The sequence below is a fragment of the Phyllostomus discolor genome, chromosome X, assembly GCF_004126475.2.
Source record: "Phyllostomus discolor isolate MPI-MPIP mPhyDis1 chromosome X, mPhyDis1.pri.v3, whole genome shotgun sequence".
Classification (NCBI taxonomy): Eukaryota; Metazoa; Chordata; class Mammalia; order Chiroptera; family Phyllostomidae; genus Phyllostomus; species Phyllostomus discolor.
The window spans coordinates 50,829,052-50,901,140 of NC_050198.1; the positions used below are offsets into that span (position 1 = coordinate 50,829,052).

General features: G+C 37.8%; 1 protein-coding gene across 5 annotated transcripts; it reads right to left on the minus strand.

Moving 5' to 3' along the window:
- Window positions 1-960: 960 nt before the first annotated feature.
- On the minus strand, window positions 961-37,091 carry SERTM2 (serine rich and transmembrane domain containing 2). Of its 5 annotated transcripts, none has more exons than XR_004900907.1 (2): window positions 36,871-37,091; window positions 961-1,562 (listed from the first exon to the last, which is right to left on the minus strand). XR_004900907.1 is itself a non-coding variant. In XM_036016452.1 (2 exons), the coding sequence occupies exon 2, from the start codon at window positions 29,783-29,785 to the stop codon at window positions 29,513-29,515; it is 273 nt and encodes a 90-aa protein (XP_035872345.1). In that variant the 5' UTR covers window positions 29,786-29,895; window positions 30,440-30,541; the 3' UTR covers window positions 26,761-29,512. The 5 variants fall into 5 exon arrangements, 1 of the variants encoding a protein (XP_035872345.1); XR_004900910.1 differs by lacking the exon at window positions 36,871-37,091 and adding an exon at window positions 30,440-30,541; XM_036016452.1 differs by lacking the exons at window positions 961-1,562; window positions 36,871-37,091 and adding exons at window positions 26,761-29,895; window positions 30,440-30,541.
- Window positions 37,092-72,089: the final 34,998 nt, after the last annotated feature.

Sequence of the window (72,089 nt, forward strand, 5' to 3'; positions counted from 1 at the left end):
GCTAACTGCCCAGAACAGGAATGCTGAAGTTTCCCTCATCTAATCCTACCTGAATTTCAAAGCCCTCACTGTTCCTTGTGTATCCACCTTATAAAAATTCTGGCCAGGAAAGAGAAGGGAATGTAACCTGAAAAGACACCAGCATTCAGGCTGCCTGTCACTACCAAATCCAATAAGCAATGACAGCAATTGAATCTTTTATAGGCACTTTATTCAGATGGCCAGCGATCCGAGAAGATGGTGGGTTCATACCCTAACAAACCATCTTCCCCTTTCTTTCCTGGCCAGATCTTTTATAAGGGGGTTGGGGAAGACAAAAAAGAAGTCAGTGAGAGTCCTTGAAGTTTGCAGCTGCAGCACCTCTATCCCGGGCAATTAGCTATCTCCAAGTGGGAGGGGTAGTCACCTGCTCTTCCCCATACAAAGGTCTCTAGGCGGTAATCTCTAGCCAGCACCTCAGGAGGTCAGCCACTTTTTCTCAGGTGCCAGATGGGCCTTATCTGTAGTTTCTGAAACAAAAAGCTTAACGTACACGTTACTTGCTAGATTTATGGCTATTTACCTTCAGCTAAAATTTTCCAAGTCTTGCACCCCTATCAGGAAGATGGTTTGTTAGGGTATGAGCCCACCATCTTCTCAGATCACCAGCCATCTGAATAAAGCACCCATAAAGATTCAATTGCTGTCATTGCTTATTGGGTTTGGTAGGGACAGGTAGCCTGAATGCCAGTGTCTTTTCCATTTACACTACTTCTCCTATGCTAAACTTCTACTATTTGAAAAACCTTAGTTATTGTACATTAATATGATAATGAAGGCACTAAAATTAGGAATGTTATCTTTGCTACCTTGATTATTTTTAACTGTAGTACTAAATAATACAAAAGAGGATCAGTCTTTCAAAGACTGATCAATTCAGTGCTTTCTCACTTATTTATAGATATATAAACACAGGCATACTTCATTTTATTGTGCCCTGCTTTATTGTATTTTACAGAGGTTGCATTTCTTTTTTTTTTTTTTTTTACAAATTGTGGGCAAGACCCACCACTAGCAAAAAGATTAGAACTCACTTTATTGAGATACTGAAATTGGGTAAGCCAGCATTCGTGATGCTTGTCGGCACCAGAATCAATAAATAGACACAGAGATTGAATCTTTGTGGGCACTTTATTCAGATGCCCAGTGATCTAAGAAGATGGTGGGTTATGTACCCTAAAAGATCATCTTACCTTTTATCCCAAGCCAGCCTTTTTTATAAGGAAGAAAAAGTGTAGGTGAGGTGTTTGGAACTCAGAAAAAAGGTTAATTTGGAACTCAGGGAAATGTTTAATCAGGTAAAAGCTGCAGTCCAGCAATTTTCCTAGCATCCTTTCATCCATTGACCTGGTGATTCTTCATGTGTGTCCTGTGCATTTGTGTTCTGGGTGATTCTTTGTCCTGGGCAGCAGGATGTCTCTCTGTGGAACACAATGGCTCAGATACCATCTTGATTGCTTGCAGTCCCCTTAGGGCACAAGGGTCGAATTGCTTGTGGTCTGGTGTCAGGGTGGGTTCAGTTCCTGAAACAATAACATTTTACATGCATTCATTACTAAGCTTATTAACTATTACCTAAAACTACTTTTTTTGCAACTCTTGACTTCCCCCATCAATACTTGCTTTATTGTGGTGATTGGAACTTGTCCCATGTATCTCCAAGATATACTTGTAATTAGGTTAACCTTAATTGTACACCTCCAGGAAACAGTATTTATATGGGCCAAAATTTGACAAACTTTTGTAAAGCCAACATTTTTTACTTTCTTGACTATATAGTCTCCACTGCAGCTAATCAGATCTGCCATTATAGCGGAGAATGCACTAATAGACAATCTGTAAATGAAGAAGTATGACAGTGTTTCGATAAAACTTCATTTACAAAAGTAGGTTGTAGTCCCTCAGGCTTGAATTTATGCAACGCCATCATAGAATACAAATGAATGATGCCTCCTGGATTATGAAATGTGGTGTTTGTGTATATAATTTATGTAGACTAAACTCAATTTTTTTTTATCTTTTTAGAAAATATTGTAGGGACTATCTACTTTCTACACATTTTACAGATGAGAAAACTTAGACTTTGACAGGTTAAGAGAGAAGTATTATAGCAGGGTGAGTCAGGTCAGATAGCTGGGGAGTGGGGGCTACCCCAATTTAGGAGGACCCTGATAAGGCACAGAGGCTGCATTTTCCCATAGAAGGGAAGAAGGGCAAAGGCAGGCAGAAATGCTAAGGCAGCAGACTGAAGCAGCAGCAGCAGCCAGCATGTGGAGGCTGCTTGAGGCAACTGTAAACAAACCAGCACATATTTCCCCAGTAACTGAACAGCACTGTGTCACCCAGCAGGGAAGGGGCTGCAAGGCAGAAGGCTATTGCCTGAGGCAACAGTAAACAGTCAGTGTGTGTGGCCTCAGCAGCCCTCCAGCAGGGAGTAGCTCCTGACCCAGTTGGAGGGAGCACATACTGAGGTTGTATGGGGCCAAAAATGTCAAAACACGTGTGTATGGTGGAGGTTAGCAAACTGCAGCAGGGGACTGATGTCCCACCCTGGGCCAAGATGCTGTGTGCCTATGCATAGCTGGAAAACTTCTGATATCTTCCACAGAATGGTAACTGGAAGAGGGGAAAACTGTGACAAAAATGGCTGGCATTGGCCTACATAGGTGGAAAAGCTTGTCACTAATTTGGGGAGAAGACTTTAAAACAAAGGTTGCAGAAGTCTTGCTCTGTTCCTTGTCCCACACCCCTGTTACAGAACACAACAAGGGGGGCCTGGGATGATATACTATTATTGAAAGAAGGCCCCGGGTCCATTATGTCTGCCGCCAGAGGAAAGACGTCTCTCAATACCAGAGATTCGTGAAAAGGAAAGGAAATGTTTATTTAATGCTATACTAACTTAAAGTAGTGACCTAATGTCTATCAAAAAATCCTAAAGTCCCTAAAAACACCCACAAACAGACACAGTCCTTCCTTCCTTCCCCCTTTGCCCAGTCCAGAGTACCGTATCTCGGGAAAGGAAATAGAAGTCCATGGCTCAGTCAGTCCTCTGGTTCTTCCCAGTTAGTACTCCATCTCGACTGGGAGGCCTCCCTGGGTTCCCGGCACCCTCAGCTGAGTCGCCGGGATCTCTGCTAAAACCAGGTGGTGGTTCCCCCTTCTAAAGCTGTGGGGGTCCCCAATCTGCCAGGCCGCGTGGTTCTCTTCTCCAGGGCTGCCGCGTGGTTCCCTCTCTCTGGGATGCGGGAGTCTCCACTCCATCAAGTCCGCGTGGTTCTTCCTCTCTCAGGGCTGCGCATGGTTCTCCTGCTAAAGCAGCATGGTTCTCCTCCTCAATGGCCGCCAAATCTGGGTTTTTAAATCCCCGCGGCCAATCTTCCTCTGCAGCCCCATTTCCGACTCCTCCCACACTCGGCTTCACATGCTAGAACTCGTATCCTCCCAGCTTTACTGGGCTGCCATCATGAGCCTGGGCAGGTGTGGCCCCATGTCCTGGAGCCAATCCTCTCTGAGCTCCCATGCAGGCGCTGTAACTCAGGGGACCCGCCCCCCCCCAGTTACATCTGGGTGGGGAAGTTACTTCCATTCCCCTGTCTTAGAGCTGATCACAGCTACTTAACATATCTATGCAACCAGTCAAAGGTTATAGATATGTTAAATGACCACGCCAGAGTTTAGCTGCAAGGCTGTTGCTATGCTAAACAGCTCTCAATGGCCCTGCTCCATTTGTCCCTTCCCCCAACCCACACCCTGTGTGGGGGGGATGGAGACATCCCAAAATCTCCTGGACACCTTAAGTTCTGGACCCCATTTCAAATGCCTATTTGGGGCCCCCCTCTTGGCTGCACCCTGTAATACCCCCAGTTGGGAAACACTTGTGGGGCCAGCATTTGCTGGGCCTGCTCAGGGCTTAGGTCAAAAACAGTCAGAAGCCAGCTTTCAGAGGCAGAGTTTGGTGCTAGGACATGTCTCACTGGGCACCAGCCCTTGGGGTACTGTGCAACACACTGCACAGTACCTGGATTGATTCCATTCTTTGGCCACAAGGGCAGGTTGGGAGCAGTACATGGAGGTATGAGCTGGGACCATTTTTCAGCCCCAGGCACTCAGGCAGCCTTGAGTGTCAGGGCCCCACAGATAAAGTTTCCCGTGCACGGCTACATCTGGACTGATCTGTCAGCATATCCCAGACCCAGGGGAAAGAGAGCTGCTATGAGGCAATGGTAATGTTACAGAACGGACCCAAATCTCAATGGCCTTGCTCCATGTGTCACATCCCCCAGTTCAGACTTGTGGAGATAAGGACATCCTATATTTTTAATATTTCCTGGACACCCTGAGTTCTGGACCCCATTACAAACCCCCGGCTGCATCCTGTTACAGCAACACTAAAATTCACAAGTGTGTACCAGAGAGGGAGATGGAGGAAAAGAGCCTGAGGATGGAGACCAGTTTGTGTAGCCATCTTGAGCTCCAAAAGGACAAATAAAAAAAGAAGGGAATCTTTTGGGCATGGATTTGGATTTCAGTCTTTCTGGAAACATGAGAATTTCTGTGGTTTGCAGAGGAGGTCGGCTTGGAGCAGGAATGTTCTCAGCACCCCCACACCAAATAGGATACCTTGTTAATAAAAACATCTTTCTTTCTCCATAGATTTTTCTGTTATGCTTGTACATGGCAGCAAGCTGCTGGATCCCAGGCTGCCTGGTTACAGAGAGACATACTTAAAGTAATATATGAAACACAGGTATCCTGATTCCTAGTCCAAAGCACTTTCCATTATATCAGTCCATCAAGGATGAATATTAAATTATTCCTAACATATAGTTTAAATGTATTTTTACTAATTAATGTATTTGTTTTTGTTATAAATATAATAATGTTTTTACTTATTTACCAATTAAATGTATTTATTGTATTCTAATTCTTTGCACATTGATGGCCCACACTAGAGACAAATAGTTGTCAGGATGGGTGGGATAGGACAAGTGGGAACCTAATTACAATCATAGTGTTTGGACTACAAATATGGCTGCTGTTTGGACTACAAGTAATATGGCGACTGAACTCTGACCTGAAAGAGGTGGTTGATGTCAGACCAGGAACCACCAATGATATGTTGCCCGGGAGCACAAACTTCCAAAATAAAACTTATCTGCCTGTTTCCATGGCTAATTGGCTGTTTATTTTCTCGGTGGAGTCTAAGAAAACCTTATAGTAGTAACTCACACCAAAGCGATATTACTATAAAACAGCAATTTTCAATATATACATACGGAAAAATATCTCTTACTCTAATCCTAGGTCTTACAACATATTGTCCATAATTAACACTGTATGGTATTGGTAGAAGTGTAGACATATAAATCAGTGGAACAGAATAAAAACCCAGATATACAAACACACAAATATACCCAATTAATTGTTGACAAAGGAGCAAAATTAATTCAATGGAGGAAGAATAGCCTTTTAAACAAATGGTGCTAAAGCAATTGGACATCTACAGGCAAAAAAAAATCCTTCATATAATCATCATACCATATATGAAAATTAAGCCAAAATAAACAACAGTTTAAATGTTAAATGTAAAACTATAAAATTTTTAGTTTAAAGCATGGTAGATCTACTCACTTACTGATGGGCACTTAGCCTGTTTCCAGCTCTTGGCTATTGTGAAAAAAGCTGTAGTACATTTACACAATGGAATACTACACACCAGAGAGGAAGAAGGAACTCCTACTCTTTGTGACAGCATGGATGAAACTGGAGAGTATGACGCTAAGTGAAATAATCCAGGTGATGAAAGACAAATATCATATGATCTCATCTAAAAGTGGCACCTAGTCAACAAAACAAATGAAGGAGCAAAATAGAACCAGAGACATGGAAATAAAGAACAAACTGACTGTAAGCAGAGGGGATGGGGGAGGAGGATAACAGGACAAAGAAAGGGAAGGGTTGTCCAGGAACATGTGTAAAGGACCAATGGACAAAGACAATGCAGAGATTGAAGGTGGGAGGTGGGGTAGGTAAGGTGGGGGAGAGTAAGAGGGGAAAATAGAGATAACTGTAATTGCACAACAATAAAAAATAAAGCATAAGATGAGAAATCTCCCCCCACTAAAAGACACACACACAAATAAAAACATGGTAGAAAATCTTTGGGGACTACCACTAGGCAAAGAATTCTTAGATCTGACAGCAAAAACATGATCCATAAGGGGAAAAATTGGTAAATTTTTCCTTGAAAATTTAAAATGTCTTCTCTGCAAAAGATCCTTCTCTGAAAAAGATAAACTACAGAATTTGAGAAAATATTTACCAACCACATATATGACAAAGAGCTAGTATGGTATCCAGGATATAAAAAGAACTTCCAAAACTCAACAGTTGAAAAATAGGCAAGATACATGAAGAGACATTTCACTGAAGAAGATATACAGATGGCAAATATACACAAGAAAAAAATGTTTAACATTAACTATCAGAGAAATGCAAATTAAAACTACAAATCAGATATCACTACATGCCTATCAGAATAACTAAATGAAAAAAATAATGATAACATCAAATACTGGTGAATATGCAGAACAATTAAATATCAAATATATTGCCAGTAGAAAGGTAAATGGTACAGCAATTCTAGAAAACAGTTTGGCAGTTTTTACAAAACTAAACCTACAATTTACAGCCCAGAAATTTTACTCCTGGAAATTTATCCCAGAGAAATGAAGACTTATGTTCATACTAAAACTATATGAGTGCTCATCACAGCTTTATTCATAATAGTCAAAAACTCAAAATATTCCAGATGTCCTACAAAGGGTAAATAGTTAAATTGTGGTACATAGAGTAGTACTCAGCAATAAAAAAGGAGGTACTATTGAAGTACACTACAATTTGGATGAACACAAGAACATGATGCTGAGTGGAAAAAGCCAGTCTCAAAAAGATAGTTTAATTTCACTTATGTAACATTCATGGAAGAGCATAATTATAGAGGTAGAGAACTCAGCAGTGGTTACCAGGTGTTAGGGATGGGGAGGAGAGGTATAAGTGTAGCTATATAGGGGTAGCATGAAGGAGTCTTGTGGTAATGATACTGTTGAATATATTAATTGTGGTGGTGGTTACACAAGGCTATCCATATGATAATATTCCACAGAATTTCCCCTCACCCCACACATATACACAAATTAGAGTATGTATAACTATGAAATTTGAATAATCTCTATGGATTTTACCAAAGTCATTTTCTTGGTTTTGATCATGTGTTATAGTGATATAAGATATTAACACTGGAGGAGGCTACAGAAAAGGTACATGAGACTTCCCTATATATTTCTTTTTCAGCCTTCTACGAGTCTATGATTATTTCAAAAATTATATATTAAAGTATAAAATATATTTTATTCAAATTATATATATGTGCATACATATATATATATATATATTAGAGATGTAAGAGAGAAAGAGATACAATTGAAGGTGAATGTCATCTTCAATTTAACAATCATTTATTTCATGCATTCTGTCACCAAGGTTCTGATATTAATGCATAGTTGAGTAAATATGTTTTCAAAGAACATCTGTTTCTTTTTTAAAAATGTATTTTATTGATTATGCTATTACAGTTGTCCTGATTTTTCCCTCTTTGTCCTCCTCTAGCCAGAGCCCCCCAGTCCCTCAGGCAATCCCCCTACCATTGTCCATGTCCATGGGTCATGCCTGTAAGTTCTTTGGCTACTCCATTTCCTATACTGTACTTTACATCCCCATGGCTATCCTGTAACTATCTGATGCAGATACCAGCCCGCAGTGTCCACATCATTATGGATGAAATGAGACATTCACATAGACTACCAAGTCCAGTGGAGGAAAAGGGACAGCATGGCTTTTCTCTCAAGGGGAGCAAAAACCTCAGCCTTTGCCATGGCAGGCCTTTATTGGGTTTGTCTGATGGTCCTCATTTACTATGCACAGGTTTGCTTTAGGTGGTTACCTTATACTGGAAACAGAGGAGAGGATGCCACTAATCATGTCACAGAAGAGGGATATTTGCAAATGAAAAGGCAAAAGTAGTTGGACCGGTTACACTCATCCTTGGAAGATTTAGCATAGTTTTTAGGAAGTTGCTTTGCAATAAATGCCCTCAATTCAGGATGAGGGAGTTTTAGCAAAAAGCAAGACTCAAAGTGGCCTAAGTACATTGCAGGCCTGATTCCCCACGGGAGAACCTATCTGTGGGGGTGGGTCCTGTGCATCTCCCAGTGGGAACTGGGCCAACACCACGAAGAGCAGCCTCCTACACTACCTATTTGTACTTCTTAATCCCTTCACCTTTTCACCCATTATCGCCCTCCCCCCTCCCATCTGGCAACCTTACGGTAACTAACTTCCTTTCTCTTGCTGCTTTTAAGAGTCTCTTTTTATCTTTAACCTTTGGCCTTTTAATGATGATGTGTCTTGGGGTGGGCCTCTTTGCATCCATCATAATTGGGACTCTCCGTGCTTCCTGGACTTGCATGTCTGTTTCCTTCACCAAATTAGGGAAGTTTTCTTTCATTGTTTTTTTCAGTGAGATTTCCAATTTCTTGCTCTTTCTCTTCTCCTTCTGGTACTCTTGTGATGCAAATGTTGGACTTCTTGGAGTTGTCCCAGAGGTTGTTTATACTATCCTCATTTTTTGGATTCTTTTTTCTTCTTCTTCTGCATTTTTTTTATTTCCTTATGTTCCAAATCATTGATTCGAATCTCTGCTTCATCCGCTCTACTGTTTTTTCCTGTAAATCAAGGGTGTCCTACCTATGGCTCATGGGCCACATGCAGCCCAGGATGGCTGTGACTGTGGCCCAACATGAAATTGTAAATTTACTTAAAACATTATGAAATACTTTGGTGATTACATGTCACAATATATTTAATGTGTGGCCCAAGACAACTCTTCTTCCAGTGTGGTGCAGGGGCACCAAAAGTTTGGACACCTTTGCTGTAAATTGTTCTTTATTTCAATTACTGTATCCTTTGTTTGGGACAGGGTCTTTTTTATGCTTCTGAGGTCCTCATTAAGTTCCTTGAGCATCCTTGTAACCAGTGTTTTGAGCTCTGTATCTGATAGATTGCTTATCTCCATTTTGTTTAGCTCTTTTTCTGGAGTTTCAATCTGTGCTTTCATTTGGGCCATGCTTCTTTGTCTCCTCATTTTGGCAGCCTCCCTGTGTTTTGTTTCTATGTATTAGGTAGAGCTGCTTTGACTCCATGTCATGGTAGTATAGCTTCATGTACAGGTGTCCTGTAGGGTCCACTGACACAGGCTCTCCTATTACCCAAGCTGGGTAATCGAGGTGTGCCTTTCTTGTGGGCTGAACAACCTCCTCTTATAGTCGAGCCTTGGTTGCTGTTGGGAGATCAATGGGAAGGATATATCCAGTCAGCTGCAAGGTTTGGCTGTGACCACTGGCCAACAGCCACCACCCTCCATGAAGTGTCAGCTGTGCAAGGGCAGGGTGGTGGTGTTCTTATGTGGTCTGTAGTTGTCCACTGGGTGCATAGGCCCTGGAGTTTCCTGGGTGGTGTAGGCCAAGGTCTGCCCCCACCTGTGTTTTTCCCAGGGTACCCTGCCTGAGCTGTGAAGCAATCTGAGATGGCTGCTACTTATGTTGGGCTTGGAGATTCCCAGGGAAAGCCAAGCTGTGAATCTAATCTGGCTGTTGTTAGGACTCACTGAAGCCAACCATTGCTTGTTTGATAGGATTTAGGAGCTAAGACCAGCCATTTTTATGGAAAAGCAGCTTGGGTGGGCCTGTAAATTGGGTGGTGTGGAGACACTGGGGATCACCAAGGTGTGTCAAACAGTGTTAGCCAAGTTGATGGAATCTCATATATGGCACCAGCCTACCTGCTCTGTGGGGGGAGGGCACAGCAAAGAAACAATGGCTACTGGAAAATATTGTGCATTTTTATCCTGGAATAAAGGAAACATCAATATCCATCAGAGAATTATAGCTGAATTGTAGATTAGATACAAATCTGTTAGTCACATTCTCATGCTAACCTGTTTTTTAGTACCCAGGTAAGGAAGATCTGCTTCTGTAATTTAAATCTGGATTTTTTTTTTGCTTCTTGTAAATTTGCAAATGCAATGTAGGGAGATTTTCTATCATTTTCTCATGATACTCCTATTAATTACAGTGTTATATAGAAATATAAGTAAACATGAATGCTCTATTAGTAATGAAATTTATATATGAAAAGCCAGTGATACATATTCAATTGCTGGCTTCAGAATCTCATCACTACCACATTAGTTATTACTGTGTAACTACCTTGTTTTGATTGATTATATACAGGAATCCAACATAAATGTGCATAGCTGTTATGAAAAACTGTTTCCTTCTATTAAATTTTGAAGAAATAGTCATCAGTACAAAGAGTTATTTTTAAAATTTCCATATTGTCCTTTTCCTAATTATTATATGTATTTGAATGAAAGCAAGTTTTTCTTTATTACCTACATTTTTATTTATTTTTTCTTCAAATTGGTGCTATAACACTGAGTTGTGACATCTCCACTATTTCCATAACAACCTACTATGTCATCAATAGCACACATTCAATTAATAAGTTGTCAAACAAAATGAAAAATCTGATTAAAAATAAATGGAGACATTCAAACCTAAATTCCTATTAGATAATGAAAACGATTATAATGTGGTACTAGGAGCATATGTGCTATAGGACTAGCAGGTCCACTTGCCTGCATACATAAAAGCCCAATTAAGACAGGAACAGGAGTTTGTGGCAAAGAAATTAAGGGTTTATTTTCAGGATGTTTCCCATGTCTGGAGAGAGGTGAGCCAATGCTCAAAAAAGATATGGCTAATGGATAACTTCTAGTGGGTGGGTTATTCAGGGGAAAATTTTTAATCATGGTGACTAAGGGAGCTGGGGACATGGTCCGGGTCACAGTATCTGCATATTGGTCATCACTAGGGTAGGGTGGATGATCTGTGCCTCTGGCCCTGATTTCAGCCATGGCATTTCTTCCTGTGGTGTCACCATTTTGCTGGGTCTGGAGCTGAAACTAACTGAGGCATAGATGTTATCTCTAGTTGAGAACTGTGTCTCTGGGGTCCAAAGACCCAAGGCTTTGTTCCTAGATTAGTTGATGCTGATCGGAACCTTATTGTCCTGAGGGCTTGATGATTAAAGGAGTAAACTTGCAAGGGACAAGGAAGCAGATGAGTCAGGGTGCTGAATGAGGCCAGTTTGAATCAAAGGAAATAAAGGAGAAAAGGTTGCATTAAAGAAATGAAATTTCTGTGTGGTTATATATCCTGGAAGGAAGCATTTGTTTTGTTCTAAATTTACTATTTATTATTATTATTATTATTATTGAATGTATTATTATCTTTATTTTCCTCATGTAATGTAAAATACCACTAATTTAGGCTCTATTAAATCAGACATTTTCAGAATTCAACATATGTCAGCATAAGAAACTTCCAAACCTGTAGAAAAATTTTATGAGTTCATTTCAGCTGAAGTGATGACAATTGCTGGGAAGCAAAATCTCAACAAATTGAGAAAGTGCTCTAAAGAAGACAGTTTTGTATCTTATTTTTTTACATCACAATCAAAGGAGGAGATATAAAGGAGTAACATGAAATTCATTGGTGGTAGATTAAGGAAGCAGGTGAAAGAAAAAGGGATATCTGAGATTGAGTAAAGAATAAAATGGAGCCCTGATGTATATAGCTTAGTTGGTTGGACATCATCTCCCAAGTTAAAGGTTGCATGTTTGATTCCTTGTCAGGGCACATGCCTAGGTTGCGGTTTAGGTCCTCAGTCACAGTGCGTATGAGAGGGAACCAATTGAAGTTTCTCTCTCACATTGGTTTCTTTCCCTCTCTTTCTTCCTGACCCCTCCCCCTCTAAAAAAAAGGATAAAGTGGGAGACACATACTTCTCTTATATTGGTGGGTATAGGATAGTTAACAATCAACATTTACAGCATAGTTGTATGTGCTGGTATTCAGGAGAACAAGATAACAATGAATGGTTCTGTGGTCTCTGTTCTGGTGGGAGATTATGTCCTGAGGGGTCTGGAAAAAGTGAATTTCTCAGACATCCCAAAGGTATGTTATTGTAGATGCAAAAAGTCAATAGACATGCTCAGTTAAAGTAAAGGTTAACCATTATCATGGAAGATACCGGCCTAGGAAGTGATTACCCATCATGACTCACTTTTAGTTAGAAAGTTTTAATTTCAGACCATTGTATATGGTTAATTTAGGTCTCCGAGTCTGAACCAGCCATGAAGGCCTCCACTGAGCTTGTTAGTATGTGGCCCTTTTATTGTCTATGCATATGAAGAACAGTTAGGAAAATGTTTGGTAAGTAAATGAATACACAAAGAACAATATTTAGTAAATGAATACATAAAGAACAATATTCAGGCTTTGTTATGAACCACCTGTTTACTAAATACAACCTCCCAGCTGTTAAACTAGTCTACACTCTCTTCCAGTAATGGCAACTAAAATACACACAGTATCTGTAGGTCTTTCATATATTACAGGACCCAGTTGGGGGTAATCAGAATTAACTGCATCTGATTGGAACAGAGTAGGTGGTCCAGAGTATGTAATTAGATCTTTCCACTGAGGAAATTCAGCTATAGGAACCCAAGGAATTGCAGTATGAGACTAAGAATATAATATTTAGACATGCAGTCAGCCATCCAGTATTACCGAACATCTATTCTGTGCCAGGTTCTGTGCTAGTCACTGAAGATGTAAAGATGAATGTTTTCCCTCAAGGAGTTCACATGTATGCAAATGAATGAATCACAATGCAGTGATTAAATGCAAGAATATAAGGCAATTATAACCACTGAGATCACACAGAAGAAATAGTAAATAACCTCAAGGGGGCAGAAAATCAAGAAAAGTGATAGATCTGGATAACAGGGATGAGTCAAGCTGGTTTGAAAGGTGAATGGCAGTACTGTAAGGTTATATGCATTTAACTTGTTATAGTATACCCTCAAGTGATATTATTATACCATTTCACATATAGCATATGAATCTTACTGTTATGTATTTCCATTTCTTCCCTCTCAGCATTTATGGTATTGTCGTCATACTCTTTTACTTTTATGTATGCTCCAAATCTCAGAGTGTGTTATTATTCTTGTTTACACTATTTTTAAAGAGATTGAAATAAGAGGGAAAGTCTTCTATATTTACCCTTATAACCAATTCTAGTGCTTTTCTTCTTGCTCTTTGTTTGAATTAATATTTCCTTCTGATATCATTTTCCTTCTGCTAGAAGGATGTCCTTTAATATTTCTTATAGCACAAGTCTGCTGGTGATGATTTTTTTCAATTTTTATATGTCTGAAAATGACTTTATTTTGTTTTTGAAATACATATTGCCATGTATAGAATTTTAGGTTGACAGTCTTTTTTTTTCTTTCAAAACTTGAAAGATGTCCACTCTGTTTTATAACATTGTTCCTGACAAGAAATCTGATGCTATTATATTTATTTCTCTATATGTAACAAATGTAGCTGCCTTTAAGATTTTCTCTTTATCAGTGGTTTGGTTATGTGTCTCACTGTAGTTTTCTTCATACTTCTTGTGCTTGGGGCTTTATTGAGCTTTATGGATAAGTGAGTTTATATTTTTCATTAATGTTGTAAAGTTTCAGCCATTTTTCTTCAAACATTTCTCTGTTCCCAACCCCCTTCCAACATTCCAATTGCTCATATATGAGGTCACTCATAGTTGTCACACAGTTATAAATATTGAGGTATTTTTTTTGGTATTCTTTTCTCTCTGTGTGTTTTATTTTGTATAGTTTCTATTGCTATGAGTTCAAGTTTACTTATCTTTTCTTCTGTAATGCCCAGTCTGCATTTAGTCCCATCCAGTGAATTTTTCCTCTCATAAATTGTAGTTTTTATCTGCAGAAGGTCAATTTGGGTCTTCTTCATATGTTTATTTAACTTCTTGAAGATACAGAATATAGTTATAATAAATGTTTTAGTGCCCTTATATGCTAATTCTTATATCTGTCAGTTGTAGGTTAGCTCTGATTTATTTTTTCTCCTAATTAGTACCTGATAATCTTTGATTGGATGTCAGACATTGTGAATTTTATTTTGGGGGGTGTTATATATACTTTTATTCCTGTCAATGTTTATGAGCTTTGTTCTTGGATGCAGTTAACTTAATCTGAAATAGTTTGATCCTTTTGGGTTTTATCTTTATGGCTTAGGGGAGTCCAAAGCAAACCTCAGTGTAGGGCTAGTTTTACCTACCAGTAAGGCCAGACCTTACTGGTACCCAGCAATTGTCCTTTGAATTATGAGTTTTTGCAGTCTGGTGGAAATAAGCACTATTTCTGGTCCTCTGTATCAGGCACTGTTCATTCTTTTATATATTCTTTCTGGTCTCAGGTAGATTTTTCACACACATGCACTTGATAGGCACTCTGCTGAACACCTGAAGGAAGACCTCTGCAGGTCTCTGGTGTTCTGTTTCTGTCCTATTAACTCTAGCTGCATTAATCTCTTAAGACTGTGCTCCATATTTTCAACAGAGACAGTCCACTGGCCTTTGCCTCAATACCTGTTCCTTAAAGCTAGGTCAATCATAAGAGTCACCTTATTTGTTTTTCATATCTACAAATTAGTGCCCTTAATTGCCTGGTGGCCAGTGTTTTAAAAAACATTGTTTCACATGCTTAGCTTTTAAAATTGTTTACATGTATAATATCATTCATCATTTCAAATATACAAAAAATGGGAAGTATTATACACTATGCAACTATAGCTACTCTTTAGGTTCTTTAATTACCAGTTCACAATATTTGCTTTAACCCATGACTGTATATTTATTCATTATTTTATCCATACATCAAACTACCTTAATTTTTGATACATTTCAAAATAAATTGAAAATATAAATATAATTTACCCAGAACACTTCAGCATGCATATCATTAATTACAGTTTAGTAAGCTGTCTAATGCTAAATTCTATAGTCATAGTTATCATCATAAGTAGTTTCTTCCTGACTTTCCCAGGTGATCCTCCACCCCCATCTCTCAAAATTTGTTTAGATTTTTTTGTTTAATATGTTTAAAACATCACTTTCTTTTTTTTATCATTTTTTGTTATTCTATTACAGTTGTCCCAATTTTTTTCTTCTTTGCTCTCCTCTGCCCATCCCACCCCCTGCTCCCACAGTCAATTCATACACTATTGTCCATATCAGTGGGTCATTCACACATGTTCTTCCCTTCCCCTTCTTTCCACCATTGTCCCCTTCTCCCCTCCCCTCTGGTCACTGGCAGTCTATGTTTCTATTTCTGTGGTTCTATTTTGTTTATTAGTTTATTTTGATCATTAAATTCCTCATAAATGATTTCATAAGATATTTGTCTTTCACCAACTGACATATTTCACTTAGCATGAAAGTCTCCAGTTCTATCCATACTGTCATGAAGGGTAGGAGTTCCTTCTTTCTTTCTGCTGTGTAGTATTACATTGTGTAACTGTACCATAGTTTTTTGATCCACTCATTTAATGATGGGCAGTTGGGATGCTTCCAGTACTTGGCTATTATATATAGTGCTGCTATGAACACAGGGGTGCATAAGTCCTTTTCAATTGGTGATTTGGGATGCTTAGAGTATATTCCCAGCAGTGAAATTACTGGGTCAACAGGCAGTTTCATTTTTAGTTTCTTTGAGGAAGTTCCATACTGTTTTCCACAGTGGGGGCACCAATCTGCATTCCCACCAACAGTGTACTAGGGTTCCCTTTTCTCCACATCCTCCCCAGCACACACTTGCTGTTTGTTGATTTATTAATGATGACTATTCTGACATGTGTGAGGTGATATCTCATTGTGGTTTTAATTTGCATTTCTCTGATGGCTAGTGATGCTGAGCATCTTTTCATATGTCTATGAGCCCCCTGTATGTCCTCCTTGGAGAAGTGTTTATTCAGGTTCTTTGCTCATTTTTTCACTGGCCTGTTTGTCTCAGTGGTGTTTAGTCAAATGAGTTCTTTATATATTTTGAAGATCAAGCTCTTATCTGATTTTTTTTACCATAGAGTTTTATTTCGAGAATAGCACTGTCAAATAGAAATACAAAGTAAAAAAGGGAGCCATATGTGTAATTTAAAATTTTCTACTATCCATGGTACAAAATGTAAAAAACAAACAAGCAAGCAAACAAATGACTAATTTAAATAATGCATTTATTTAATCCAGTATATCCAAAATATTATCATTTTCAACATGTAATCAGCATAAAATTATCAATGAGATATTTACATTATTATTTTTATTACAACTTTTTAATTGTTTTTCAAGTACAGTTTTCTGCCTTTTCCCCCATCCCTCCCCACCACCCTAGCACTCCCCACTGCCCTCCCCCATTTCCACCCCCTTGTTGTTGCCCATATGTCCTTTGTAATTGTTCCTGTAAACCCTTTACCCTTTTCTCCCTTTATCCCCTCCCTTCTCCCTTCTGATCACTGTTAGCCTGTTCTCAATTTCAATGTCTTGGCTGTACTTTGCTTGCTTGTTCATTTTGTTGATTAGGTTCCTGTTAGTGGTGAGATCATATGGTATTTGTCTTCCATTGTCTGGCTTATTTCACTTAGCATAATGCTCTCCAGTTCCATTCATGCTGTCACAAAGGGTAGGAGCTCCCTCTTTCTTTCTGCTGCATAGAATTCCATTGTGTAGATGTACCATAGTTTTTTGATCCATTCATTTACTGATAGGCACCTAGGTTGCTTCCAGCACTTGTCTATTATAAGTTGTGCTGCTATGGACATTGGGGTGCATAGGTTGTTTTGGATTGGTGTTTCAGGGTTCTTAGGATATAATCCTAGCTGTGGTATTGTGGGGTCAAGAGGCATTTCCCTTTTTAGTTTTCTGAGGAAATTCTATACTGTTTTTCATAGTGGTTGCACCAGTCTGCAGTCCCACCAACAGTGCACTAGGGTTCCTTGTCCTCCACACCTTCTCCAACATTTGTTGTTTGTTGCTTTGTTTATGATGGCCATTCTCAATGGTGTGAGTTGGTATCTCATTGTGGTTTTAATTTGCATCTCTCTGATGGCTAGTGACACTGAGCATCCTTTCATATGTCTCTGGACCCTCTGTATGACCTCCTTGGAGAAGTGTCTGTTCAAGTCCTTTGCCCATTTTTTAATTGGGTTGCTTGTCTTCTTAGAGTGGAGTTGTGTGAGTTGTTTATATATTTTGGAGATCAAACCCTTGTCTGAGGTATCATTGGCAAATATGTTTTCCCATACAGTTAGTTCTCTTTTCATTTTAATGCTGTTTTTATATTATGTCTTTGAAATCCAGTGTGCAAATTACATTTACAGTACATCTCAGTTTGGACTAATCATATATCAAATGCTCAGAAGCCACCTGTAGATGGTAACTACCATTTTGAACTGCACAGTTATAGAAGTTAATATAAATGGGATAATAAAATATATGCCCTTTGCCTAAGGAATTTTACTCAGTATGATGTTTTAAGAATTTTAAGATACTCGAGGAAGCAGTGGAGCAGCATCCCCAGCAGATGCACAGATGCAGATCTTTGCAAAGAGCCTGACTGGCAATAAATACCACCATCCTTGAGGTTGAGCCCAGTGACACCATTGTGAATGTCGAAGCTAAAATCTGAGACAAGGAGGGCATCCTGTCTGACCATCAGCATCTGGTTTTTGCAGGCAAACAGCTGGAGGATGGCCACACTCTGTCATGCTACCACATTCAGAAAACATCCACCCTGCACTTAGTGCTTGGTCTGCAGGGTGGCATCATGGAGCCTTCCCTCTGCCAGCTCTCCCACAAGTATACTGCAAGTGTTTTCCCTGTCTGCATCCTCTGTCCTGTCTACTGCCACAAGAAGGAATGTGGCCACACCAACAACTTGTGCCCCAAGAATAAGGTTAAGTATGTCCCCTCCTCCATATCCTTGGAACTCAGGGCCACCTTATGCCTTACCCCTGTGACCCTAGATCCTCAATAAAATTTCCCTTTTATTGACTGGAGCAGTAAAAAAAGGATTTTAAGATTTATTATGTATTATTTTAATTAAAACAATTATGTATTAATTAAATTAAAACAAAAATTGAAATAAGACGCTAAAAAAGTAATGTAAAAGATGAGAGGAAAATTACTGACTTAAAAAATTCTATAGTTCAGTCCTTGTATTATGAAAGAGAAAACTAGACATGCTAATGAACTTTATCTTTCACATTATTATAAAATATCTTACCATATTAATTACTAAAAGGAATAGAATACCTAATTTTCAAATCAGTAGTGGGAATAAAAAGGGAATTAAAATATTAAGCAACTAAATAAAATATAGAAAAGAGAAGCAAAAACTAAGAGAAATAACAAAACAGATGATAGTAATAAATCCAAATATATTGGTAATCCCAGTAAATATAAAAAGGCTGAACACAACAATTAAAGCACACAGATTTTAAAGAGAATAAGAAAGCCAAATCCAACAGTATTATATTTATAAGATACATACATAAACTAAGGACACACATACTTTAAGTAAAAGGATGTATATACTTGGAAAATATTAACCAAAAGAAAGCTGATATAGCTCTGTTAGTATCAGGCAAAATATCCATCTAAGAAAGTAAATAGGACAACTGTAGTACATTTATATAAGGTAATACAATGGTGAAAATGATAAATATTACATGTCTAATAAGCATTATCATTTTAGGTTACAGAAGGATATATATATTATGATATATTTATATTGTTTAAAATCTTGCATGGCAAAACAATATTACATATAATTATGGATACATACATATTTAGTAAAGCAAATTAAATCATATGTTGTAATGATGAATAACAAGTTGAGATTAGTAGTGTCAAACGAAGGCTGTTTCCTCACATATAATAAAAAAACTATGCTGAGTGTATTTGCTTACCATGTTAAGGGAGCATACCACCTCCTCTGATTTTGGTAGTATCTCAGAAGGATAAAAGCAAGGTCATAATTTATTGATAATTGAAAGTTTGGTCTGAAGTGGGTCTTATAATGTGGGGTCTTGATTAAGTTTTAGGTAAGGATTGTGGCTGTTGAAAACAGCAATGGGAGGATTTTGAGGACAGGTATCCAAGAAATGGTAGGGCATAAACTGACTGTTGACTTTCTATTAAAAAGTAGAGGAGTCTTTTGGGAAGTTCTTTTGATGAGCAATCAAGCCATTTGCTTGGACAAGAATCTCCTGGAAGAATTGTCATATTAATGTAGAAGGTAAGTTATATGTTGGGGAGGATAGTTAATTTCAGTCCTCATTGGGCAAAATCAGAGCAGGGCTAGATGGTTTTGGTTCTCGGCAGTTAACTCTAGGGCAGAAGAATAGGATCAAGCAGAAGTACACAGGGCTTCAAGTCTGCCTATGTTTTTTTTTTTTATTTCTAAAAATCTGATGCTAATATATGGTAAAATGCTAAGATTTCTCAAAGCCTGGTGATGGTTTAAAGGTAAAAGGGTTTTAAATCTTTTAAAATATTTCTTTGCATTTTTCTGTAGATTTAAAACATTTAATAATTTGAAAAAGTAATGTGGTTGCTTTAAAGACAATGACCAATTCTTTGTCTCTCTTTTTTGAGATGCCACGTAGATCTCTTTTTTATCTGATTAACCTAATAGATGGTCCAGTTACATTACAGTTGAGGTAGTTGACATTTTAATACATTTCATTCATAGTTTCCAGGATATGTTTCCCTCTCTTCCTTGGTCAACTTCATAGGATTTTGTTACTTAACATGTCTTGTCAATGAAAATTTTACAAACCTTCTCTCAGTTTGTATCAATTTCAAAATTGGTTGATTTTTTTTTCTTTTGAGAGGGCTATATTTTATTCATCTTTTCCCATGGGTTGAAGAGTTTCTTTTCCTAGTGTTTTGTTCATGGAGATGTATGTATGCACAGACAAACAAATGCACACAGATCGTATAGTATATACACATATTTCTACACACAGTCGCATATGGGTTCTGGAGTCAGTTGGTTATTGGTTAGAATCCCAGTTCTGTGTCACTCATTAGATGTGTGACCTGGGGCAAGTTATTTTACATTTATAAGCCTGAATATTCTTATAGGTAAAATGAGAATAATAACAATACCCACTTTGTAGGATTTTGTGAAGTTTAAATAAGAAGGCATGAAGAATATTAAGCATAGATCTTAACACATAAGACTTAAAATATGTTGATGATGATTATTATCATAATCTCTGATGGATATCGCCATCAGCCTCTGCTTGAACTGTTTTAACAATATTTTACTCTACAAGAAACTTTGATCTATTTGGGGTAACCTCTTACTGGAAACACAATGAGCTAATATTCTTTGTTTATGAACCCTTCTCCCTTTAGTTTCTCTTTTTTGGTCTTAGTTCTGTCCTTTCAAACTACACAAACTAAGTCTCTACAACTTCATTGTGGAAATTCTTCAAAAGTTTGAAATCAATGTCTCTTATTCTTTGGAACATTCTCTACCCACAAATCAGAACTCTAGAGTATAAATAATGTCAGCATTAGCTAGAAGATTTCAGCATAGCCTACAAATATATTAGATTGGTTAGCAACTATTAGATATTCTGATAGTTTGAAATGTTAAATTTTGAAAGATCTGATCTAGATGTGTAATTATCATGTCATCAGGCACCTAATAAGGTTTAGAATTTCAGGTTTGGGATAAAGGAAAGTCTTATATTTCTTTTCTTTACTTTCACATCCAAGTTTCTGCTTTACCAAATTTCCCATTTTTGATCTGTGTTTTATCTTCTGTATGTGTAGTCCATTTTCTACACCATGCCACCATGAAACACACCATCACAGTCCCTTCACTTACCAAAGTACTAATATCTCCAGGCAACATGGGTTGTAGACTTTAATGAAAGTTTGGGGACATGGGAGAGGGTTACACTTTAGAGTATAAGAGCAAGTCTTAAAATTGAACATTAAACACTGCTGTTCTTCAAAGTACTTCTGAGGGAAGAATCTTCACTGGTTATCTCATTTGGTTGGCCTCCAGCCTCCTGCCATGTTGCCAGGTGCCCTGTCTACTTTGTATTGTTAACCTCTCATCTCTAGTTCATGTATGACAGCCCTTAGGATATATGTTCATTTTTATGTTTTAGTTTATTTATTTTTTTCTTGCTTCCAGTTCAAATTACCTACATGGGAGGTAGACCCAAATAAACCTGGAAGTATCTTCTGGGGGGCAGACCCCTGGTAGTACATGTTTCCCCTGCTAGGTGAGTGTTCTAGGACCCCATCTATATCAGTGCACTAGCTGGTGTTATTGTGAGAGGCTGCCTTTGGCTTCAGTGAATTTTTTTTGAAGACTCTTTCAACATGTTTGTGCATTTCATGATGGGTGATTTATGAGCAAACCTGCCCACACTGCACTGAGCATTCAGCAGTTTTTGACCAAAACTGGCATGACCCCCATGCTCCATCCTCCCTATTCACCTAATCTTTTTCTAAGTGACTTTTTTTTGTTTCCCTGGATGAAAAAAGTCCTTAAACATTTTGTTTAAAAGTCCTGCAAACATTTTGCTGATGTGGAAGAGGTGAAACAGAAAATGGCAGAAGCACTAAAAAACATCAAAATCTACAAGTTCAAAAACTGTTTTGGGCAGTGGAAAATGTAGAGAGTACTTTGAAGGTGACTGAAGTTTAAACATGTAATAATAAATACAGAATTTTTATAAATAAATTCCATTTTGGGAGGGTCCCCCATTATATACTGAGAGTTATATTCCCACAATTAAAATTGCCTATTATAGCCAGATAAATACAGCTTTCTTTCTAGGAGAAATTCTGCCCCCAGCTAGGTCTTACACTAACACTTTATATCCCCATGCTACACAGATCTATGTCCATAGTGAAAGATATATGGCAGGTGTGTCTCCATTATCCCCTCCAGGATAAAAGGCAGCATTAATCAATCACAGCATGTTTTACCAAAAATGGCTCAAAAATTTTTTTCCTCCATGGTTGTAGCTCCTGTCAGAGAGCCCTTTTAAGGTCCCAGATTCTACAGGATAGCCCCTTTTGTGGCTTTGTCTCCCACCATGCAGCTCCTTCCATAATTCTAGGGACTAGTGAGTGGTCCAGCTTCCAGGCTCTGGTAATATCGCCTCGTCCTATTGTTTCTCAGTTCCTAAGATTGGTGCTAGCTCTCTGCTTTTAGTAATGTTTAGGTTGCTTCACTATCTCCATTTGTCTTCTATCACCTGCATTATTAATTCCTTGTATTAAATTCCCTCTATTTCAAATAGTTTTCAAATAGTTTTGTTTTTTTGTGATTGGACTTGAATGATATGATATGTCTCCTTTAAAAATCCCTAGTATGTTTTATCTATTTTATGGTAAAATCATATTTTGTAAATCTCAAGTAGGATCTTTAAGCCATCCCAACATGCCTATTTACTTTTGCACTAGATATTCTCTGTTTTCTCTTCCAGATCCACTCACACAAGCCTTTTCTAGCCTGCTCATGGCTCTAGGAGGCTGACCTCTACAAATTGCATCACCTGGGTTTGCTAGCCCTCTGGCTTTCAGGTGGATTCAATCTGTGCCCACCAAGTAGACGGTGGGGGAGAAAGGGCTTGGGATATTTAACCCTAAGGGCTCTTATTGGCTTTGCTTCGTGGCCTAAGAACTTAGATTGTTAATTTCATGGCTACAGAGCATGTCAGATTCCAGTCACAGCTCCCTCCCCTTCCGCTTCAAGCCTAAAAATGGTAGTAGCTTCCTCCTGCTGCTTCTAATCCCTGGGTGCTTTGCCATCTCTTGTTTCCCCCTTAATCATACCCACCCCTTTGTTAATAGTCCTTTCTTTAAAGTTTCTTTACTCACCCATTTTGATAATGCCACTTGTTTCCTGCCTGGACTATGATCAATACAATCACATACCTGTGTTTGACAACCAACCCCTGTTTATTGTAAACTTGCAGGGCCCTTTTTGTCCTATATTCCTGACCTGTATGTACACTGCTCCATTGGTTTGTGGCTTCCAACTATTGACCGTATCTCCCTGTTATTTATGCTCTTACCCCTAATCTTTGCACTTGATGTTTTTATTTGGTCTTCCAAAGTTGTAGTCTTCCCTCTCCCCCAAAGGACTTTGGCTCTGTCTGACTCTTATACTTCTCCTGCCCTCAAGTACCTCTGGGTGATCTGCCTTAGTTTGGGGACCGTTAAAAGTAATCTTTTCCAAACTACTTGAAAAGTGACTGACTATCCAAAAACAGGGAAGGGGAAGATTAGGACATATTCCATATACCATTATTGTCATTCTCTCTTCAATGTACACTACAACTCCTCCCTAGGCAGCCCCTATCTATTAACACCTCTGAAATTTATATGATCAGCCTTAACCCCTCTTGTGAGCTCCAGACTCATGTGTTCAACTTCCCATTCAACACTGCACTTGGGTGTCTTAAAGGCACACCAAGCAAAAGATATCCAAAACCAAATTAATTTCCCCTTGATCTGATAATTCACCAGTGTTCTCTATCCCAGTGAATAGAGGCATCAGACTGTTGTTCTATCCAGAAATCAGTAAGTCATTACAGATTCTTCCTTCTTACTTATCCCTATTATCCAATTCATCAGCAAATAATGCTTATTATGTCTCCTAAATGTATCTCAAAGCTACCACCTCCGCAAATTTGCGAGGAATAATGGTTGTTCATGCTGCTGTTGAGTTCTGTTTACATTTACATTGGTGAAATATTATGTTATTTATGTTATTAAATATTTTACCACATTTTTTTGGCTTCAATTTTTTTTTTTTTTTTTTTACCTATTTTCCTCCTCTAAAACCTAGGTGTATCTTATGGTCCAAAAAATATGGTATTTACTTCTCTTTATCCCTACCCACTTGTTTGTGGTTAAGTCTAAGTCTAAATATCACCTTTCTCCTGAAATGCTACCAGAGCTTCACAACTGGTCTCCCTGCATCTACTCTTGGTCTTCTGCAGTCTATCCTCCACATTACTGCCAGAGTGTTCTTCTTCTGTATGCTTCAAATAAAGTAAAAAACCCATAACATTGTCCACAAGGCACTTCATGTTCTTGTCCTTGTCTACTTTCCAGCCTTCTGAAGACTTCCTCTTGCTCACTGTGCTTCTTCAGGTGTGCCAAGTTTATTTTACATCAGAATCTGCACATGCTGTTCTCTCTATGGAATTTTTACCCTATTCTCTCCTTTTTCTTATCCATTAGATTTTGTATTAGATATCATCTCCTTAGTAAAGTTTTCTCTTACACACTAGGCCAGGCTAGGCAGCATCATTTCCACTTTATGTGTACCCAAGCACCTTAAACTTCTCCTTTATGCAACAGTATTCTTGTAACTATCTGATTGATGTTGTCAATCCCAGTACGCTATAATTTTCACTAGGGCATAGAGTGTGTCTTGTTTTCACTGATAGCACACCCAGTAGATGCTGAATAAATGTTGAATGAATGAATGAATGAATGTAGGTAGTTGTCATCTTTGCCAGATTGTAAACTTTGTGAATGCAAGCTTTAGATGCCCACAGAGCCAAGCCAAATACTCTGTATAATCTATCTCTGTGATTTTCCCCAATGTTTACATATGGCTTGATCAATAAATATTTGATGTTAAAATCAATTGGAATATTTGGAATTGTTCAAATTATTCTCCTCACCTATATAATATGTGCATTTAATTTTCTTACCCTACATATGTACCATATTTCTGTTTCCTTTTTCTATAATTATAACAATTCATTTTTGTGGCTAGAGGAAACACTTTTAGCCAGTAATTCTCTCATTTTTAATGTCATTGCATTTATTACAGAACACAAATGGTATTGCTGTGTACATTTAGAACACTACACAATTTTAAATAGGAACACTATTTTTCTCTTAGGGGAGGTATTCTCATTTCTAGGGGTAATGGGGAGAGATAGTCATAGATGTGAAAACTGGCATTGACTGTGAAGATTAAGTCAAATGATCAAAGAATTGGGATTTGCATTAAGTGTGATAATCCATCCATATTTCTGCCTCTTTCTTTCATCCATGTAAATTAAAGCCATGGCATTTGCCTTTGTGTAAACTTTCATACAATCTATTAATATGTGTTGCTGTATTTATAAAATCAAAGTGATGGCACAATTCTGCTTATTTGTCTTGAATTAGGGCACAGGGAGTAAATCATCTGTAGAGCTCAATTGTTGTTTGCAGATCTTGGAGTATTATAGAATGGATAGGTTTGAAACATCTATTCAGGGCTCAGAAAGCAAATCATGGTGGGATGAGTACTAAACTAGGAGTCCCAAGACTTGTAGTCTCACTTGACTTGGCCTTTGTGTGACTACAAATGCCTTACTAATCCCTTAATGCTCATGTCCTCTTTTGCAAAACAGACTTTAATGCTTTCACTTGTGTGATCCTCATTCTGTGAGGATCAAATGAAGAAAGCTGAAACAAAATGGAAGATATATTTAAAAAAATATACTACAATGGGTGGATGTTGAAGGATATTGGCATATTCACCTTTTCTCACTCTTACCTCAGGTCACTTTCATTGACAGCTGGCATTAAATATCCATTTTTCACATCTTACTACTAAAAAAACAATCTAATACATCAATAATTTTGTAAGTGGGGAAAAATCAAAGGTGGGGGTTGGGGGATAAAAGAAATAATGGCACCTCAAAATTATAAGTCCTTCAAATTTGCAGTTACAATTTAAATTGAAATAGCAAGACTAATGCTCTTTACATTCTTCAGGCAACAGATATTTGTTATCAGGAAACCAAAGAGAATTTCTTTTCCAAAAGTCAAAAATGACATGTTAAATATTAATTCAAATATTATATTTCTGTTTTTATACCAAATGAATCTACTTCAACTGTTAATGATTTCAAAGAAAACAAACACAGTTTTTCTTCCACACAATTCTTCATTTTGTTAAAAAAGTTCCTTTTAGCCCTGGCTGGCATAGCTCAGTGGATTGAGTGCGGGCCATGAACCAAAGTGTCACAGGTTCAATCCCCAGCCAGGGTACATGTACATGCCTGGGTTGCAGGCCATAACTCCCAGCGACTGCACATTGATGTTTCTCTCTCTCTCTCTCTCTCTCTCTCTCTCTCTCTCTCTCTCTCTCTCTCTCTCTCATCTTCCTCCCTTCCCTCTCTAAAAATAAATAAATAAAATATTTTTAAAAAGTTCCTTTTGTACAAATACAGATGAATAAAATGTCTCACTAAATATAACCATTTAATTGCATTAAATGGATCCCTTTTACCTATTTAACAAGTGTGGTAGGGTCTGCAGCAGTCAAACTCAGTTATGAGTTCAAAGCTTCAGATTTGGCATGAATGCAAAAGTTAGGCTGGATGAACCTGTCTTGATTAACTTTAATATTTCTTGCCTAATACATAGCACATGATATATAAACCTTTTATAATGTACCTTGTTTTATATAACCAATGATTCTGAAATGTATGCAAAGTACATTTTTAGACATTTAATTATTTTTAAACATAGAAGAGTTTACTATTTAAAGAATTAATATAGTGGTCTTTATATTAGGTTGAATTATATGAAATTGCCAATATTTGAGCATTTTTGACATACAGAAATGGCAATTACGTATGGTTCAGCATAATAAAAAGTAAAGAATCATTCTTTCACCTTAAAACAGAATACATCTATGTGTAAATAGCCTACCTATATATGTACATTTAGGCTAATGTGAAATTTTTTGGATGGGGGGTTGGGGAGAGAATCGACAAGTCAGTATTTTGGATAGATGGGTAAATTCAAATTATGCACATTACTCTAGGTGCTTCTTTGAACAGTAATATATATATTAATTAATACATTGGGGATATAATTTAATATAAATAGAAATTTTCTTTACAATGTTTGCTATGATGAAAACATTCAATTTCATTTTCTTAAAGATTAATACCATGTAAGTCACCATAATGACACATCTGCTTAAATTTATCTCCATTTATGTTATCACTGGAAACTGTGAGTGGTTATGGTACTATTTTAGTGCAATCTGTGCAGCGTGATTTCATACTCAAAGATCTGGATCCCATGGGGTAGTTGTGATGAAAGATGGTGGTTGTTTTCCAGGTGAGTAACCCAATAATAAATTAGAAATTGTCGTCCAGGTCAGTGGTTAAAGAGCAGTTTTAAACTCCTAAAATTTTGGCTGGGGAAGTAAATGAGCAAGGAATAAATGTGCAGTCTGTCTGTTCATTAGATTCAACAACAAGGCATTGGGCATCTTGCTATTCATTGCTGTTGGAAGTGTAGTCAATTTCTTAATTTATCCAGCCACTTATTTCTTAATAGTAAAATGCATTCAAATCTATGAGCACACACAAAAAAGGGGAGATATGTGTCCTTAAGAAGTTCTGGGGTATATTGCCAGCCTTTGAGGAAGTCCATGTATGGCTGCCAAGAACTAAAATTTTAGAGTATATGGAGTCTGGGTGTTGAATAAAGACACAACATAAACCACCAAATGTAGTAATATGAGTGACTTTTCATTTGGGAAAATATAACGCCAAAAGGGAAGTGTATGTCTTATCTGTTTTAGCCTACCTGCTGATCTATTCTGAATGGTGCAGAATGCAGCTGCCAGCTCTTAACTGTACTGTTGTAACAGGTGTGCCAGAGTCAGCCTTGCTGCTAAGTTTAGCTCTGCATGTAGGGATTACACACTTGCAGCCCCTTGGAGAGGGGAGTATTGCCAAATGACAATGTATGAAAGTAGGAAGCACTTGGGAATTTCACCACCAAGCTAGATTTAGAACAAAAGGGACAATTTAAATTGGTAACAAACTAGAGAGAGCTGCATGTCTGGGTGGAGCTGACATTAACCTAATTTCCATTCCATTTCTCTCTCACTTCCACTGTAGTTGCTGAGGGAGCATCCTGTGAAATTTGATGACAACTTTTTAGGTGCAAGAGATAATTGATTTTTTTAAGCAGGTAGAATTTAACACAGGTGTACTAGTTCTTTGGTGGCAAAAATATGACCACCCTTCCAAATTCTAATATGGTTCCCTCTTGGAACATTTGGCTTCTTAAAAAATTAATCTTTTTCCACTATTGGCATACCAGGACTACTCATGAAAATTGAATTTTTCAAAATATATTTCTCTTATAGGTAATAAGTGAAACACTTCATCTTTTGCCAGGGATCAGGAAGGGAGGAACACTTTCTGGGAAAGACAAATGTCAATTTGAGGATGTTTATCTTGGTAAAGATTTGTTGGGGGTTGTTATTTAGTCCTTTCCTCCTTTGTCTCTGTTTTTCTTACACTCAGATCTAAAAGGAGTCTGGTGATGACTAAATAGTTCTCTGATCATTTTTTCAGAAAGAAAAACCTGGCATCCAGAAGCTTGAATGTTTTGTCCAAAGCCACAATAATTTGACAGAAAAATACCAATATTATTTCATTTCTGCTTCCAAGTAAAGTTGAGTCCTCTTTGCTAGGGTCATCTTTAAACAAAGCTCATGTTTATGTCAACCCAACCCGGGAGCGTGATTGGGAGGGAGAAAGAGGAAACAAAACTGCATGTATAATGTAAGGTTAATTGTCATGAGCACATTTTGACTTAGTTTTCCCTTGGTTTGGGAGAATCTCATTGTTCCAGATTTTTGTAATACATCTGTCATTACCTGAGTTTTTAAAAGCCTAGTAATAGTAATAACACAGATATAAAATGCACATTTTCCCTCTCTAGCTGAATTTGTTGAGTGGAAACTTCTTTCTGCAAACTTGCTCTTAAAACTGAAACAGTTTCTTTAAATGTTTTCTTTCATTTGGTTCAAATCCAATGGCCTTAGATGATGAAATCACTCCTTTGGGAATGGGTTCATGGTCCCTTCCATTGACTTCTGACATGATTTAGCTTCATGCCAGTAGCTAAAGTGATTCTTTAGGGTCAAACTTGTTTTTTTCTTGGGTAACCTTCTTTGAACAATCAGCCCCTTTGAAGGCAAATTTTCCTTGTTATTGTAGTTGCAGGGATCCTGTGTTTTTTTACAACAGCTGCATATGAATTTCTGTGGTCTGAGGTTTGCTCAAGGATCTGGTTCTTTGGTTACTATGGAAACCTGCCCTCCCACCTGCTGCCATTTTTTTATATTCCTAGCAAAGAATGAGTATTAAACCTCTTAGTTATCCGACAAATAAAGTCAAGATAAAGAATAACACAAAGAAAACACAAACAACGTTTTGTTAAATGAACAACGTCTTGATTTCTACATGGGAAGCTGCATGCAATAAAGGTAAGCTTTCCTGGACATCACCAACATACAAGAGTTTACTGAGATCCACTAAAACTCATCTTCATGATAGCTTCAATGAATGGGAATTCGACTCTGCATCTCTATATCTGTGAATTCAGGAACGCTTTCTGTGCTCTCAGAGTTGATGGGTGAGATGACATGTTTGAGCCGAAGGAGCATTATGAAGAGCAGCAGGAGGAGAATGGCCAGGAGGCTCAGGAATAGGCCCACATATATGTACATGTTGGAATACTTATCTAAAGTGGTGTTAACCTCTGTTGCTGGGGTGGAGAAATGGGTCCACCCAGTGAGAGTTCCATGGTACTTGAGGTGTGCCTCCGTCATCACTCCACGCTTGAGTAGGTACTTGTTTCTATTTGATTCCTACTGCTCTTGAGGCATTCCACAGTCACTTAGACTGTCTCTGAATATATCGGAGGTTTTCTAACAGTCTCCTACAAAGCAATCATGACCAGAGCCATGTCAGTAGTGCATAAGCAAGAAAATGGTGACATTCTAATTTGGCAATTGCCACACCCTCTCTGTCCTCCAGCACTGCAGTCCCTTCCCAAATAGGTTTTACTGGAACTTCTGAATCATTTTCCATAGTCTTACTCTTATAGTGATTAAAATAAAATTATGAAATTACTTTATAATACTGGTATAGGTACAAGAATGTCTCAGAGTATTAAATCACACTTCTATTGTTTTGGTAGGAGAAAGGGCTTTGTTTTACTTACAACTCATCTAAATGCATGCACTAATTATGTGAATTTAATTGGGTTCCTATATGAAGAGACTTTCTAAGGCTTTTGTATATTTTGAGCTTAACATATCTGAATTTTTACCCTTCTTGTCTTTCTGAATCTCACCTAAAGATGGGGCTTGTAAAGTTCCTACACAGCTGCCACAGCTTGAAGGCTAGAACTCTAGAGAATGTGTTTTCTACAGTTTTGTTGACATAACTTACTGTGCACTGGAGGAAAAGTATTGTCAGACCTGGTAAGTTTTAGATGGATGAAGAGGTCTCACAGGTGCTGACAGCAGTAGTTTTAGGCTCAGGAGATTTGACTTTTACAATTCTTCAACAGAAATATTTTTTCTGAAAATAAATAAAAATAAATGATTCAGGTATCTAAGAAAATCAGATGGCAATTTTTGAAATAAAAATTAACTGATATATTACAAAATGGTTTACTATTAACAAATTCAATTTAAAATGACATCCTGAATTTTTATCATTTTGAATACTTTTTTCTATGTGGTAAATAACTATTAAAAGGTTAAAGAAAAATTCAAATTACTGAACAGCAGATAATAACCAAAATTAAAACTGTGTTTTCCAAACTAACTGACCATAAGATTTACCTGAGTTACATATTAAAATATAGACCCTGGGCTCCAACCCAGATATTCTGAATCATAATCTCTGCACTAGGGGCTAGGACACCACTCTAGAGAGTCAGATTTTATTGGTCTGGGATGGGGTCCAAGCACTGGTATTGTTTTAAAGTTTCCCAAGTGACTGGATAGTATAGTCAGGACTGATAACCATTTTTCTAGTTAAACCAAGAAAGCCTAGCAATGAACTAAAGAAGACTGAAACCTAAGGATTCATTTTCAAACTCCAGGTCCCAGTACAATGGGTCACTTTCACAAATTAAGGAATGCAGGCTTCCCCCAATTTTATTTTTGAGTGCTTGCTCTCTCATTTAAGTCTGCGGGCATGAGAATACACTTTTTTCAGTTTTTGAAAATTAGAAGAAATTGAGGGAGCATATTAGTTGGGATCAAATAACTGCATCTCTTATGATCAATAAAGACAGAACCTTGTCTTTACTGGCAAAAACAACCATTCCAATATGTAAATAGCAGCAATATTTACTACAGAAGTCTTCCAAAATGATTTAGCTTATTGTTCTAAACATGAATTTTGAATGTGGATGACTAAAATAAACAATATAAACCACCATCACCTGTCAAACTTCTATGTGCAGTAGTAGTAGAGAGCTGACAATGTAGCCTAGCTCTGTCACTTGTTAACATACTCAAGGAGAGTTTACAGAAATAGTTCCAACAATCACATTAGTCTTCTTATGATCTTGAATTTTGCCCCCAGTCTGGGAGCACTTCAACTTAAAATTTATATTCACTAGCCCACTTCCTGTAAGCTGCATGATTCTTAGTCTACTTATCTGCTGCCCCTACCACCTATGCAGAACAACCTGGTTCATAAGAAACAAATGCAAAAAAAAAAAAAAATTGGTCTCTTTTTATTGTCTTTAGAGCAATGGTCTAGAAGACATTTTTGCAATACTTAAAGGTATATCTACCTTGATTTCTGATTCACTAACAAGTGGAAAAGATAATCACAGTAGGTATCCTTTACTTCCCTAGAAATACCATGCCCCAAAGGCAGTGGTTCACCTGAGTAGCTTGTTAAAAAGACAAATTTCAGATCTGCTATTGGTAGCTCCTTCTCCCCAAACCCTTGGTTCTGGACCTTGTTTGTTCTCTCAAATCCAGTTTTTCTCAAGAGTGTGAATCATGGACCCCATACATCATTTAAAATGTAAATTTCCTAGACATTTTCCCAGGCCTACTGAAATCTAATATCTTAGATCAAGGCTCAGGAATACGCATTATATGCACAAGTTCTTCAGGTGATTCTTTACACACCAAGCTTTGAGAGTTAACTATAAGTCTTTTTGTTTAGACAGCCCAGCTAAAACACATAGCTAATCTGTCTAATCTGTTTTATCAGTTTTTTTGGGAGCCCTACTTTAAAAAAGTATTTAAATTTCTTTTTATTTATTAATTTTGAAAGAGAGAGAGAGACAAACAGACAGACATCAATTTGTTGTGCCACTTATTTATGCATTTATTGGTTGATCCTTGTATGTACCCTGACCTGGAATAGAGCCCACAACCTTAGAGTATTAGGATTATGATCCAACCAACTGAGATACCTGGCTAAAGCCTAAAAAACTATTTAAAACAGTGTTATAGGTTGAATTGTGTCCCCCAAAGATATGCTGAAGTCCTAACACCCCCGTACCTGTGAATGTGACCTCATTTGGACATAAGGACTTTGCAGATAAAATAAAGTTAAAATGATAACACTAGACTGGCCCTAATCCAATATGACAGGTGTCATTATAAGAAGAGAAAACAGAGACATACAGAAAGAAGACAAAGGCAGAAATTGGAGTGATGCATCTACAAGCCAAGGTATGCCAAGGATTGCCAGAAAATGCCAGAAGTTAGAAGAGCTGAAAAGGGTTTTACCTTACAGATTGAAGAGAGAATATGACATAATGCTTTGATTTCAGACTTCTAGCCTCAGACCTAAGACAATAAATTTTTGTTATTTTAAGCCACCTAGTTTGTGGCATTTTGTTTATGGTAGCCCTAGGAAATGAATATACAGGGTAATTACCTTGAGGTCCTGTTGTGTTTGAATTTGGGAATAATGTTTCTCAGTGTGGTCCAAAGAAGTCTCTTCATCAGAATCACCTGGAAGATGTTTATTACAAATGCACACATCTAGACCTTTTCTTTTGCTTCCTAGATCAGAATATTAGGGGAGAGGACCCTGAAATCCACATTTGTGAAAAGCTACCCACTTAGAGTTTCTGCAAGAAATGTTTTCCAGTCCCTGCTGCCCTCAGGATTACTTGTTAAATTTTTTTAAATATATACATTTATATACCTGGAAGTACCCAGGCGCGCGCGCGCACGCGCACATGTGTGTGGGTGTGTGTATTTGGGTACTTCCTTCAGAGGTTCTGATTCAGTAGGTCTGTCTGGGGTCATGAATATCTATAGTGTTTAGAGCTCCACAGGTGATTTTGATATGCAGCCAGGGCTGAGAAGCACTACTGTACACATAGAACAGAACATTTCAGATTTAGGATTCTGATAGTCCTGGGCAGCCCACACAGAAGAATCTTTTGATCTCATCTATACTTCTATTTATTAAATGTGTTTCTTATATATTGCCTGTCTGAGCGGCCTCCTTCCAACATCAACTCTTCTCCCTGCAGCTCTTTTCCTTAAAAGTTGTACTGGCCCAAAGATATGAACTTAATGGATTTTTCACCCATGTAGTCCACAAGCTACTTTTTCACCTGATGCCAACAGAGAAGTGAAAGGAAAATAAATACTCATGCTGGCACAAGCCAATTAGGAGAAACCTCTATAGTATTATTGAAGGGTCATTAGTCTCACATGGATCTCAGAAACACAGATTTGGATAAGTCATATTCCTCGGCTAATGGCTCAATGCCATCATGGTACATCCAGGGCCACTTTTGCATACTTAATGACACCCATGGATAGACACCAGTGAACAAACACCTACCAACTTTAAGATTGCAAATAATTAATAATTTACATGGCATGTACCTATGTTTCTACCCATCTCTTCCCACTACCTACTTCCCCCTAGAAATAATGAATGTTTTAAATTTTGTTAATCATTTCCTTGCTTTTATTAACACACACACACACACACACACACACCTATGACAAAACAATGTTGTTTTTAGTTTTGTTTTGAACTTTATAAAAAAAGGTGTCAAGCCATATGTCATCTTTGATTTGCTTTTATTTATAACTATTCTTTTTTATTAAATTTATTGGGGTGACATTGGCTAATAAGATCATATACGTTTCAAGTGCAAATTTCTATGGTACATGATCTGTATATTGCATTGTGTGCCTACCACCTAAAGTCAAATCACCTTCTGTCACCATGTATTTGGCTCCCTTTACCACTCCATACCCTTTCTTCTGGTAACCACCATATTGTTACCTGTCTGTCTCTGAATTCAGTTTTATATGAAAATGGAATAAAGTTTTTGAAGCCCTCATATTGCCTTTGAGGCTCCTTATTGCCTTTGGAATTTATTCTTCTTAGCTTGGTATTCAAGGCTCTCAATGCCGTGATCCTGACCTTAATTTCTTCCACTACTTTCCTTTCCAATCAAACTGTAATGCTCACTGTTACCTTCTTGTCTGCTTCCATGCTTTTGTTTGACCAGTTCCTTTCATCTTTGCACACTCTGCTTCAGGAGATGCTACAATTCCTCATAGTTCAGCTCACGAAACTGACCTTGACATCCCATCCAAATCCTAATTCCCACATGCTTTGTATCTCTCCTGGAGAAGTTACACTTGTCAAATATTGCAAATATTGATTTAATGTTTTTCCTTAAATTGTAATTTATAAATTATTTCAGGATCTTTTTTTCAACATTTTATTCCTTATATAACCATGTTGCAGTAGCAACTCAATGATTGTTAACTAAATCAATGGATATGACTGGAGAAATGCATTTAGCAAGAACAGTTTGAAGAGAAGCCCAGTCTTTTCTCTGTTCTGATTGCTAATATAGCTTGAGGATCTCTGAGGAAGATCCTAAAACTCCCTTTTCTTTTTATTCAAGTCACCTACTCCCCTATCTCTTATTGTGCAAAGGAGACTGAATTTCTGATTATAACCTGGAATTAGGGAATACTCACTTTGTTAGAAACTTTGCTCTTGAATTACTATTTCAGTTACACAATTTTAAAGACAACTACATGGGATGGGTTTACAGTGAGTGCAACTGCATCTATAGGTTCTTTTCACTAACAGTTGATAATACATTTTATGCCTCATGCACAATCAACCCTGAAACTCTATTAGTTCTGAACAATCTCACATACAGTTGTCAATTTCTTTAAACATTTCATTTGAAGGTTTGGAAAACTAATTATATATTTCTTAAAACCTCCACAGTCTACAGGAAACCAAACATCCTGTTTAATTCAGACAAGTCTATCAATTTAATTCCTCAAATCCATGAAGGACTTTTTAACAAAAATTTAGGTAGTGGGGAATCCTCTTTGTTACTCTGGTCTTGTATCTGTAACAACTTTTTATAAAAGCTTTCCAAACAGGATTGTCATAGCTCTTTTTGCTAACTAATCAATGAGTTGTTTAGATAATGTGATTGCTCCATTAAAAGCTCTGCATCATTTGGAAAGAAGAAAAACTATGATACTGCAAAAGAAATAGAAATTCTATTAATTCTGAAAGGTCTGATTTTCGTGGAAATACCTTATAGAATTTTAGTATCCTGCAGTCCTTTCTGAAAAGTTAATAAAATAAAATTCAGTCTTTAATCTTTGATAAAGTGATCGAAAACTTTTGAGGGATAAGGAGGATACTGAGGGGTAGGACAAACAGGAAAAGAAAGGTAGGAAAATAGAGGAAGAAGGAAGTAGTGAAGGAAAGAAATGTGAGAAGAGAGTAAAATGATTAGGGATTTTGGAATTGTATAGGAGGTAGGAGGAAATGAATGATTAAGAGGTAGAGATGAAGATAGGGAAGCAGAAAAACATTGGTAAAGAAGGGAGGAAGAAAGAAAAGGGGGAGGGAAGTTTGGGGGAATGGCAAAGAGATTAATTTAATAATTGGCTAACATCCAACATTAGCCTGAACATCTGGTTACTTCTCTTCTAATGTAAATCAAAATATCCACCAGCAATGTGAATACACCTTTGCTTCTCTGATTATAGTTTTACCATTAACTTGGCAAATAAAACCCTTGGTAATAAATTAAACTTTGAGTGTTTTTGGTATGAACATCAAAATGTCAAGTCTTTGGTAATGTTTGACATCACTGTAGTAAATATAACCACACAGAAGCACAACATCCACCCAGATAATGAATTTGTCTCCTTAAAATGAGAAGGAAATGTGTAGCTTTCTCCATCCATCAACCCTGAGAGGAATTATTTGAGTGAATCTTGTTTTTAATAACAGCAATAAAGTTCTGCTTGGATCCTGAAAATCAGATTGACATTTATTCAGCAAACCACTGAATACCAAAGTACCAGACAACCTGCTAAGTGCTGGCTGGGGATATAGGATTTCAGTCCTCAAGGAGCTACTAGTATTTACTTTTGCTTCTTTAACATGATAAAGTTCTGAAAAAAAATGCACTGGTAATTTTACATTTTTCTGCACGATACCTGCCTATATAATTCCAGAGCGGAAATCCCACCAAATAGCTAAGAAAATGATCAGTGGAACAATTAAAAAGAGAAAGTTAAAAGTATCAATTGCAACAGATTTTAGGAGTTAACACATTCAGTTTGCATTTATTTGCCCAGTGTGAGGGCAAGAAAACTAAGGGAGGAAGGAGCTGTTAAGAGTATCTAGTTCCATATAAGCCTATGAAAAAACAGTTCTAACCGCAAGTGTTTCTTCAATGGCTGGAGCCATTAAGTAATAAGCTTTCCCAAGTGGGAGTATTTTCCCAAGTTGCTGTATTTTCTGCAGCAGATGGTTCTTGTTTGTTACACCTGCTGATAAATAAAATAATGCCGCTCATTTCACCATAAAAAAAAACATCATAACATTTCCAAATCTCTCTTACCTTTCCAGGCTCACGGGGTGAATGGGTTGGCTGTTTAAATCACCCTTTGGACAGGCAACTTGTTCAGGAACATCTCTGGAATATTTGGAAATAGAATATAAGTCTTGTTTTGCCAGAGAAACAGTATGCAAGACTATGTTCATGCAAATTATGCTTTCTCTTTCCTGAAGAGTCAGACCTTTCCAGTGCAAAATATAAAAACACCTTCTAATAGGTACTTAAAATGCTAGTTGCCACTTACAGCTTCAGAGTTCAGTTTCAGTTGCCTTTCTCCTTATAAACTCTAAAAAGCTAAGAAAAGTGTCTGTTTGGATATGTATATATACCCTCTGGAACACTTAAGTAGAAGCAGCCTTAATAAAGTTCTCAGTTTTCCTTTCTTAGGGAAGACTTTAGAGTATGCGGGAAAGGTAGTAAGTGATTCAGCTCTCCTCTGCCTTAGCGTGTGAAGCCAGAGAGGGAGGAGATAAGAGAGAAGCTGAGAAGCAAAGTTCTTATAAGCCTTGCACTTTAACCCCTTCGAGGTTTCTTCATGCATCTGGAGGATTACCAAAGGCTCTCTGTCTTGCTGAAAGCTTCTTCATGTGTCACTTAAGAGGATCAGATCTATTGCACAATTAAAGAGGTTTTTCATCCTAGGTCTTACAGTAATCTATGCTTAGAACTGAAACCAAATATGCCACGGTGTAGTGGTATTTAAATAATTCCATCTTTCCAAAGAGAATGTATACATATATATGTTCCCAGGTTTGGGGAATGTTTTTTTGGGCACGAACTTAGTACTTTTATTATTTTTTAAAAAATTGTGGAAATTTAATATCAGTCTTTGAATCTATGTCTGAGTTTCTGGTTGGAGGGTCTAAGCTTTAGGTAGAATATCTTTGAAGAAGGTGTGTGTTTCCAGGGTATATATTTCATCACAAATAATTTATCTACCTGTAGTTTAAATGTCCTTACCATGTTTCATATACTGAGGCAGAGGAGGGAGATTAACATTTCTTGTGTGCCCCTTCTGTGTCAAGCATTTAATATAGAGAATTTCATTTAATCCTCACAACAACTCTTGACTTGGGTATTATTATGTTCATTTTACAAATAATAAGGTTACTGAGGCTCAGAGAAGAACTATATCATGCACTTTAGGAAGGTTGGAGCCAGTATTTGAAAACAAGACAGTGTGATCCCAAAGGCTCTGCTCTTTTCTCTGTAGCAGTGGTTTTCAACCTTTTATGGGTCTCGGATTCCTTTGAAAACCCAATGTAAACTATGGACTTTCCCCTCCCTCAGAAATAAGCATGTAGTTTCCATACTCCGTAGCCTCTGTATTATGAACAGCTGAATGTCCTCATGTCACTTTTTCAATATTATAACATCATTAATGCACAGTTCATTCAACAACTCATGATAATCAAAAATTTCTATCAGGAAATTAATAATAATAGTATATAACAATGATAGTATATAGTAATAACACTGTTATGCCAATCTTTAAGAAATTACTGCTGCCCTGGCTAGTGCAGCTCAGTGGATTGAGTGCTGGCCTGTGAACCAAAAAGTTGCTGGTTTGATTCCCAGTGTGAGTGCATGTCTGGGTTGCAGATAAGGTCCCTGTTTGGGGGTATGAGGGAGGCAATCTGTTGATGCATCTCTCACACCCTGATGTATTTCTCCCTCCCTTGTCTCTCTGAAAATAAATATAAATAAAATATTTAAAGAAGAAAAAAGAAATTACTGCAGTGCTTTTTCCTTTATTGCCAAATTCCCCTTAACAAGTATCATTTATATTTTCATTTCCTTCATTCCAGGGGTTACTGTAGGTTGAGGGTCTCCTTGAAACCCTTCATACCTTACTGGTATAGTCTAATAAATTGTGGAATATGTCATTGGACTTTCTCAAACTGGAGTAGTATGCTCAAGATCCAAGAAAATACAGGGTAAACAGTGCATTTTTTAGAGGATCAATTTTACTTCAAAATTCAAATAGTGAGAACATAGGTAATTTAAGTGACAATTTTCAACATAGTTTATATGATGATAACACATATTGCAGAATAAAATACAAATGCTCTATGCATTTTTACAATCAAGCAGGAGCCTTCAGAGAAATTTTGCGCTTGTGGTAGTCCCTTTTTGATCTATTCAGACTTTCTAGGGATATACCCCATTCGCTCTCTGTCATTTGGGGTATTCCAGTGGAAAAGTTTGAAGATTGTAGTGTAACAAAAAGACCATGGATTTTAAAATCAGGTAGACCTGTGTTTCCATGCCAGCTTTGACCTATATTTTATTATGTACCTTGAGGAAATCAATTAATTTTTTGAAACTCCTCTGTAAAAGAGGGGACAATTATCTTCATGAGGATTATATGAGAAAACATCTCTAAAACATTCATGACCTAGTAGATGCTCAATAAATGTTAGTTATTATTGCAAACATGTAGATATTGAAAGAGAATAAGGCTACTTGAATATAACTTTAGACTTTGCCAGAAATTATCTAACTTTCATTACCGAATTAGAAAAAAATAAGCCTTAGGTAGCATGACATTAAAATTCTGTTTCCAGAAAGACATAATAGATACCCTACAGTAAATGGGAAATTTAATAGATACCCTATAGTAAATGGGAAATTCCAAAGCCAGATTATCATACACAGAATATGCAAAGAAAATACTTCAAAACAGGTTCAGAGAAAAAAAGAAGTCAGTGGAGAATAAGAAGGAATTTTTAAAATTTTATTTTAATCATTGTTCAAGTAGTTTTCTCCCAGAAGGAAACTTTTAAAAAACATTTTATTGCAGAGATCTGTTACCAGGCTAAGATTCTACTCCATCTTTCATAGAAGTGCCTCTGTGGGGTACATAATACCTCCTTCACCTCAGTGCTAGAAGAGGGTATTTCATTGGACAAGTCAAACAGCGAGAAATTTGTTCTCTGCAGTAGAGGCTCCATTCCAAGAAAGCTAACATGGCTCTTGGCAGGAAGACAGGGTTGATTGTGTTGGGATTGATCAGCATTCCTAGAATTTGTCAAGGCAAAGTATGTTTGAGTGTTTCCTGGGAGCAAAATGGGGGCCATGCAAGAAAGGGCCAAGATGGGGTAACTCTGGATGTTGTCCAATAGAGCCACCTGGTGGGGTGGGGAGAACCCAGCAAAAAAAAAGGAAAAAAAAAAGCTGGGGATAACTATTAGATTCCTAGGTGCTGAGGAAGGAGTTGTACACTAGAAACCTGACTAGAAATGCACCAGCTCAGGTCTCAAATGATAAGAAAGAGGTCCTTAAACAACCCAAAGGAGAAAATGAGACCCACATAGTTGAAAACTATTCACTCTACCAAGAAATAAATTGTCCATCCCCTAACTTCACCCTGTTCCTGCTTCCATCCTGGTGAATGTCCAAAAGAAGCTGGCAAGTGGGAAGAGATATAAAAACATATCATCTTCTTTGACAACAGGTGGTCAACACCTACATGTAGTAGCATGGGATGAAAGAAGGGACCTCATCTCTGAGTAAAATCTGAATAATTTAATTAATACCTTAGACTCAACATGTCCTGATTACTGAATCAGAACTGTGTTCAGTGACTCTAAATGACCTTAGGACTGTTTGTTCTTGACGAAATGAACAGAAAAGTCATGAAATCTGTCCAAATTTTCATCAGGATCAGGGAAATTTACCCCAATGGAGAACATTTTATTTACATATTAGGAAGCAAAATAAAGTTGTCTTTTGATTCTGTCATAAATTATACTTTAAAAATATTGGTTATACTTATTAATTCATTCCTTCATTCAACATTCACTGCCTATTGTATGTCAAACATTGTGGTAGGCATTGGACAGGGAGTGAAATGGCAGTGTAGTTCTTGCCCTCAAATTGCTTTTGTTCTGTGGTAGCAGAAAATAAACTTGTTCTGTTAAGAGACAGATAGTAAATATTTCAGGATTTGTGGGACACTTAAGATCTCTCTTAGATATTCTTCTTTTCTTAACCTACTGTATAAAAAAATGCCAAAACCATTCTTGAGAGCTGTACAAAAATAGGTCATGGGTCAGATTTAGCCCATGGGACTTAATTTTGTTTGGTACTCCCAATGTGTGGAAGAAACAGATTTTAAAAAACTACCAATTATCATATATTTATTATGATCAAAGATGTGTTTAGGACACATAAGGGGGAGAGAAAGAAGAACATTACTTAACTGTGGCTTGGGAATCCAGGCTTCCAGGAAGTAGCAATATTGATCTGAAACCTGAAGGATGAATAGGACCTATCCAGGGTTAAAAATCTAAGTGGTATTCAAGGTGGATGGATTGCCTGTACAGAGGAATCAAAGCTTTGCAGAGTATGGTTCATTTTAGAAACTACAGAAGGGGAAACTAAACCTTACAGAGGTGAAGTAGTTTACTTGAGGTCACACAACTAGTCAGTGATGGAGCCTAAACTCTTAACCCAAGTATGTCTCACTCTAAATCCATGCTTTTAGCCACTGTATCACACTCCTGCCCTGGGACTGAGGCTGCGTCTAAGATCTGCTTCTTAGTATTTGCAAATCAGCAATTCTGTCTGGCTCACTTCTGATTTCCCTTAGAGTAAAAATGTCAAAGTTCTAAAAGGACTTGCAGACCTTAAAAATAAGATAGTGAATAATAATGTCTGGTTGTCTTGATTAGAATTCTAATTTTCCCTAAAAAAAAAAAAAAAAACCACTTCCACCCCTAAAAACCTTGTATACACTGCTCAAATTCAGTTTGCTTACTTCATCCTTACAGGAAGTTATTTTTTTTCTCCTGATAGCTAAGATCTAGCACTGCAATAATGTAATTTCTTTCCTTCTCAATATAAATTTAGATACCTAGAAGGGATAGTATCCTCTGGCTTGGACTACATATTAGTTCAAGTACTGTTCTTATCTTTATGACTTACATTGATGAACTTGGACAAGGGGATTTACTCAGCACAGATTATATTTGTCAATTTTTTTTATTGATTGCTTGGTGGATTTTCATTGAGGTAGCATGAATTGGAGAACTGGGTTAGCCATGCAGTAACCCCTCCCTGAAAACACTCACCTTGCAACCTACCATGTACTCTTGGAGTCAGTAAGAATAGGGGTTGAAATGAGGAGGAAAAGGGAATGGGAATGGTACAATCTTGTTGTAGCTGGCCTTCCAGTGGTCAATGGTTCTTAACTAGGGCTGTGTTTTATCACCCCAGATATATAGAATCTTGACTCTATCCCAGATGTTGTGCAGGAATGAGACCTGAGAATATACATTTTAAAATCATTTTTGTTATTATTCTATTACAGTTGTCCCACTTGAGACTATATATTTTTAACAAGCTCCACAGGTTAAGAACCACTGCCTTGGGGAACAAACAGGTAGTTACCTAATGAACTGATTGTTCTAAAAATGTATTACACACCCTTGATGTTTCCATAGAAATTCTGCTTATTTTTTTTACAGGAAAACAAAAATAATCATAAAATTTATATGAAATCATAAAAGACTCCTAATAGACACAGAAATCTTAAGAAAGAAGAACAAAGCTACAAGCATAACACTTCCTGATTTCAAACTATACTACAAAGCTATAGTAATCAAAACAATATACTAGTATAAAAACAGACATGTTGACCAATGGAACAGAACCCAGAGCCTGGAAATAAACATGTGCATATGTAGTCAGCTAATCTTTGACAAGGGGGCCATTAATACTCAGTGGAGAAAAATAATCTATTTAATAAATGGTGTTGGGAAAGCTGGGTATTTACATGCAAGAGAATGAAACTGTACCACTATCTTACACCACTCATAAAAATTAACTCAAAATGACATTCAAATGTAAGGCCTGAAACCATAATGCTTCTACAAGAAAAGAGGAAAAAACCTCATTGACATTGGTCTTCACAATGAGTTTTTGGATATGATACCGAAAGCACAAGCATCAAAAACAGAAATAAATAAGTAGGACTAGATAAAACTAAAGCTTCTGCACAGCAAAAAGAATGATCAACAAAATAAAAAAGCAATCTAGCCCTGGCTGGTGTAGCTCAATGGATTGAGCATGGGCTGCGAACCAAAGTGTTGCAGGTTCGATTCCCAGTCAGGGTACATGCATGGGTTGCAGGCCATGACCCCCAGCAACCCCACATTGATGTTTCTCTCTCTCTCTTTCTCCCTCCCTTCCCTCTCTAAAAATAAATAAAATCTTTTTTAAAAAAAGCAATCTATGGAGTGGGGGAGAATATTTGCAAACCATGTATCTGGTAAGAGGTTAATAACCAAAATATATAAGGAACTCATACAATTCAATAACAACAAAAACAATATTTTAATTATAAAAGTGGGCAAAAAACCTGAATAGACATTTTTCCAAAGATATACAAATGGTCAACAGGTACCTGAAAAGGTGCTCAATCTCATTTATCATGAGGTGATGCAGACACCGGCTGGCAGTGTCCGCGTCATTATGGATGAAATGAGACATTCACACAGACTACCAAGTCCAGTGGAGGAAAAGTGTCAGCATGGCTTTTCTCTCAAGGGGAGCAAAAGCCTTGGCCCTGGCCACGACAGGCCTTTATTGCGTTTCTCGCCACATTACATGATGGTCCTCATTTACTATGCACAGGTTCACTTTAGGTGGTTACCTTTTACAGAAAACAAAGGAGCCAATGCCGCTAACCACATCACAGAAGAGGGATATTTGAAAATGAAAAGGCAAAAGTAGTTGAACCCATTACACTCATCATTAGAAGGTTTAGCATGGATTTTAGGAAGTTACTTTGCAGTAAATGTCCTCAACTCAGGGTGAGGGAGTTTTTTAGCAAGAGCAAGACTCATATCAGCCTAGGCACATTGCAGGCCTGATCCTCCATGGGACAACCTATCTGTGGGCATGGGTCCTGTGCATCTCTGAGTGGGTGCTGGGCCCACGCCACGTAGAACAGTCTCCTACAATCAGGAAAATACAAATCTAAAGCATAGTGAGATATCATCGCAACTTTGTTAGAATGGCTATTATCAAAAAGATAAGAGATAAGTGCTAGCAGGGATGTGGAGAAAAGAAACCCCTGTGTACTCTTCATAGGAGTGTAAATTGTTACAGCCACTGCGGGAAAAAATATGGCAGTTCTTCAAATAATTAAAAATAGAACTACTATATGATCTAGCAATCCCACTACTGTGTATGTATCCAAAGGAAAAGAAATTACTATGATTGCAGCATTATGAACAATAACAAAAACATGAAGACAATCTAAGGGTCCATTGATGGATGAATGGATATGAAATATTATTCAGCCATAAAAAGAAGGAAATGCTGCCATTTGTGACAACATAGATGAAACGTGAGGGCATTATGCTAAGTAAAAAGTGTCAGAAAGAGAAAGACAAGTACTATATGATATCACTTATAAGTAGAATGTGAAAAAACACCAAACTCATAGAAACAAACAGCCAATGGGTGTTTGCCATTAGGGTAGAAAGGGTGAAAGAAGTGAGTGAAAATGGTCAAAGGAAAAAAAAGAAAAAAAGAAAATGGTCAAAGGGACAACCTTCCAGTTATAAGATGAATAAGTCCTGGGGATGTAATGGACAACATGGTGACTATAGTTAATCATACTGGGTCTGTATACTTGAAAGATGCTAAGAGAGTGCATCTTAAAATATCTAACCATAAAATAGTAACTATGTAAGTTAGTAATTGTAAGTGGTGGATGTGATAACTAACAATGTAGTAGTAATCACTTTGCAATACACATGTACATCAAATTATCAAATTATACAGTTTAAGCTTACACATATTATGTTGCGCGGGTCACCGGCCAGAAGTGACCATGAAACGCTGTGGATGGCTCGTCGAAAAACACGTGAGAAAAAACACATGTACAGAGACAAACTAGTTTCTGTGGGGAAGTAGGGACGAAATGGCCACCCCCCTCAGTGGGGAGCACACCAATTTACCATCCATACCTGCTTTTATTGGGCTCATTTTGCATAATTCAGGTAAAATACAGTACTCATTAGGGGGAAGTAAGGAACTATAGAAAACAAGGAACTCTGCCGGTCTATTGAGTCGGGGTCAAAGAGCTGTAAGACTTTGAGGAACAAACTAACTTCCTCCTTGGACCCCTCTCATTCAACTGAGAAAATTCTAAACAAAGAAGGTTTCACAGTAATTTACATATTCTTTCTTAGGCCTGATCAGCCGGGGAACCCGCCCTTTTCAGCACAGAGCTGCACCACCCTGTCATTGTTTCAGGCTTAGGTGGAGCAAGGGAACTAAGGCAATAAGGAGACTTTCTCCCAGACGATGAGAACTCAGGCTATGTCAAAGCCGAGGAGCGAGGGTCCATCACCTCCTTTTGCTGCAGCCCCCAAAGTCCTTCTTTTGGGGGGCCTCCCAAAGTGATTGTGCCTGTCTTAGGTCATTCCCCCCTTGGGGAATCTTACCTGTCTTTGGCTAACCGACCAAGCTTTTGGGGGTTCAGTTATGAATAAAGCAGCAGAAGCAGCATTCCTGCCAGGGAGATAAGCTTTTGTCTCCTTGCTGGCTTACGGTTCCAAGGGTGTTCCCTTAGCCTTAGCCTAGGCAGGGGTTTCAGCTTCTGATGCCAGTCAGGGCAGTTCCCAACACCTTGACAGGAAAAACAAAGAGAAGCAAAAACACTCCAATAAGTATATTCAGAGAGACTGAAGAAAGTGTTGCATTTATATAACAGAAATAAGATCTTTGAAAATAAATAATAAGAAAACAAGAAAAAGCTGTTGAAAGATCACTGAGATAAAAGAAAGGGGCAGAATTGTTACAGAACACAACAAGGGGGCCCTGGGACAATATACTATTATTGAAAGAAGGCCCCGGGTCCATTATGTCCGCCGCCAGAGGAAAGACGTCTCTCAATACCAGAGATTTGTGAAAAGGAAAGGAAATGTTTATTTAATGCTATACTAACTTAAAGTAGTGACCTAATGTCTTTACCAAAATCCCAAAGTCCCTGAAAACACCCACAAACAGACACAGTCCTTCCTTCCTTCCCCCTTTGCCCAGTCCAGAGTACCGTATCTCAGGAAAGGAAATAGAAGTCCATGGCTCAGGCAGTCCCTGGTTCTTCCCAGTTAGTACTCCCTCTCAACTGGGAGACCTCCCTGGGTTCCCGGCACCCTCCGCTGAGTCACCGGGATCACTGCTAAAACCAGGTGGTGGTTCCCCCTTCTAAAGCTGTGGGGGCCCCACTCTGCCAGGCCGCGTGGTTCTCTCCTCAGGGATGCGGGAGTCTCCACTCTGCTAAAGACGCATGGTTCTCTCCCTCAGGGCTGCCGCGTGGTTCTCCCTCTCTCAGGGCTGCAGGAGTCTCCACTCCATCAAGTCTGCGTGGTTTTCCTCCTCAGGGCTGCACGTGGTTCTCCTCAAAGCAGCATGGTTCTCCTCCCCAATAGCCGCCAAATCTGGGTTTTTAAATCCCCGCGGCCAATCTTCTCCTGCAGGAGTCAGAAATTCCCATTTCCGACTCCTCCCACACTCGGCTTCACATGCCAGAACTCGTATCCTTCCAGCTTTACTGGGCTGCCATCATGAGCCTGGGCAGGTGTGGCCCCATGTCCTGGAGCCAATCCTCTCTGAGCTCCCGCGCAGGTGCTGTAACTCAGGCCCCTCCCCCCCCAGTTACATCTGGGTGGGGAAGTTACTTCCATTCCCCTGTCTTAGAGCTGATCACAGCTACTTAACCTATCTATGCAACCAGCCAAAGGCTATAGATATGTTAAATGACCAATCCAGAGGTTAGCTGCAAGGCTGTTGCTATGCTAAACAGCTCTCAATGGCTCTGCTCCATTTGTCCCTTCCCCCAACCCACACCCTGGGGTGGGGGATGGAGACATCCCAAAATCTCCTGGACACCTTAAGTTCTGGATCCCATTTCAAATGCCTATTTGGGGCCCCCCTCTTGGCTGCACCCTGTGACAGAATCAGAAAATAGAATTGAGTAAATATCAAAGAAAGTAGCAGAAAAAGACTAAATGTGTAAACTGAGATAGAAAGAAATATAATACATGGGGTAAACCCAGGATATCCAACATTTTACTAATAGGAATTCAAGAGAATAAAGTATATATAATTATTAAAGAACAATGCCAGAGTACTTTCTTTTTGTTGTTGTTGTTGTTGTTGTTGTTGTTGTACCAGAATTCTCTAAGTTTATTCTACAGTGGGTTATATTTACATTGTTTTTTAAAATTTTATTTTAATCATTGTTCAAGTACATTTTTCTGTCCTTTACTCCCATTCCAACCCACCAACCCATCCCTCTCCACCTCCCTCCCATTTCCGCCCCCCCTAGTTTTTGTCCATGTGTTCTTTATATTTGTTCCTGTAAATCCTTCCCATTCTCCCATGAAATTCCCTCCCCTCTGCCCTCTGGTCACTGTCAGCCTGTCATCTATTTCAGTGTCTTTGACTATATTTTGCTTGTTTGTTTGTTTTGTTGCTTAGGTTCCTGTTAAAGGTGAGATCATATGGTATTTGTCTTTCACTGCCTGGCTTATTTCACTTAGCATAATGCTTTCCAGCTCCATCCATGCTGTTGCAAAGGATAGGAGCTCCTTTCTTTCTGCTGCATAGAATTCCATTGCATAAATGTACCATGGTTTTTTGATCCATTCATTTACTGATTGGCACCTAGGTTGCTTCCAGCACTTGGCTGTTGTAAATTGTGCTGCTATGAACATTGGGTTGCATAGGTTCTTTTGAATTGGTGTTTCAGAGTACTTTCACAGTATATTTTTGTAAAATTTCAGAATACAAAGGGTAGAGATATCCCCTAAGCCTCCAGAGGGGAGAAAACAGGTAACCTATGAAGAAGTGAGTGTGATATTGACATCAGACTCTCATCAGCATTCTTACAGGTGAGACAGCATTGGAACAATGACTTCAAAATTCTGAAGGAAAATGAGTTTCTTCAACATAGCTAAATGATCAGTCAAGTGTGAGAATAGAATAAAAGAATTTTCACATGTGAAATGACTTACAAAATTAATCAGCATCAAATGTTTTTAAAGGAAATTTAGGATTTAGTCAAGCAAAAAGAGGAAATAAACCAGGAAAGAGGAAGACACAGATTCTTGAAAAGAATGTATCCAACCCAGGGAAGCAGTGAATTTCCAGGATGGCAGCTGTAGAGTGAGTCCAGAGAGAAATTGGCCCAAAGTGGAGCCCAAAATCTCTGGGAGGGAAGTTTCCAGAAAATGTTTCCATTTATCATTTATGATGGAAACTTCAAAAATAAACCAACAAATAAACTGAAAATAGGACATGAGCAAATAATACAAGGTGGAGAAAAAAATCTACTATAAATTCCAGGAAAAAATGGAAAAGCTGGACAAGATGGGAAATATAATCTAATTTGTGACCCTGACATAAACATCATCACAATAATGTAAACACTGATGACTGATTGCAATTCTCAGGTCAACTTCAAAGGGCAGATACTTAGTTATACTTATAGAATGAATGCAAAAAATAGACAGATGAGAAAATTGTGGAGGTCAAAGCACTGAAGGAACATGTACTAAAAGTACCCATAATATGTAAAATTCAAGACAACTGATAGAAGAATCAAAATAATTTTATAATTATGCTAGATAAATGGGAGAGGAAAGAGGTAATAATATATGTGAGACCAACTGGTATAGCATTTTATGTAGAGATAAGAGGAAGTAACTACAAGAAGAAACCCCTGAACAAATAACAGGGGTGGTCCTGAAGAGCATGAATATAGTATGTGGCTTGGTGGAGCAGAAGTCCATTGCTTTGCATCATAAACTTTCTTGTACTAAGTTTTAACCCTGCGTGTATTTAACTTTGATAAGTACTTTTAATTATTTAAGAAATTAAAGAATTTGGGTTTTTTTCAGATTTGTGTCCAATGAAGATGGCCATGATGGATAATGGCATTTAGTTCAGAAATCAACAAGCATTTGTTAGGCACTCATATGGCTACTACCCTACCAGATGCTAGAGGAAATTCCAAGAGTGTTTTAAGAAACAGTATCTGTCCACAAGGAGCTTGAAATCTAGCTGGAGCAAAGCAAACCAATACATGAAACAATTAAAGAAGTAAAATAAGCCCTGGCTGGCGTAGCTCAGTGGATTGAGCGCAGACCAGGAACCAAAGTGTCCCAGGTTCGATTCCCAGCCAGGGTACATCCCTGGGTTGCAGGCCATAACCCCCAGCAACCGCACATTGATGTTTCTCTCTCTCTCTGTCTATCTCCCTCCCTTCCCCTCTAAAAATAAACAAATAAAATCTTTAAAAAAAAAGAAGTAAAATATATAGTATAATTCTGAATTGTTACAGTGCTAAACCATGCCCACTAGCAAATATGGCAGCATGAAGATAAAAGCAGGGTGGATTGAAATTAGAGGAGGCTCATGTAGAACTGAGACTTCTTTTCATCTTTAAATTATGGGAAGAATAGGGATAGGTCTAGAAAAGAAGGGCCTCAAAGGAGGGAAAGGAAATATGTACAGTGGCTTTGAGAAGATCTTCTTCTACCTATGCATTATTAGGCAGAAATATTTGTTCTCTCTAAAATCACTAAAAAGCTCTTTTTCTTGCCCTGGCTGGTGTGGCTCAGTGGGTTGAGCACTGGACTGCAAACCCAAGGGTCTTTGGTTTTATTCCCAGTCAGGGCACATGGCTGAGTTGTGGGCCAGGCCCCCAGTAGGGGGTGCATGAGAGGCAAACACATATTGATGTTTTTCTCTCTTCCTTCTCCTCTCTAAAACAAACAAACAAAAAAACAAATGTTTTAAGAGCTCTTTCTCTTTAAATCTTCCCAATATAACAACTTTCTCTGAGTGGATTATTTTTTTCTTGCTGACAATGCAGTAAATTTTCTGGTGCTTTGAAGAATGGGAATGGCCATTTGCTAAATGAGCTCTTCTCCATTCTGTGCTCCTTTGGTGCCAAGTCTTAATAAAGACAGATGGGTTTCCCCCATTGTGCTGTTACTTCCCATCTTATGCTGATGAGCATAAGACTGAGAACCTGATACAGTCATTGCCAATATAAAAGTTTTCAACCTTATTTATTACCATAATTTAATTACTAGGGGAAAATATCAATTAACAAACTGACAGTGACAAGAGGGGAGGGGGATAACAGGGGAAAGAAGAGGGAGGGTGTAATCAAGGATCATGTATAAATGACCCATGGACATGGACAACAAGGTGGAGATTGACTGTGGGAGTGGGGGTGGGATGGGTGGGGGAGATCAACGGGGGAAAATTTCAACAACTGTAATTGAAACAATTAAAAAATAAAGATGAGTAACTCATAATAAAAAAAAGAAATAAAGGATTTAAAATCATTTCAACAAAACCAGTCTGCCTGAACAAATTATAACCCTTCCCCTCCACCCCCCATTTTATCTTCTTTGTTGGGATAAAGTGAAGGTGATGATTAGTGTTGTTTATATTAAATTTAATTAATAAGAACTCACAGAAATGTTCCCTGAAGAATTTACATGTTAAAAAAGACATGTTGTTATAGGACTATCAATTCAAACATCTGAGTTCAATTCAGTGGAAAATTTAGCCAAGTTATTAGACTTTACAGGTCATCCTGGAAGCTTTTTATAGACATGGCTAGAGTTGGTGCATCAGACTTTACAATGGTTTCCTGGTACTAGCCCTGGAGATAAATTTTATAGTGTAGTCATTACCTCCTTGAACCCATTAGGAGAAGATGTTAGCTTCTCTCCATATGTTGTGATGCCATGTGGGAAAACCTGGAATGCCTCTTGTCCCCAATTCACCCCAAACTATTCCCCTCTTCATTTTAATGCCACAAATCTAAAATGTCTTTCATTCATTCATTCATACTTTGGTGGTTGGATTTTACATTTCTAGAGACCCTGAGCTAAATTGCATCTACTCCTCAGGTCAGATCTTAGGGTTCCATTCAGCTTTTAACACGTTAATGTGAGTGAGTTTATCTGATTGTGTATGATGATTTTTTTCAGGATAACATCAATTTAAAAATTTTAGACATGAAATCTATAGTGTAATTTATATGTATTTAACCCATCATATACATAAAAGCATACAGAATATACACATACTTTTAAGTAATAATAATAATAATAAAAGGAGCTTCTATCTGTTCACTATCCAGCCTAAGAAATAGAATAAAACTAAAATCTTTGAAGTGTCTTGGTCGCTCCTTTCTGCTTTCCAGAATTAACCATGATTCTGAATTTTGTCATCTGCTTTGTTCTCTTTGTATTTCCAAATAATCTGTTTAGGTATTATGCATGTTTTGCATTTTTACATATATAGATTCATGCTGTCTATATTTTTCTGTAACTTTTTTGTTCAATATTATGTTTTATAGATTTGCCAATGTTGATGTGACTATAGTTTATTTATTTTTCTGCCTAAATATTTTATTATATAGATACACTAAAATTTATCCATGCTACTATCAGGTTGCTTACTTTGGGTTAAAAAAACATTTTTTATAAGATAATATATGCTATGACTGAAAAAGAAAACCTTAAGCAATATTTAAATATATAAAGTGAAAGTCCTCTCCAGTCTTTAAAGCCTCACACCTTTATAGAAGTAACCACTGTTAACAGTTTAGTTTCCATATCTTTAGACTTTTTCTATGCACATGCAAATATGTAACGTTTGTGTGTACACACATAAGGAATAGGATTACATACACATTTTTCTTCAGACTTCCATGTCATTTCTTATATATTTACCTTATTCTTTTAAATGTCTTACCTTTATTCCTTAGCGTGTATGTAGCTTAAATTATTTAACTAATATCCTACTAATAAACACTGGGTTGTTTAAAGTTTTGCTTTTATAACAACACTTCAATGATTCTCCTTATATATGCACACATCTGCATGGAAAAATAGAATTATTTGGTTGAAAATATTCAAGCTTAAAATTTTATTGATACAGCTAATTCCCTTCCAAAAAGGGGTCATGAATTTACACTCTAACCAACAATGTATTGGCATAATCCTTTTCCACATGCTCCCTCCAATGATGGATAGAAACTGGTATTTTTGGCTTCTGATTATAAAAAGGACTACATTTAACCTGTAGATGAAGTTGGAAAACATGGAATATTATTAAGAAAAAATTAAAATATTGTATATTATTATTGATTAGTGAGAACCACCATTACCTGTTTGAAATAGTTAACTTATACTCTGTTCTTTTTGTATATTGATGACCTTTGACATTCAAGGGAAATACGTCCTAAGACATTGACAACTCTGCCAAATCTTCAATACATATAAAACATATTTTATTCACAAAACAAGTTTTTGCATTGACTATGATTTACTCACTGAATCTGTTTTCTTGTCACTTTTATTTATTTCCATATAATCATAGAGTGAACTTGTTCATATCAAAGATGTATGCCACCCTAAAAATCAAACAGCTCTACACTGTCATGTATTCAATATTTGTATATACTGGCTAAGTATTATTTTACATATTTTTACTCTTTCTCTCCAATTCCATCACCAGCAATTGCACTTGGCTTTTCTTTTCAAGCTATTTTAAAAGAAAGTAAAAATAATAACCATTTGCTTTCATTGTATATTATTTTTTCTATTAATTTCTTCATGATCACTTATGTTTTCTGGTATAATATGACACTGTAATTCTAAGTTATTCCAGATTCCTCAACTTTTTCATGTATTAGGACACATTTTTTATAATTCATAGCCTTGAGGTAATAATGACTATTAATAATTACCCTGATGGCATCTCAATTTTTATGGACCATCCCTATGTTACTTAGTACAAAATGAATTTTTAAAATGCCAAGTTATTTTCTTTTCATTTTTAGGATTGAGCCCATATGCAAATCTGTTCATGTTACTTTTCTACATTAGTTATCTTTTTATTTCTTAGTTTTCACAAAAATGATATCTAAATATATTTAATAATATTAAACATGTTACTGTATACTTTGATTTTTCATTTAATTCTTTAATTCTTGTAATAGTCTTTTCAATAAAATGAACTTTGAATCATTTTTTTTTAATAGCTGGGTAATAGTCTAGAAAATTATATCGTGTACTTTACTGAACCATTATCCTAGTGATGGATATGTAGGGTTTCTTAGTTGTTTACTTATTCTAAAAAATATTCTTTGGGTGAATATTCTTTCATTTTACCTGGGGCTTTCATGGTTTTAGCACCAAAAGCCCTATGTCTCTGAAAACCTTTCAGTCCTGGACAAATTAGGATAGTTGGTTACCCCATTCTTACATCTTCTTCCTTCTATTTTTATCTACTGATACTTTTGTTTTTGACACGTACTTTACCAGAACTGGGATTTTCAGGTCATATGGTTGCTTTTAAACATGATACTTTGTAAGAAATCCTGTTTGGAATAGGACCCATGTAATTTCTCCAACGGGAAATGAGGAGAGCAAGTTGTATAGAGTATGCCTCTGATCCATTTTAGACGCCATAATAAAAGTCATTTACCATTAGGGCATTTGAGCAGGGGAAGAAAGAATCACAGGAAGGACATAACATTGCTGAGTGTGTAAAGAAAAATGTAGGACTCAAAATGCAAATTTCACTCTCATATTTTTGCCTAGAATGAGTTGTGATATTTGGAACTTCTAGTTTAACAACATAGCAGTGAGTTAAGAATCTGGAGATTTGTCTTGCTTAATGTCTTTGTTTTTCAATTTTTAAAGTTCAGGTAGTAAGGAGTAAACATTTGCCCCTTTCTTATATTCTGGAGATATTAGAAGGCTAAACCCCAGTGTTTATAGAGTACTTTGAGTTATGTAAGCTATTAATAGTGTTTTACAAATATGAAATACTTATTGCAGTAATCCACAGAGGTCTTCTTGGCTCATTCACAAATTCTGGGTTGTATTAGCATCTCAACTAATATCGAGCAAACAAGGTTTCAGTCAGCCTATTTAATAGGTACATGTATAGCTTCTTCTGCCATGCGAGACATTACATATTAGAAAGAAGATTCTCAATATTGCTTGCTTCATGCTTTTAGTCAGGCAGCAATTAAGAAAACAAGAACATGTGCCTTCCAGGACCTTGCACTAATCTGTCACATCTAAAATAGTTTCAAGGCAATTTGTTAGCTGCTGGCTGAATGACTGGTTTTCCTGTGACAATTGCCAATGTATTTCCTGTAAGGCCTGAAGAGAGACAGGCCAGTTAGGAAGGAATGTTCTAGGGCTATTTAATCTTCATAATCTTCTTTGATCAACTATCTAGGAATTCTCAGTTTTGGAATTGTAGAAAAAAACAGCAACTAATCCACCAAGCTGGTGTGGAATAACCAAAACCTGAGAAGCTGCCCTTGAGCTATGTGTCTGAAAGAGACAGACTGTGAAAGGGCATGTAAATTAAAGTCACAAACCATAGGATAGTCTCTATGGGAAGGGGTCAGGTGGTCTAGTAGAAGCAAAGATTGAGAGACCCTGTTTCTGCTAAGTGGTTACAAGACCTCAGCCACTGGATAGTAGTTTCTCATTTTGTAGGTGTGGTTAATGACACTCTAACTGTTATACTGAGGCAGTATAACATAGTTGTTATGAGTGCTGGCTGCAGAACCAAAGTGCTTGCACTGGAATCTTGGCTTATTTTTCACTTATTTGCTATGTGACCTTGGGCAAGTCACTTAGCTCTCTGAATCAGTTTTTAAATCTGTCAAATGGGGTTAACAGTGGCATTGGATGTGAAGGGATGTTGGAGGATTATTATGAGATAATTCACGTGAAGTGTTTAGAACTATGTGTCACACATTTTGCCATTAACATTTACCAAACGTCAGCTGCTATCGTAAATTATTCTCAGGATCTAGCTAGCCTCCATGCAAATTCTGACTCTGCCAATAAAAGCCTTGTAAAATGACTTCTCCATGACTTGGTATTATCATCTGCAAAATGGGGATAGTAATTGCAACGACCTCTAACAGTAATTGTGAGTATTACATGAAATACTTTATGTAAAGGTTTTAGAAGAGTGCCTGGCCCAGAGTTAATATTTAATAATTAAATATTACTATTGTTATCCAAGAGTCTTGATGTAGGCCAAGCTTATATTCAGGGCTTTTCTTCTTCTGGATTTACTCATATTTCTCCTTTGGTGTGAACCATTTTTAAGGCCCAGTATCTTTATTATTGTTTCTTTTTAAAAATTTGTCTTTATTAAAACCTGCTTTCAGGCCAGTTTTTAAAGTTGCATAAAAGTTTAATTGCTCCTGAAGCCTTGCAACTTAGTTGAACTTTAAGCTAGAACTAAAGGGAATTTAAGCTTTCAGATTAAGGATGAATGAAGACAGTGGGGCTTTGGGGAGGAAATCACGCCAATAGAAAGTCCACCTGAAAGATTCTACTTAGTATTTCATAGTTATGTGAGAAAAATGTGAGCAATTAACACATTCAAAAATCTAAAAAATATTATGCACATACCAATGCTCAATGGAAGAGACTGCCTACTACCCTCTGGCTTTCATTGACAACTCACAGTCATGGAATACAGATGCTATTTAATGAGTAGTTCCTGTAGGCTGAGTCCTACATCATCTCAGTTATGTTTTGCACTAATCCTATATGGTAGGCATTAATTCAGTTTTACATTAAAATAAACAAGGCCCTGGCTGGTGTGGCTCAGTGGATTGAGTGCTGGCTGTGAACCAAAGGGTCACTGGTTAGGTTCTCAGTCAGAGCACATGCCTGGGTTGCAAGCCAGGTCCTCAGTACAGGATGCACAAGAGCCAACCACACATTAATATTTCTCTCCTCTCTTTCTCCTTCTCTTCCCTTCTCTCTGAAAAGGAATAAATAAGATCTTTAAAAAAATAAAATAAAATAAATAAGGGTATACTTCAAGAAGTTTAAATAATTTATTCCAAGTTCACATAACTCATAAACAGTGGAGCCAGGATTTAAACCTATATTTACCTAATTTCAGATTTGCAGATCTTTCTACCACACTAGTATGCCTTCCCACCAACAGTGCACTAAGGTTCTCTTTTCTTCACATCCTCACCAGCACGTGTTTGTTGATCTGTTGATGATAGTCATTGTGACAAATCTCTACCGCATTAAAAATATTTTTTGTTCTCAGTACACAGTGTCACTGAATATGAATCAGTCTGGGGATTCAGAGATTGTCTGGTAGCCTGTTTGAAGAAGCAGAGGGACTACTGAGCATTTTCCATATTACTGTAATTTCCTGGGCAATCTCTTGCCTTATCCAGCCAAAAGGATTGGAGTGATGAACACCCTGATATTCATTTTGAAATGTAAGTTACTAGCATCCTAATGGGGTCCAGACAGTAGTCTAAACTGTGATTTGAAGTGCTGACTTTAGAGGTTTGGTGTTTTCAAGGATGTGTCTGCAATAATGAAAGAGGGAAACCCAATTGATGACTGGGTTGATTCTTCCTCCCTTGAGTCCTACTAGACTAGAATGAGCCAGATATTCATAGTGCTCTTTCCAATGTCTTTGTGTTGGAAATAATGTGGCAACTTATCTAACTCCATCTCTAGGATTGAGGCTAAACAGCAATTGATTGTGAAGCTGGTGACAAGATGGGGAAAGTTATGCTTTGTACATTTTATTTTTTAATTGAACTTATTGGGGTGATATTGGTTAATAAAATCATACAGGTTTCAAGTGTACAATTCTATAATACATCATCTGCACACTACACCATATGCTCACCACCCAAAGTTAAGTCTCCTTCTACCATTTATCCCCTTTCGCCCTCTTCCACCTCCCCCTACTCTGCTTGCTCTCTGGCAACCACCACACTGTTGTTTGTATCTATGTGTCTTTTTTCCTTAATCCCTTCACCTTTTACACCCAACACCCCTACCCTCTGACAGCTGTCAGTCTGTTCTATGTATCTATGAGTCTATTTCTATTTTGTTTGATAGTTTATTTTGTTCATTAGATTCCACATGTAAGTGAAATTATATGATACTTATCTTTCTCTACCTGGCTTATTTCACTTAGTATGATACTCTTAAGATCCATCCATGTTCTCAAAAAAGATAGGGTTTCCTTCTTTTTTATGGCCGAGTAGTATTCCACTGTGTAAATGTATGACAGCTTTTTATTCACTCATCTACTGATGGGCACTTGGGCTGCTTCCAGATCTTGGCTATTGTAAGTAATGCTGCAATAAACATAGGGATATATATATATTCTTTCAAATTAGTGTTTTAGTTTTTTTTTCTGATATAGTCCCAGAAGTGGAATTGCTAGGCCCTTAGGCAGTTATATTTTAAATTTTTTGAAGAAATTCCATACTGTTTTCTGCAGTGGCTGCACCAGTCTGCATTCCCACCAACAGTTCACTAGGGTTCCCTTTTCTCCACATCCTCACCAGCACTTGTTTGTTGATTTATTCATGATAGCCATTCTGACAGGTGTGAGGTAATATCTCATTGTGGTTTTAAACTTGCATTTCTCTGATGATTACTGATGTTGAGCATCTCTTCATATGTAGTTTGTACTTTAACAAAAATTCTTTTCCATATAGACAGTAAGAACAGATGTTGAGAAACATAATAGATGTAGACATAGATTTTAGTGGTGATTGGCTCATGTTATCCAAAGAATATACTGCACACTTTTCATAATAATCTCTGCTGGTTGGTTTTTAGTGGTTCATCTTAAGGAAGGCTTGCTGCACTTACAATACAAATACTCCTCTGGATGAAGCACAAGATAGTCTTATAGTAAATATAATACAGGCTCATTGTGTATTGTCTTCAGAAGACTTTGTGACTCCATTTCAATATATGTTTTATCAGTGGTAAATACAAAAAATGGCTGTTTACCTTTCCCAAAAATAGTACCACAGGGTGAGGACCACCTTGAATCAAGAGCCATGGGAACTGAAAGATTCCCAGTCATGAAGAACAAAGATGAACAACTGCTACTCTACCTCAAATTCTCACAATTTAGTGGAAGAGACACACATGTCAATATCCTTAATAGAAAGCAGAACAAATTGCATGCTAGGCAGAGTTATCAGTGCTAAGCGAAGTGACTTGAGAGTAGGAAGGAAGGTTAAGTTAGTTCTCCTGAGAAGGTGAGGGATGGTTTCACAGAACAGTTAATCCTTGACTTGGGCCTTGAAAACTGAGTTGAGATTTGATAAAGAAGATGCAGGGAAGGATATTCCAGGCTGCTGGAATTCCAACATCAGAAGCACATATGTATGAAAGTGAATGCCATTTTTTGTTTTTGTTTTTCCCTTTCATAATGGTGAGTTATATAGTTGTATTGTTCAAGTACATAGTATATACATCTACGTGTGGAGGCTGGTGAGTCTGAGTCTGGAAGTGGGAGTGAAGTGCTGAACTGCAGTGATACTCACTGCTCTTCCTGGACTTTGTGGAGGTTAATGGGGAAAATATGACAGAGTAGACTTCTGTTACAGATTGGATGTTTGTGTCTCTGTTGTTCATATGTTGAAATCCTAACACCTTAATGTGATGGTCTTAGAAGGTGGGGCCTTTGGTATGTAATTAGCTGTGAGGCTGGAGCAATCATGAATGGGATTAGTGAGTACCCTTATAAAAAGAAACACAAGAATGTTTACTTCCTGTTTCTGCTCTCCAATATTTGAGGACAGAATCAGAAATTGTATTTTGTTACAGCAGCCTGAGATCACTAAGACACCTTGTTTCCAGGCCTGGCTCATACACTTGGAAAAGTTGAGGATTAAGGAACCAGCAGACATGCTGTGGAACATAGTACAGTTTTTCCATAGGGTAAACTCTTGATTATGCAGGAAATCATTAGTAAATTTAATATCTAAATGTCTTTAAAATTAAATTGTATCTCATAATTTCAAACTGTCTCCTTACCTGACTTTCTGTAACTTAAAAGAAAAATTTGTTTGTTTGTCTTCTGTTTACACTGCATCCTCTTATGTCTTTCAGTTGAAGGTAAAAGAATCAAACGATGGTTTAGAGGAAACAAGAATTCTGGAAACCCATGGATTGGATATGATAGTTTGCTGATGAGTTAAAGGGGATAGGTTTCTCACACCAGAAGTATGGCTCAATAATGTATCTGTGATCACTCTCCAAAGAGTTTAAGAATCATAATAATTCTCCCTGTACGTTAGGTTATTTGCAAGATCCTTTAAACATGGATTCTTGCTATAAAAAACAGTGCTAGATTTATTAATAAAGCTAAAGTGTTCATCTAGGAGAATTGACTGCATTCATCAATGCCAACTATTGATAATTGGGTTACAAAGTAATTTGCCTGTGAAGTGAATATTTTTTTTCCCTGAAAGGTAAACAAATTTTTATTTTAATCATTGTTCAAGTACATTTTTCTCCCCCCTACTCCCATTCCAGCCCACCCACCCAACCCTCCCCCCTTCCCCCCATTACCCCCCACCCCTAGCTTTTGTCCATGTGTCCTCCAAATTTGTTCCTGTAATCCCTACCCATTCCCCCCTGGAATTCCCTCTTCTCTCCCCTCTGGCCACTGTCAGGCTATCCCCTATTTCAGTGTCTTTGGTTATATTTTGTTAGTTTTTTTTTGTTTTGTTTTATTGTTTAGATTCCTGTTAAAGGTGATATCATGTGGTATTTGTCTTTCACTGCCTGGCTTGTTTCACTTAGCATAATGCTTTCCAGCTCCATCCATGCTGTTGCAAAGGGTATGAGCTCCTTCTTTCTTTCTGCTGCATAGAATTCCATTGTGTAAATGCACCATAGTTTTTTCATCCATTCATTTACTGATGGGCATCTAGGTTGCTTCCAGCACCTAGCTATTGTAAATTGTGCTGCTGTGAACATCGGGGTGCAAAGGTTCTTTTGTATTGGTGTTTTAGTGTTCTTAGGATAGAGTCCCAGCAATGGAATTGCTGGGTCAAAAGGCAGATCCATTTTTAGTTTTCTGAGGAAGTTCCAAACTGCTTTCCATAGTGGTTGTACCAGTCTGCAGTCCCACCAACAGTGCACTAGGGACCGCCTTTCTCCACATCCTCTCCAACACTTGTTGTTTGTTGCTTTGTTTATGATGGCCATTCTGTCTGGTGTGAAGTGGTATCTCATTGTGGTTTTAATCTGCATCTCTCTGATGGCTAGCGATATTGAGCATCACTTCATGTGTCTTTGGATTTTCTGTATGTCCTCCTTGGAGAAGTGTCTGTTCAAGTCCTTTGCCCATTTTTTAATTGGGTTACTTGTCTTCTTAGAGTAGAGTCATGTAAGTTCTTTATATATTTTGGAGATTAAACCCTTGTCTGAGGTATCATTGGCAAATATGTTTTCCCATACAGTTGGTTCCCTTTTTATTTTGATACTGTTTTCCTTAGCTGTGCAAAAGCTTTTAATTTTGATGAGGTCCCATTTGTTTATTCTTTCCTTTATGTCCCTTGCTCTAGGAGACAAGTCAGTGAAAAAGTTTCTGCGTAAAATATCTGAGATTTTCCTACCTACGTTCTTTTCTAGGACTTTAATGGTGTCACGTTTTATATTTAAGCCTTTTATCCACCTTGAATCTATTTTTGTATAAGGTGTAAGTTGGTGCTCGAGTTTCATTTTTTTGCACGTAGCTGTCCAGTTCTCCCAACACCATTTGTTGAAGAGGCTATTATTATTCCATTTTATGTTGCTGCTTCCTTTGTCAAATATTAATTGACTGTAGAGGCTTGGGTTTATTTCTGGGCTCTCTGTTCTGTTCCATTGGTCTATGTGTCTGTTTTTATGCCAGTACCAGGCTGTTTTGATTACAGTGGCCTTGTAGTATAGTTTAGTGTCAGGTATTGTGATTCCTCCTACTTTACTCTTCTTTCTCAAAATTGCAGCAGCTATTCGGGGTCGTTTATGGTTCCATATAAATTGTTGAAGTGTTTGTTCTATGTCTGTGAAATATGCCATTGGTACTTTAATAGGTATTGCATTGAATGTGTAAATTGCTTTTGGTAGTATGGACATTTTAATGATATTAATTCTTCCAATCCATGAACATGGTATATGTTTCCATTTGTTTGTGTCTTCCTTGATTTCTCTCCTCAGTGTTATGTAGTTTTCTGAATACAGGTCTTTTACCTCTTTGGTTAGGTTTATTCCTAGGTATTTTATTTTTCTTTTTGCTATTTCAAATGGAATTTTTTTCTTGATTTCTGCTTCTGCTGTTTCATTGTTGGTGTACAGAAATGCCTTTGATTTCTGGATATTGACTTTGTATCCCGCTGTCTTACCAAATTCATTTATTAGGTCAAGCAGTTTTTTGGTGGAGTCTATAGGATTTTCTATGTACACTATCATGTCATCTGCGAACAGTGACAGTTTTGTTTCCTCCTTTCCGATTTGGATTCCTTTTATTTCTTTTTCTTGTCTGATTGCTGTGGCTAGAACTTCCAGTACTATATTGAATAGAAGTGGTGAAAGTGGACATCCTTGTCTTGTTCCTGTTCTTAGTGGAAAAGATTTTAATTTTTGCCCATTGAGTATAATGTTGGCTGTAGGTTTCTCATATATGGCCTTGATTATGTTGAGGAATGCTCCCTCTATTCCCACTTGGCTGAGTGTTTTTATCATAAATGGGTGCTGTACCTTATCAAATGCTTTTTCTGCATCTATTGATATGATCATGTGGTTTTTGTCTTTGCTTTTGTTTATGTGATGTATTACGTTTACTGATTTGCGAATATTGTACCATCCTTGCATACCTGGAATGAATCCCACTTGGTCATGGTGTATGATCTTCTTAATGTACTGTTGGATGCGGTTTGCCAGTATCTTGTTGAGGATTTTAGCGTCAATGTTCATCAGTGATATTGGCCTGTAGTTTTCTTTCTTTGTTGTGTCTTTATGTGGTTTTGGAATTAAGATGATGTTGGCCTCCTAAAACGAGTTTGGGAGTCTTACATCGTTTTGGATTTTTTGAAATAGTCTGTGAAAGATAGGTGTTAGTTCTTCCTCAAATGCTTTGTAGAATTCTCCTGTGAAACCATCTGGTCCAGGGCTTTTGTGTGTTGGGAGTTTTTTTATTGCTGCTTCAATTTCTTTTGCTGTTATTGGATTGTTCAGGCTTTCTGCTTCCATTTTGTTGAGTTTTGGGAGGTTATATTTTTCTAGAAATTTGTCCATTTCATCTAGGTTTTCAAATTTCTTGGCATACAGCTCTTTGTAGTAATTTGTTACAATCCTTTGTATTCCTGTGGTATCTGTTGTAATCTCTCCTCTTTCATTTCTGATTGTGTTTATTTGGGTTTTCTCTCTTTTTTCTTGATGAGTCTGCTTAAAGGCTTGTTGATTTTGTTTATCTTTTCAAAGAACCAACTCTTGGATTCATTGATCTTTAGAATTGTGCTTTTAGTCTCTATTTCATTTAATTCTGCTCTGATCTTGGTTATTTCCTTCCTTCTGCTTGCTCTGGGCTGTCTTTGTTGTTGTTCCTCGAGTTCTTGTAGATGTAGGGTTAGGTTGTTTGTTTGAAATGTTTCTAACTTTTTTAGGTGGGCCTGTATCGCTATGAACTTCCCTCTCAGGACTGCCTTGGCTGTGTCCCATAAGTTTTGGGTTGTTGTGAGTTCTTTTTCATTTGTTTCCAAAAACCGTTTGATTTCTTCCCTAATATCATTCTTGACCCATTCATTGTTTAATAGCATGCTGTTTAATTTCCATGAATTTGAGTGTTTTGGGTTTTTTTCCTTGGGGTTGGTTTCTAGTTTCAGTCCCTTGTGATCCGAGAAATTGCTTGGTATGATTTCAATTTTTTTGAAATTGTTGAGGCTTGTTTTGTGTCCTATCATGTGGTCAATCTTTGAAAATGTTCCATGTACATTTGAAAAAAATGTGTATTTAGCTTCTTTGGGATGGAGGGTTCTGTAAATATCGGTAAAGCCCAGTTCGTGTAGTGTATTGTTCAATGCCTCAGTATCTTTGTTGATATTTTGTTTGGAAGATCTGTCCATTTTTGATAGAGGGGTGTTAAAATCCCCCACAATAATTGTGTTGCTGTCCATATCTTTCTTGAAGTCGTCTAAGATTTTCTTTATGTATTTGCGTGCTCCTATGTTGGGTGCATATATATTTACAATATTTATGTCTTCTTCATGAATTCTTCCCTTGAGTATTATGAAATGACCTTCTGGGTCTTTCTTTATGGACCTTCTTTGGAAGTCTATTTTGTCAGATATGAGTATTGCTACCCCGGCTTTTTTTTCCTGTCCATTTGCTTGGAAAATTTGTTTCCAGCCCTTCACTTTCAACCTGTGCAGATCTTTTATCCTGAGGTGGGTCTCTTGTAGACAGCATATGTGTGGGTCATGTTTTCTTATACATTCAGCTATTCTATGTCTTTTGATTGGAGCATTTAATCCATTTACGTTTAAGGTTATTATTGATAGGTAGTTATGCATTGCCTTTTATGTACGTGTGATCCTCTCTCACTCTCTCTTTTCCTTTCTTTCCTTAAAGCAGTCCCTTCAGCATCTCTTGCAGAGCTGGTTTAGTGGAGGTGTATTCTTTTACACTTCTTTTGTCTGGGAAGCTTCTTATTTGGCCTTCTATGTTGATTACAGCCTTGCTGGGTAAAGTAGCCTTGGTTGCAGACCTCTGGTTCTCATTACTTGGAATATTTCTTGTCATTCACTTCTGGCTTGCAGTGTATCCATTTAGAAGTCAGCTATTAGCCGTATTGGGGCTCCCTTGTATGTTATTTCCTGTTTTTCCTTTCCTGCCTTTAAGATTCTCTCTTTGTCTTGAAATTTTACCATTTTAATTATGATGTGTCTTGAGGTGGGCCTCTTTGGGTTCCTCTTGATTGGGACTCTCTGTTTCCTGTATTTGTGTGACTTTTTGTCTCATCAAATTAGGGAAGTTTTCCATCATCACTTGTTCAACTAGGTTTTCTATCCCTTGTTCTTCTTCTTCTCCTTCTGGTATCCCTATTATGCGGATATTATTACGTTTCATATTGTCTTGCATTCCTCTTAATTCCTCTTCATTTTTCTGAGCCTCTTTTCCTTTTCTTGCTCTTTCTGGGTGTTTTCTTCTATGTTGTCCTCTAGCTCGCTGATCCGATCTTCTGCTTCATCGATCCTGCTTTTCATTCCTTCTACTGTGTTCTTCAGTTCAGAAATTGTATTCTTCATTTCCTCTTGGCCCTTGTTGAGAGTTTCTATTTCCTTTTTTATGCTGATGTAGTTTTCATTGAGTTCATTGTAGCTTCCCTGTAGACTCTCGTAGCTCTTTGTGAGCTCATTGAGCTTCCTGACAATCACTGCTTTGAATTCAATATCTGATAGTTGAATTGCCTCTGTTTCATTCAGCATTCTTTTTGAGGCTTCCTCCTTCCCTTTCATTTGGGGATTATTTCTTTGTCTTCCCATTGTTTGTGGGACTCTTCTTGTTCGCCTCAGCTTCTTATATTGATCTGTTCTGGCTCCCTGGGTTTATGATGTGAACTTCTTTAGTAAAGTAGCAGTGAGTTTCAGTGGTGCTGTTTCCTTGACCCCCCATGCTCGCTGGTCTTGGGCTGTCGTTTAAGTTGGCTTTGTGTTTGCCTTTGGGTTTTGATTGTTGTTGAGTCTTTCTTTGGTGGTTCCTTCCTGCCAGCTGGTTAAATGTGGGTCACTCTGTCCACCACCTTCTGTATTTTGCTGTGCTGGTGAGGGCAGGTTGTGTTGAAGCTGGATCTTTTGTGTGTACAAGGTTTAAAGAAATCTTGTTCAGTTGTTTGTATTGGGTACTGTCTCTACTGTTTAGTTGTATTTCCAGATAGGTCCTGGATTGAGGTTTGTGTGGTTACTACTCCCTTCTTCACCTTCTTCTGCTGCTATCTGTTAGTGGTTCCTTTGTTGTTGGGTTTCCTCTTCCAGTGGGTATGCTGGTGTTCACCTCCTCCACCTATTCTTTTTTGTCATCAGTTGGAGGGGGAAGGCAAAATGGTTTAAGACAGCAACAGAGAATTCTATGCTATTTACAATAGTAGCAAGTAGGGAAAATATAGAAGATCCTTTCACTATGTATAGTGTTAACCGTGGTCTTCCACCCAGCTAGTTGATTTTTAGAAAGGATGGAAAGAAGATAAGACTCTTGTTGGGGAAGGAAGGATTGTGAGTTAGATCTATAAAGCAGGGAGTTTGTGGGCGGTCAGATTCTGGGGTAAGGTGAGAGTAAAGGATAGTAAATAGGTGTAGTGTGTGAGAGAATAGAGTTAACCACTACAGTAATAGAGTTCAGGAAACTTTGAAATGGGCTAAGATCTGGGGTGGGGGGTGTTGTGAAGTAATTACAATTGTATGGAACAGCAGTTATTTACAATAATATTATGGCAACATTCGTATGGCAGAGTCTATGAGATCTAGATAACATGGATAGGGAGTACAGTACATCTAGTAGTGTGCTGATGGGTCACAGGTGAGTTAATGGACAGTAGATTAGTAATACAGTATAGAAAGAGATATCAGTGGAAAGCTGTCAGGTCATACAATAAAACCAGCCTAGCAAAGCAAGCTATACAAAAATAAGAGGGATATACAAATACTGTTAAAAAAAAGAAAAAGAAAAAAAAAAGATGTAGGAACACTGGAAAAATAATAATAATACAAATATGCAATAACTTGCAGGTTCTCTGTAATAGCAGAGTGACATTTATCTCACTGTCCCAGCTGTTGTGATGCCCCTTCTTTGGGTTCAACTTTGGTCTTTTCACCGATCCAGGATTTTGTCACACTTGTAGGTATTTAGGAAAAAATTTAAGAAAGTAAAAAATAGAAAAGGCAGATGAAGGCAGGAAGAAGAGATAAAATTGGAGGACAGGAAGGAGGAAGGAATAAAGCAAGAAATCAGGTAAGAGAGGAAAAAGAAATCAAAAGAGAATAAAAACAATAAAACTTAAAAAATTAAAAATTGTTAAAAAAATAGAATCAAATTAAAAAGTCTCTTAGTTTCAAAGTGGCCAAACTGGTTTTTCTGCTCTTGCTGGATGAGGCAGACTGAAGGATGATTTGTTTGGCTTTTCTTCCTTGGCCCTTGGAGTTCGCACTGGCTCCTCAGCTTTGGGCCCTGGGTGTGGGAATCAGGTCTTTCCCCAGGGTTACTGCTGTGGGTTGCTGTGCGGGGATGCTCTCCTTGCAGGCACCTCCCCTTCGGCGGTGCTCCCGCGAGCGGGCGCGGCCGTCCACTGCGGGCCCGGCCTGCCCGGCCTGTCCGGCCTGTCCGCCGCCGGGCCACCGGCCGGTGCGACTGGCGCCCCCGCGAGTGGGTGCCCGCGCTCTCAAAGCAGACAGGCTAGAGCCACTAATCACTTTAGGAGAATTCCCCAAACAGTGTCTGTGTCTATTCGCTCCTTCCTCTTGAGAAATTCCTCCCGATCGAGCCCGCCGCACCCCACAGTGGCCTGGCTTCTCTCACCGCCGAAGCTCCAGCCAGACGGGTGACCGCGGGAGTCCGGGTCCACTGCACGACTCAGCTCTGGTGTCCACCGCCTCTAGGGCACCGTCTCTGCTGCTCACCACCGCGGTGTGTTTGCCAGCACCTGGATTCCTCCCAGAGCCGCTCAGACCTTGCTAGGCTGGGGAGGGAGCAGTTGATCTGGCTCTCTCCCACTAACCCTATGGTAAACACAGCCGTGGCCCCCGGGCCTGGGGCTGCAGCCCCAGGACCACACACTTGTCCTGGGACCTTACCTTGTTGTAGCACTCGCCTTAGGATCTGTTCTTTGTTCTTTCGGTTCTGCCACAATCCTTTGTCCTCTGTTTTCAAAAATGCTGAAATATGTTGGTTGCTTGCCTTTCTACTCCATAGATTGGTCAGGATTTTCTCCCCTGAGCAGAGGAAAGCCAAATCTGCTCCTCCCTACTCCGATGCCATCTTCTGAAGTGAATATTTAAATGAAGGGGCTGCTTATTTATAGCAGTGTAGTAGTAATTGTGATTAAAATGTATGTCAAATTTATAGACAGATATATACATTGTTTTTCAAAGATGCTAACATAACTGGACTGATTCTTTATGATCAAAAAAGCAACGAATGAGAGTTTAGACAATTTCCCTTGGAAATAGTTATAGTTGAGGTTTATCATATTTGGGAGTAAGGTTCTTTTTTAAGATTTTATTTATTTATTTTTAGAGATGAAAGGGAGGGAGAAAGAGAGAGAGAGAAACATCAATGTGCGGTTGCTGGGGGTCATGGCCTGCAACCCAGGAATGTGCCCTGGCAGGTAATCGAACCTGCAACACTTTGGTTCCCAGCCCACGCTCAATCCACTGAGCTACACCAACCAGGGCTCTAGGGGGGGCGGTAAGGTTCTTAATTCAGTAAATAAGGCAAAAATCACTGTGGCAGAAACTACTAATTGTTTACCCAATATCTACTTTCCCCATCCCCTTAGTAACTGAGATTATTTTCTGAATGTGCTCATCAAAAACTACCATTCTCAGCTTCCTTTTTAGCTAGGGGTGGTTAATGATATCTAAGTGGACCTTATTTGGAAAGTTATTTAACATTAGTCAGACTGATGGTGGAGGCCCATATTGCCCACTAACTCAGATTTCCTGCGTGGAATCTGAACTTGATGGCTGGAGTACTAGTAGCCATTTTAAACCACAAAATAACCTTAAGGATGATAGTTAGTACTAAGGATGGTGGAGGAAAAGATACGATCCTGATGCCTTGGTGACACTTAAGGTCATTACATCATCTCAGCATGCCTATCCCTAGATTACTTTCATATGAGGGGCTACTTTCATGTTTTACAATGCTATAGTTGAGTCTCTATTATTACAGGTTGAATGCACTTACTGATACAATGTTTTGTAATCAAAATTACCTTCAAAACTAACCTTGGAAGGTGTTATATTAGAAACCAATATATCTTTCAACAAGCCAGTTTTGCCTTAAGTACTATTACTATTAGTACTAATAGCATAGTAATAGTAGTAATAGTAATGGTAATAGTACTATTATTACTATTATTATTTTGCCTGAAGTACACATTACTATTCTTGTAGTTGAACACTGGGTTTACACAGAACACTGTGAAATTATCAGACTATATAATCCACATATTTTAAAAGACTTGAAGGAACAAGAGAATCACATTTTCCATACCCCATTCACTCTAAGTGCAGGGTCATTGAATGACATGGGGTAGTTTGCCAGATTTAGCAGATGAAACAAAAGAGAAGACCCATTTAAATTTGAATATTAGATAAATAGTAGTAATAATTATATATAATTATAATAATGTAATAATTATACTACAAAATTTTTAATTTTACCTGACATTAAAATTTAACTTGGTAGCCTATATTTTATTTGACAACACTAGACAGGAAACAGATTTGCTAACACTATTTAAATGATGATTATTCTTTCGTTATTTATGCCATTTCTTTCTTTTTTTGTTCCTATCATATAGTTGAATTTGTGTAAGTTAAAATTTTTTTAACATTCAGTCATTGCCGTTCCAATGCTGATGAAGTAGGAAAAACAAGAATATAAACAGTATTATTCCTTTTTTCTGTAAATTTCAAAACAAGGCAAAATTAAGCAATACATTTTTCTCTGATTTCTTAAAAATTATTTATTTTTAATTTTATAATTACAATTTACATTGAATATTATTTTGTATTGGTTTCAGGTGTATAGCAGTGCGTTTAGACAATCATATACTTTATGAGTTTCCCCCTGATATTTCCAGTACCCACTTTGCACAATACATAGTTATCACAATATTTTTGACTATATTCCTTATGCTGTACTTTACATCCCCATGACTATTATATAACTACCAATCTGTGCATCTTAATCCCTTCACCTCTTTCACCCAGTTCTTTAACCCCTGCCCTTCTGGCGATCTCCAGATTGCTCTCTGTGTCTATGAGTATGTTTCAACTTTTTTGTTTATTTATTTTGTTATTTAATTTCCACATATAAATGAAATCGTACAGTATTTGTCTTTCTATGTCTGACTTATTTCACTGAGCATTGTACCATTCTGGTCTATACATGCTATCACAAATGGTAAGACTTCATTTCTTTTTATGATCAAGTCATATTCCACTACAGATATGAGGTCTGTCCAGAAAAAGTCTAGCCACTGTTAATATAACGAGAATGGTTTGGATGATATACATACAACCAGGCAGCCATGGAGAGTGGACTAGAATGCACATGTGTGAACAATGACAACTTCATTGTACTAGTTAGTGCAGTCGATAGATGCCATTGAGTGAGCACATGTACTGTGTGGCCATCACATTCAAAATAACTGAGCAAGTATAACAACAAATCTGCATCAAATTTTGCATAAAGCTTGAATAATATTCGGTGGGAACTATTTGGATGATTCAGAAGGCAGCAGCTATGGGCTACTTATGATTAGCACTTCCATTACAACATGTGCCCACTCATGCACCACATCTCATGCAGAGTTTTTTTGGTGAAACATCAAATCACCCAGGTGACTCAGCCCCCTACATCCCAGATTTGGTGCCCTGTGACTTCTGGCTTTTCCAAAATATAAAATCACCTTTGAAAGGGAAGACACTTTAGACCATCAATGAGATTCAGAGAAAATACAATGGGGCAGCTGATGGCAATTGGGAGAACTGTGTGAGCTCCCAAGGTGCCTAATTTGAAGGGGACTTGAGGCATCATTGTTCTACATACAATGTTTCTTGTATCTTATATCTTCTTCAATAAATGTCTCTATTTTTCATATTACATGGCTGGATACATTCTGGACATACCTTATATACACACCATGTCTTTATCCAATTGTCTTGGGTTGTTTTGATATCTTGGTTACTATGAATAAAGCCACAATGAAAATAGGGGTACATATGTTGTTTCAGATTAGTGTTTTGGTTTTCTTCAGATAAACACCTAGAAATGGAATCACTAGGTCATAAGGCAGCTCCATTTATAATTTCTGAGGACCTTCCATAATGTTTTCAATAGAAGCCGCACCAATATGCATTCCCACCAACAATGTATGAATGCTCCCTGTTTTCCATACCCTTGCCAACACTTATAGTTTGATTTATTTTCTTTAATGTAATCTTTATTGTATTTTTTCATTACTATTTAGTCCCTTTATATCCCCCTTCACCCAGAAAAATACCACACTGTTGTCCATATCCATGAGACCTTTCTCCTTTTTGCTCAATCCTTCCACTCACTACCACCCCTGCCCTTACCAGCAGTCATCTGTTCTTCATCTGTGAATGTGTCTCTGTTTTGCTTGTTAGTTCAGTTTGCTTATTAGATTCCACATATCACTGAAATCATATGGTATCTGTCTTTCTCTGACTGGCTTATTTCACTTAGCATAATGTTCTTCAGGTCCATCCATGTCTTGGTAGACTTACTCTCATACACAGCAGATGGGGGGCTCTGCGGGCAAAGCTCCCCTACACCACATCCTTAAAAAGATCTCCTTCCTGCATTCCCACTATCAACAGTAAATGAACCAATATTAATAAGGGTTTAAAAAGATTAAGACTATTATAACAAAGGAGATAAATAAACTATAGTATATCTAGTGACTTAATATGCACAAACTTGATGGACAAGAAAGAAATATTAAAAAGCTATGCTAGAAAGAAAATATTGCAAATCACAGAGTATACCACAGTAGATTTTGTTTCAGTAGCCTCTAGTATTTACCACTGTTTTTCTTTTCTGAATCCACCTCTGGTGATGTCAGATGTTGATCCCATCTGACCTTAGGCAGCCTTCTCCCAGACTGACAGGGATCTACTGCCTGTGGTTGAATCCTTCAGTTGTTAATCTAGTCTCTCTGCACTCAGAAATCAGGCTTAAGCCCCATGGGGCCAGGCAGAACCCCTCTTGGTATTGGGGCTATTGTTTCTCTTTAGGCTGCTGCTGCTTGGAAGGGAGTGGTCTGCCTGACCAGGATGGCTGCTGCAGTAGGGGTGATGATGCAGCACTAGGAATCTGGTGGCTATTCTCTCAGCTCTTTTCCCAAAGCCTCCATCCTCAGTCTCTCCTTAAGCATATCTAGTCCACTCGTCCCCCGTTTTGTCAGGGATCTACTATCTGTGACCATTTCTTTCAGTTGTTAATCTGGTCACTCTGCACTCTGCAGTCAAGCTTAAGCACCACAGAGCCAGAGCAGAAGCCCTCTTAAGGTCAGGACTGTTGTTTCCCCTCAGGCTGCTGCCAATCGTAGGGGAGTGGTGGCCTGAGCAGGATGGCTGCTGCCAGACTGGGGATGACTCAGCACCCAGATCCTGGCAGCTACTTTCTCAGTTCTCTGAGAAAGCTTCCATCCCCAGTCTCTCCTCAGGTGTCTCTAGCCCACTCTGCCCCTACCTTTGCTGAGTCCTGAGTAAGCGGCTGCAAATGAAAATTTGTGCATTGTCCCCTTAAATGGCTCTTTGCATCTCCAATCGTCCATTTCTGGTAGAGAACAGCCCTGCCACTTTTTGCCACCAGTTGTTATCTCTGTACATTTTGGGCTCTGGTCCTCTTGGCTCGGGATCCCAGCGTAGAGTTTAGACCCCACCCTTCTCAGGGGGATCCAACCAGTTGCTTAATCATCCCTCTGGTGCTTCTGCCTGTGGGAACCCTGCCAGCCTTCTCACATTTCCACCACACTCCTTACCAGTCAGGTTGTGCTGAAGATGATTCTTCTGTCTATAAGCTCTGGTTTATAAGGCTTCTCTCTTGCTATTGTTCAGTTGTTTGTTCTGGGTGATTTCTCCCCAATTTTGTTGTAATTCCAGATTTGTTCTTGGAAGAGGTTAGTTTTGTTTCTATTCACTCCTTCACCATCCTGTGTCTCCACAGTATTGACATTTAATTATGTTAATTCTTCCTATCCATGAAAACAGTATGTGCTTTCCTTTGTATCTTCTTCAGTTTCTTTCTTCAGTGTCTCATGATTTTCTATGTATAGGTTTTTTAGTTTCTTGGTTAGGTTTATTCCTATTTTTTTATTTTTGAAGCAATTGTGAATGGGATTGGTTTCTTAATTTCCCTTTCTGTTAGTTCATTATTGGTATATAAAAGTGCAACTGTTTTCTGGATATTAATTTTGCATCCTGTTACTTTGCTAAATTCATTTATCAGTTCTAGTAGTTTCTTGGTTGAATCTTTTGGGTTCGTTACATACAGTATTATGTTATCTGCAAATAATTTTATTTCTTCCTTTCCAATTTGGAT

What these genes read in the sequence shown, in the direction of transcription:
- SERTM2 (XM_036016452.1), bottom strand. Translation starts at nt 29,785, where the DNA reads ATGACGGAGGCACACCTCAAGTACCATGGAACTCTCACTGGGTGGACC.